This window comes from Tasmannia lanceolata, unplaced genomic scaffold (genome assembly GCF_043159265.1).
Source record: "Tasmannia lanceolata isolate RefF3 unplaced genomic scaffold, GAP_Taslan_0.1 ptg000037l, whole genome shotgun sequence".
NCBI lineage: Eukaryota > Viridiplantae > Streptophyta > Magnoliopsida > Canellales > Winteraceae > Tasmannia > Tasmannia lanceolata.
In genome coordinates, this window is record NW_027518714.1 from 8053348 (window position 1) to 8114030 (window position 60683).

The following is a 60683-nucleotide window of genomic DNA, read 5'->3' on the forward strand; positions in this document are numbered from 1 at the left end:
GATAGGCCACAACATAAATAGGTTCTGCCCCAAAAATTATTTCCATAGATGATCCCAACCGTCCAATCTATAGAAGTTTCCATAATCTAAGTCCCTCTTTAGATCGGATGGTTAGAATCATCCTATGGAAATGATTTTTTGGGGCACAACCTATTTACATTGTGGCCCATTAATTGGGCGGTTTGGATCATTAGCCAAGTGGGAGAATGTTAGGAAATAATCCTAACGGTGGATGTGGCTTTTGCAAGATCAACGGTTGAGGTCATTTGGTTAGTTAATTACTTTTGTGAAAATTCATTAAATGGAAAGACTTTATGTAAAATGTATAAATGTTTAAAAGAGACATTTGGGGAGAGGGATCGGCGCGATGAGAAATCGCATCTCTTCCCACAAACGCTTATAAAAGAACTCTTGGGTCCTGTTTGCACACAACGAATTTGTTTCCAATCTTTGAGAATCTCTGTGAGAAAGAAAAACAAGATTCATGGCTTCCGGTATGTCTTTTTCTCATTTCAATTCATTCTATACTGTTCTGTGATTTTCTCAATGTTGAATCGCCAGGATCCGTTGCCGGTGTTCATGTTGTATCGAACACGAACATAGAATTGAAGGATGGATTAATGTGATGTATTTCTACAATTTGAGAGTGCCTTTAATGTCTTCTCTTTCTCTCTTGTAGAGTTTTAGTTGGAGAGATGATGTTTTTGTTTGAAATTAGAATTTGAAGAATAAAGAAAGGAAAAGGGATATAAATTTTAGTAGGAGAGATGATGTTTAGGTTTGAAATTAGAATTTGAAGAATGAAGAAAGGAAAAGGGATACGGGTTTTAGTAGGAGAGATGATGTTTAGGTTTGAAATTAGAATTTGAAGAATAAAGAAAGGAAAAGGGATAGGGATAGGGAGGTGATGGGGAATGCGTTAGGTCGAAGGAGGCAGTTGGTGGATGAGAAATATACACGGCCGCAGGGATTGTATCAACATAGGGATAAAAATCATAAGAAGCTGAGGAAACTCATTTTAGACTCCAAGTTGGCTCCTTGCTACCCAGGAGATGATAACTGCACCATTGATCTTGAGGAGTGCCCCATCTGCGTTCTTGTCAGTGATTTGGTTATCTTTGTTTTCTTTTTTATCCTTTCTTTATCTTCTTCTGTTTTTACTATTATTTGTTCTTCTTTAAGCTCTGTATCTGTTTGATTCCTTTTTTAATCTGCTATGAGTTGTTCTTCTTTAAGTTCTGTATCTGTTTGATTCCTTTGTTAATCTGTATGTAGGTTGGAGTTTTGGTTTGTCTAGTTTTCTAAAGGTTTTGATTTGTTCTTTCAGTTCAAATTAGGGCATGCGGGTTTTAAACTGTATCTTTTCTTTATTATTTGAAATAACAAGTCCTCTGTGAGGATGCAGTTACTGATTAGTGTTGTCCTTTTCCATTGAGTTTTTATTTTTATCTAAACGACTCTGATGAAATTACTCAAATATGACTCTTCTTTTAGTACTATCCCAGTCTCAATCGTCCAAGATGTTGCATGAAAGGCATATGCACAGGTACACAATTTTTTCCAGCATCCGATTTCTCTACAGATTATGAAAATATTTTCCGTGTGTCAATGTTCTTTAACACGGTGCTACATGACAGAGTGCTTTTTCCAGATGAAGCCACCTCATTCTTCACACCCTACACAGTATCCTCTCTCTTTTGATGAATTTAAATTCATTATATAGTAAATATTCAAATGTTGCCTTGTTGCTCTGCATCTACTATTGTAGCAGTTCTGTTCTTTGTATTTTGTCATAGTTTTACTTATCATTATAAGGTGTCTATTTTGTAAAACTTCAAATTATGCTGTGGAATATCGCGGTGTGAGGACAAAAGAGGAAAAGGGCATGGAACAGGCTGTAAGATGTGCTTCTAATCATTGGTCATTTCCACTATTGTGACACATGAAAATGTTACATTGTTGTAAGGGCAGTCATGGAATTCTAGAATTTGCTTATGATTCTGCTTTGTGCAGGAGGAACAAATAGTTATAGAGGCAAAAATAAGAATGAGCAGGCAACAGGAATTACAGGATGAAGAAGAAAGAATGCTGAAAAGACAACAGATCAGCTCTTCGAGCAGAATTGTAACTACAGGTTTACCTAGTGTTGCTACTTTGGAACGTATCAAAATATTTCATTTGGTTTAATCACTCTGTATTGTTATTATTATATTTTTTTCTAGTAACTTTATGTGTTTTACAGTGTAATCATTTAACTCCCCTGCACAAGGTGACGATATCATTTATTCCCAAGACTTGTCTTCTTTGCCCGCAATTACACATCCTTCACAATTGAGGTAGAGCAGGTTTACAATGATGTGACTGCGTTGCTTTCTATTTTTATTTCTTAACAAATTGTTGCAAGGTTTCTTTTGTGACTTCTTTTTTTATTTATGTTCGTTTTATTGGGAAACGAATATGCAGTTTTTTGGAATATATTTAAGCATTATGTATGCCGTTAATCTCTAGGCTTTGGAGGGATTGGAGATCTGTCTTTGAAGAGTAGGTTAGGCCCTTGGAGGGTACGGTTTAGGGCCTTGATTTATTTTCTTTGTTGGTTCCTACATTTATTGCTGTCACTAAAGCACAAATGCTATGGGAGTTGAAATCTGAAATGCTCCTTTGTCACTTGAATTTCTAAAACCACATATTTTGCTTTCATTTATTTGTGTGTGTGTGTGTTGTATTAAAATAAAAGAAATTAGTAAAGGAGCAGAGAGAGTGCCGAAGGTAAAATCTCTGTAAGGACCTTCCTTTAGCAAGGGACTCTGTGACATCATTAACCTTTCGAAGGAATGAGAGATAAAAAGATCTTTCCGTCTACACACTTCAGCTATCTCGTCAATTACCACTGTGGGCTCTGTCTTTGATGAACCACCCAAGCAATCATATTTGACAAGTCACCTACTCATAACCTCCATCCTGCCGTGCTATTAACAAAAGCCAACTCATAACCTCCATCCTACCCTTTCCTATAAGGAATGCCCTTGCCTGAATCATTAATAACTATTAGGCCATGAAATGCCAACACAATCTTGCCTTTATCTTTTTCCTCCTACCCTACTTGTCCCAGATTTCCCAAATAGCAACCATCACAATCAAACTTAGGAGTGTGAGGCTGTGGCAGAGCATTTGACATTTTTTAGAAAGATACATACAGGCTTCACTTGACTAGATGTAGATTACTAGATATACAGCTTGCCTAACAAATTTGACATAGATACCATTAGAGAACTTGGCAATGTCCCTGGACTAGAAAACCTTTACGGAATGGGTAAACAGAAATTACACTGAATAACCATTAAAAAAATAATAGGGACTGATTTTTTTTCGATCATTATCCTTCTTAAAAATCATTTCTCTATCTGTTTTATTTCATTTCTGTTTGCTTGATAGGAAATATGGGTAAACAACTACAGTGCTTACTTGCTTGCTAGTTGCTGTATTAATGTTACACTTCTCCTACGTTCTAGCTGTTGGGACTTGGGACTCATGGACTTACTCAGAAAGAGTTACTACAACGTGCCTGATTTGTATCAACCTGATAACAAAGTCCTCTTCTGGTTTTTTATATAATTATCTAATTTTTCATCAAGCAAGTTTTCCAAATATGCTAAAATGTCTTACATGCATTTTTCTCTTCTCTATCTGTTTATGATTTCTGGGCTGATAACTCAGCCATGATGGTGAAGTTTTGGCCAACATTGATGTTAAAATGCACCTCCAGCTATGCCATGGAGTTTGTTTAGCTATTGTATCTACACCTTACTTGCAAATGTGTATGACACATCAATTCATTGTAATTCTGGTTCATAACACAAAATTCTGGTTCATAACACAATTATTGTATTTTACTAGACATTCTCTTAACTCCTAAGAAAAGGTTACTAGACATTCTCTAGAGCCTACTTGTACATTCAATATTGTTTACATGCCCTGAGTTGATTAATATATTATGAGCTTTGTGCCAAAATCTCCGCCATGATGAGGAAGTTTTGTCCAACAATCATGTCAAAATGCAACTCCAGTTATGTGAGTTTGTTTAGCTATTGTATCTACACCTTACTTGCAAATGTGTATGACATCAGTTTATTGTATTTCTGGTTTGTATTGTTTTGTGCCTTATCTGTATAAAATCCCATAACTCCAACACAGTGAAGCAGTGTGGTCAGGAAATGATGTTTAGTTTACATGCCCTCATTTGATTGATATATTATGAACATTGTGGCAAAATCTGGCTATAAATGCAGGGACGGTGGATTTGACCTGGATCTGGAGGACATAATGGTGATGGAAGCAATCTGGCTTTCCATTCAGGTGATAGTCCCAACATATGAAATCTGCATTTTTATTTGAAATGTTTTGGGAAAGGATACTTTGAGCACTTCACGTTAACATATAATCTTCTTAAGTCATGGTTATGTGATAGAGGAGAGTGCATTCTATCTGTCATGGGGATTGTAGGATCCCATTTGGATTTCATGGATTAAAGATTTCAAACATGAATGGATTTTTCTGTTTCTAATGAATTATGGGAGTGCTTTGTCGAGTCAAATACAAGTAATTATAACACACTAGTTATTGAGGTACACTTTTGCAATATGGATGATGAATGCAAAAGGTGAAACTAGAAATTAGTAGAACCTCACCATTAAAAAACAAATATAAAAAAAAAGAAATTAGTAGAACCTCAGAATGTGTGAAACACTGGTATCCTATTTTACTAAAACTGATATATAGATAAACTTGAAGATTTCATGATGGAGGACCATCCTCATGAAAACAATGATTTCTATCAGAGGCTGTATGGGTACAACACTTACCTGGCACTCCTTTTTATCAGTAATGTTGTGTACTACAATTTAAAGTTTATTTTTTCTTGTAATCATATTCATCCCAGTTATGTCAATATTATTGCAAGTGACTGGATGATTCATGTTTTATTTGTTTCTTTCAAGAGCACACCTAGTAACTCTGGATAAGTTGAAGCGCCATCTTTTAGGTAAATCATGCTAAATTGTTGGTTTATAAAGAAGACTGTTTGAGCCAGCAACTGTTAATAGTAATGGCAACTAATTTGGTACGGTATTCTGTAAGCGAGATCTATAGACACTTGTGCATGCACAAAATGGACATAAATACAGATGTACACAACTGTGATGTTTTTCATTGTTTAATAGTAATGGCAACTAGTTTGGTAAGATATTCTGTATGCGAGATCTATAGACACTTGTGCATGCACAAAATGGACATAAATACAGATGTACACATAACTGTGATGTTTTTCATTGATTTTCAGTGATTTTTCAGATCCTGGTTAGTCTGTCTGCCTTGCCATATGCTGCCCTTTTTACTTCGACAGAAATGAATGTGATGTTTTATTGATTTTTCAGTGATTCCTTCTAAGTTATCTGATCCTGGCTAGTCTGTCTGCCTTGCCTTCCATTTGCTGCCCTTTTGGCTTTGACAGAAATGAATGTGATGTTTCATTGATTTTTCAGTGATTCCTTCAAAGTTATCTGCCATTTTCCGTGGATATCCTTGCTATCTTTGCACCATCTAATCACATTAAGAGAGTCCCCTACAATGAAAGACTTCTCACGAATAAATGGAATCAAGTGCCTCACACCTTGTCTGAAGGCCAAAGCCCTCACCTCAGTGGGATGTCTCTCCCTAACTGAACCCATTAAGGTGTGTCCCAACTCTCACCAATGCCTGGACGGCCCGTAATTCCTTTGCAACATCAAAGTTCATCTTCATGCAGCCCATCAGATGCAGCTTCCACCTAGACGCAATCTTAACCTTAGGAACATCACTTTTTAAGCAGTATTTCCACTTCCACTTTTAATCATAGATAGTTGTACTTCCCTAAAACAATTTGTCAGTGCAGCCCACTCCAGCATTCTTCCCATATTATTCTTCTTTAATGTGTGTATGAACTCTTTTTTCTTAATGTTCCTTCATTTCTCTCCAACCATATGGTCTACATGGTGGCTGGCAAGCTCATAACTTTTGCAGTGTTTTCCCTCTTGTTCAACCACATTGAAGCCTTCCATGTAGCAATAAATGAGTCAATCGATTTCGGCACCACTCACAACTCCACATTTCGGCTGCAATGGACAATGGATGAGGAGATGGCTCTCTTTTTCTTCCACTCCCATACACATGCAACATGTGTTCTGCATGCTTTGATTCCTGTTCATGAGATGATCTATGCCAATTATTCTGTCATGATCTGCTGTTCGACAGAATGCAAATAATCATGGTGGTGCTGGAATTGACCAATGTGTTTGGATGTACCCTGTATAGGGAAAAGGAAAATAGATCCCCATTTCTTTACTTTCCTTTTTCTTCCTGATTCGAGAGGAAAATCAAAGTGTAAAAAACGGCTTGCATTCGGAAAATTTGCAGCTGACAAGTAATATCATGGGAATAGTGAATGGCAACCACACAACACTAGGAAAAGGAAAATGTCTTTTTACTTTTGATTTTCCCATAAAAACACATTTTTTTGTGCAACCAAATGGATCCTTGAAGGTGGTGGATAATCCACAGAAAATGCCCCACTCTACCAGGAATAACCTTGCTTTTGAAAGCATTAAGTGCCCATTTAGTTTTGTGAAAATGATGAAGCTTACTAAGCAACATCGTGAGACCCTCTTGGTGGTTGCTTTGGGGAGACTTAGTTACTCGATATATGCATCTCTGGTCTGAAAGTGCATTTCATGCCCATAGAAAACAACCTGTTTGTGTCTATTATCTTGGGAGCTTTTCAATTTGGTACTAGAGGTAGTTAGCCATGTAAATGATGTCATTAGTTTATTTTGGTTGTCCAAGGCTTGATTGAAATGTGCAACTGCAACAATCTCTGTAAACACCATCTGGTGGTTTGGTCCCAGAGATTTTTCTTACAGTCTATGATTTAGCCGACACTTTGAATTTATTGTTGACACACGTGTCCCGCCATGTCCGACACGACACGCCTGTCCAGACGTGTCGACACTCTTTTGGACACTTTTAAATATATTGCTACGAGTGTTAGAGTTCATGTGGATGTGTGGATACATATTTGTGTAATAATCAATAATTTTGTGTATGTAGGTGTCACCATTTCAAGATTTTTAGATGTTGCCATCTCAGACAATTCATGTTCGTGTTGAAACTCAACAAACGTATCTATATCGACAAATTATGATTATATATTCTTTCTATTTTAGCCGTATCACCGTTTCTAAATTCTGGGGGTTTGCCGTGTCCGACACTCCGTGTCCTTGTCGACACGCGACACTCGTGTCCGTGTCCACAAATCATAGCTTACAGTGGATTTCAAACTAGTGCCTATCGTTTTATCAAGTGTTGGCAATCCTTAGATTGTACCATGGCGTAAAAAAGATTGGTTTTTTTAATGAATTTATGCCATGTTGTATAATTGTGGTCATTTACTTTTTTTTATTGTACTTGCTCTTAAATAATATTCCTATAGAAATTTCGCAAATTATCTTTTGTTTTTTTAGCCTTTCTCATTAACGCTCAGCACATGGAAGGGGACTCCTCTACCATTGCTGCTTTTAATGTCCCAGTGTACTGCATGTTGGCCCAGTCTGGGGGGTTACCTACTAGGGATGAGAGACTCGGGGAGAATTATTCAGCTGAGAACTGGACCGAGATCTCACTAGACAGCGGAAGATCAGTACCAAGGGATGAAGGCGAGTGGGCCATGGATCAGGAATCTGAAGTGGCAGAGGTGGGGACCACCTATGCCAGTTCAGATGCCACGGTGGAGACAGTGACTCCCTTGTTGCTCAACAAGGGTGTTGGGGACCATTTTCAGCCTGCTGCCATGTCGTGCCCCATTCTTCCAGAGAGTTTTGAGGAGCAGATGATGCTGGCCATGGCTGTTTCGCTGGCGGAAGCTCGCGCGAGACCGAGCCCACAAGGACTGGCTTGGCTTTAGCATGATTGGCAAGGTATTCGTAACCCAATTGCTTGATTTTTTTTTTTCTGTTGTTGCCTCTTTAGTCATTTTTCTCTCGTCATTGATATTCCTGTTGTCAATTGTTCTTTTCTTTTTGGTTTTTGTATACACATGTAAAAAAGGCCTAAAAAGGAATTTAAAAAAAGAAAGAAGCGAATATGGATGTTAGTAGGTGGATGGACAGAATTTGATAGGGTAACCTTCTGCTCTTGAACTAAACATAACAGGTCCTATCTATGGTTGGTGGAAGGTTGTATTGAAAAAAAGTGTAAAACAAGGCGAGTTCGATGAGACGGCCACCTTGGCTGCCTTCTGATGTTGTACAAGATCAACCGTCTTGATTTCACATGCATGGCCTATTTTTCCTTGAAAAATATGAGCTGACAGAATTGGAAATGGGCTAACTTGTTCATAGATCCAAACTACTTACTGCTAGTATTTGCTATGGAATGGGCAGAAGTTCAATTAGGGGCTACTGACTCGTCCAGTTTTTGGCAGTCTTTGCATAAGCATGGAACTTGTGCATCCAATCATTGTTAGGTTATACTCTTGGTTCTGCTATCGGTCTCCATAGCAGCACTCCAGGCCTTGTGAGTATCTGGGTGGGCTTGTAAGCTAGGCCCAACCCTCTCAACATGGGCTGTAAAGGCCCATTTAGTGAGCCCTTCGCATGGTTATCCAGCCTGTGACTGAGAAGAGTTTCTACGCATGTCCAAGTCTCGCATGGGTGGTCTGCTATTGACTGGGAATAGTTCTTCAGCGTAGCTGTGTGCAGATAATAACACTAGAAAGCTGGAAGGTCACGTATTTCAAGAGATTTTTTTTTCCCCTTTCAATGTATCCCGTTGTCGTCTTCTCTTCTATGTCCAACTCCCTCCTCTCCATGTGGTGTTTTTTTTATTAAGTTTGTCTTATTGGTTTTGCTTGGAAGTCGGGATAATTTATAGTGTTTTGTTTTGTAGTGTTATCCTGAAAGAATCCCATGTTCTTACATGAACGCATTTGAAGAAAGAGCTGTCCACTTCAATGCATATATTGCACTGTGACCATTTCTGGTGTAGAATTCCTTTCCCAATGCACCTTAACGAGTGCCCTTAACAACCAACCCCCCCCCCCCCCCCCCGCCGCCCACATCCCTTCTTTTTTAACACAAACCATGTTCCAACCCGTTTATTATGCCTAGGCTGATGACTCCCTCCAGTAGGCCATCCGCCTCTCCACCCGAGCCCTCGCAATCCACAGGGCCCAAGTGGAAGAAGATGAAAATGACAAAGCAAAGGGAAATGATCCTAAGCATTCATTTGGAAGGCCCCATCATGGATGGGGTGTGTACCAAAATCAGCTTAATTGGATCACCATAGGGTGTCCATTTGTAGGGGTGAAAATGGATAGATGTTGTTTGTCCACTAATCTGCCCATTTCCACCTCACAAATGGACACCCTAAGTTGATCCAATGGAGCTGATTTTTGGTGGACACCCTATCCATGAAAGGGCCCATCAAATGAATGCTTTGGATCCCCCCCATGTGGCCCCACCCCGAGCGCAGGCCCTTTACTCTTATTATTACTATTATTATTATTTGAATGGCGCCACTTATTATTATTTTTTAGGTAAGTTTATTTTCTTTTTCTGTAGATAACCTTGGATCAAAGGCCTTTAGTGAATAGTGATGCTCCTCGGTGCGAGTATTTTTTGGTATAAAACCAAAAACAAAAATACCATAATTTTGGTAGAAAAATTGTGGTGAGGAGATATTTCTAACTGCAATTAATACTATTTTCCTTTGAAGACGGAAATGGGTTTATTCTTTGATAAAAAATATATAAAAATACCTAATTTTTTCATCAAAAAATGTTAAAGCAAAAAAAAAAAACATCTAATGAAATACTTTTAGTGAGCATTAAATCAAACCATCGTTGGGCTAATGATACATCTTTTAGATAACCTGAAAGATTTTTTTATTTTGCAAATATTTAGTCACAGCGGCGGATAAACTCTCTCTCTCTCTCTCTAAAAATAGTCTAGGGGGAGTTTATATTTTTCATTGCCTAAACTGGTTTTTCTTTTAGTGCTTAGAGTCATTCCAGTCTATAGATAGATGCCTGAAGTTATAGAAGACAACATAATAGTTATGATTAGTGAAGAAAGATTTTATAAGTGAGAGATGAAAGTGTGAGTTATGATTAGTGTTACGATTGTTGTATCTTGTTATTGGTTGTTGAACTTTGGTAATATTATGAGAGATAATTTTGAGATAGCTAGAATTGATATTCTGTGGGGCTTTGTGGAGACATAAATTTGGTGATATTATTAATTGGTAATTGATGTTTTGCATTTTGTAGATGGTGTTACTGATCATCTTTCTTGTTAGAGTGATAATTTTTTAGAGTGGATGATAGAGATATTAAAATTGATGAAGAATATTAATGAATAAATGTATATGCTTTTGGTTGTGATATAATTTGAATATTATTAATTGCAAGTTTTTAGATATTACCGTCTTCATGAATTTTTTTTCTTCTAAAAGATTCATTTAGCCGACCCCAACTAGCTTGGGACAAAGGCTTTGTTGAGTTGAGTTGAGCAAGTTTTTAGAGATTGTGCAGGGATAGATTTGCTGATATTTTTTGCTTATAATATGATTCTTCTGGTGAAGAGGTGAAATTTGGTAACTGTTGTTTTGCATTTGGCAGATGGTAGCTAGTATTTATCATGTTCCTTGTTAGAGTGAGAATTTTTTTTAGAGTGGATGGTAGTGATGTTAAAATTGATGAGATATATAAATGAATGAATTTATATATTTTTTGTAGGGGATTTGCTAGCCACTTTCTCGGAAATCCATTTCGCGCCTGGTTTTTGCATGTGATGAGACCCATGTCAGATGAATTAAATGAGTAAGACAAAATCTGCGAATATTTTTTGTAGGGGATTTGCTAGCCACTTTCTCGGAAATCCATTTCGCGCCTGGTTTTTGCATGTGATGAGACCCATGTCAGATGAATTAAATGAGTAAGACAAAATCTGCGAACAAGTCAACATGTGTGGTTGTCATCACATGCAAAAGCCGGTCGTGAAATCGCTTTCCGCCAAAGTGGCTATCAACTCCCTTATGGTAGTGATATAATTTGAATATTATTAATTGCAAGTCTAAAATAAAAATCTAATAAAAAGTCTGTTATTTATTGCGAACTGGAGAGTGAAATTGTATATGTAAAATTAAAGTATTTAGAAGAATTTTATTAACAATGAATCTACGAGAAGATTATTAGTATGATGTGACCGACGGAGTAAAATTCTTCTAATGGTAAGTTGTGTAAGAGATGACTGATAAATGATGGGGTATGTTTAGACTAGCTTTATCAATAATTAGTAATTAAATCTTATACAAAATATTTAGGGGAGTGATATCCCCCCACCCCCCCGACCCATGTTTTGACAAGGGGTTTTGCTAAATAGTGCCCTAAGGGCCGATTGGTTAGCAAAACCCTTATTATTTAACCATATCTAACCAAGCGTCAAAGGTTTTTACAATTCCCAAAAAGCTCTCAGCAGCCAATTAAAAAACATAAAAGACAAGGTGATTTTGCCCCGTTACGAACACAGTCGTGCAAATATCTAGAGCCTATCAATATTCCATGAATATGTTATTGAAAGAAAATGCCCATTTAAATCACCAATTTGCCCTTTCTAACAAAATTTACCTTTGTAGAAATTATGAATTTCTTACTATAAATTGGAAAAGAGAACGTAACCCTTGGTTTTAGAAAGACCCTTGGACTCTGTTTGGTTACTTGGTTACTTGGTTACTGTCTCAAGAACTAAAGTTAGGGGTGTAAACGAGCCGAGCTGAGCTTGGCCCAGCTCGGCTCGGCTCGGCTCGTTAAGCTCAAAAGCTTGGCTTGGGCTCGAACCAGGCTCGAACTCGGCTCGGCTCGGCTAGGCTAGGCTCGCGAGCCTTACCGAGCTCGGGTTATATTTACACCCCTCATCTTCCCTGGACAGTCCTATCTAGTGTAATTTTACTACTCTTTTTACACCACGGGATGGTGGTCCAAGTAACAAATGGGGTTCCAAAAAAGAAGTGACATATTTTGCCTCCTTTCACCCCCTCGAAAACCATTTTAGTGTATATATTAATATATAATATATATATTTAAATATATTAAATCTTTAACTAGCCTTAACGAGCCTGACCAGCCGGGTCGCCTCGCCTCGTTAAGGATTCGAGCCGAGCTCGAGCCAAAATTGACACCCTTAACGAAAGTGATTGAAATGGGAGTGAAGTGGAGTGAATTTCGTGGGAAAAGTTTCCACTTTTCGTACATTAACTTCCCCTTGCAAAAGATCTAGGGAAAAGTTATGGAAAAAGATTCCATGAAAAATACATTCTCTAAAAAATAAAATCCAAGGTTTGATAGGTTTGCAATTTTTCATGTTAGCGGAAAATTTTAGTTTTAGTGAAAAATTGCATGCATACGAGCTTACCAAACCTTATAAAATCGATATTCCATGCAAAAAATGCTATGCATCCAAACAGCCTTTTAGAAAATTTAATCCATTTTAGAATTTGGAGATAGGGGAGAGGCATCTAATATGCTGGGTGATTTATTGCACCTAGGGGTTGAACCTATGACTCAATTGACTTAGGCTTTGTATCTCGACCTTGAGTTCGTTAACTCAATCAATGAGCCTAAAAATCTGAGAATACCATAGAACTCTCGTGAAACCTCATCACTGGCTTTTTCACACAAAGGTGAGTAAAGCACCGCTTAAAGTTAGACATGTCTAGTGGGTTCTTGTTGTGAGGTCTAACGTCATTTCGGGGTCCCTACAGTAATTCACATGAGGGAAAGAGACGTCCCCACCATAAGTCACATGAGAGAGAGAGAGAGAGAGAAATTTTAGGCATGCTCTTTTACCAAAATCCCAAACCTAGTAAGAGTATCATGCAATTTCCTAAGGATTAAGCTGGGTTTCCTTTCCTGGAACTCTTCTTTAACTCTCCCTATGGATTAAGAATCCTAAATCCCAGGGCATGAAGTCCCACTTCAATTTTCCATAACTTAACAATACCTAATCAAGATTCAAAATTTTTATTTATGGCCAAAAGAAAACCATACTTGAAATAGTCAAGAAGATATGAGGATACCTAATCAAGATTCAAGAATTTTATTTATGCCCAGAAAAACTATACTAGAAATAGTCAAGAAGATATGAGACCTCATCTAGTTGAATAAGTAGATTCATTAATGGGCATCTTTTTCAGCAAAGTTGAATGAAAAGCATGAAGGCCATGACAATGCATGTGAAAGGGAGTTGCTAAGCTTAAGACATTGCATGTGAAGAAGGCAACTGTGGGGAAAAGCTAACTTATATGTCACCCCGACCATCATATATACAATCAACCTACCCTAAACTAGGATCATTACTATGCGCCCCCACCCACCAATCAACACATGTCATGTGAATCCAACATCAAAGCAAAGCAATGGATCAGTTCCCTTAGGGGCTGTTTGGACAGGTAGATTTCTTCGAAATTGTAGCTAAGAGACAAGAGAAGAAGCGGACCAGCAGTCGTTTACGTTTTTGACTTCTCGCCCTTCTTTTCGTCAGCAAGAGAGTACCAGATCCTCCCATATTTCCAGGTGTTTGAAATCTCAGGATGCAGTAGAGATTTTTAAAAACTGAATTTCTCACTTAAAATCTAAGAAACTGTCAGGACAGCATACAACAGCTTGATCATGAACCCTCTTTTACACTGTTTTCAAAGTAAAAACTTGGATTCTAAAATCCACGTATCCAAACGGCCTATTAGATTAACTGATTTAGGAAAAGAAAACGAAATGTCCTATCTTCACGAGATCAGTTCCCGATCTCTATGATGCAACTAAACGATCGTCAACAACTCTCTCAATATCTCTATGGTATAATAACAAGTGGAACTGTTTCATGGGTTAGATTTAATTGTTCCGATCTGTTCCGAAACAGATTTACCCAAAAGATAAATGGAACACACTATTTTTTTTAGAAGTATAGGACTGCCCTCCAACAGCTAATTTTTTTTACTATTTTACCCTTAGTTTAAGTCAATTTTTAAAGCTTTTTATAGCCGTTTGAAGGATATTTAGTCTTTTGTCTCCCCAAATAAAAAACCTATATAAACTCATCTAAAACCTCATTTTCTTTTCTTTGTCTACAACTGTATAAGCTCTCGTTTGCTTTTTGACTGTTTACCCTGGCGTTTATTGATGTTTTGCTATAAATTTATTATTTTCAAGTAATGAAATATATTCTTTTATTTTTAGATTCTTTTTTGTAAAAAAATTAACTTTTAAAATGTTTTCTCTGGTCATAGCATCTATTCCGAAATGAAACACAGAAATAGCCGAAACACCGAAACATCCTGTTTGACCAAAATGAAGCATCGAACGAAACAGAATCGACAACTATGTCAGAGAGAGAGTAGAGGAGAAAGATTCTTTCTACGATGTCTTTATAATTATAGCATTTGTTATCTAATTACCACACATAATTCTTATTATGTCTGTCTCATGGGAGGGTCTAATGGAATCTAATGAAGGGCCTACAAATGGATTAAATTCAAATATAAAGAAGAAAATGCAAAACATCTAAAGAAAATTCAAAACTAGGGTGACTCCTGAGGTTGTTTAAAACCTTATAAATGTAGTATCCTTTAAGTATGTAATTGCTTTTAAATGTCTATTTCTTTATACCTATTAATATATAGAGAAATTATATGATGCCCGACCATCAAAATAAAGGGCGGAGAGAGACAAACCCTCTCTCCCTTGATTTTTAATCCAAGAGAAAGTACAATATTTTACTTTTCCTTGGTTCAAAAACCAAGGCAGCAAGTTTTGTCTCCTTCCGCCCTTTACATTTTGACGGTCGGGCATCGTATAATTTCTCATATATATAATACACTACTCATAGATAAAAAAATATAATACAGGTAAATTTATCTACAACTGTTAACCTCGTTAGCTTAAAAATGAGAGGTATTTAATAGTTATAGAGAAATTTACATTTATAAGATAAAGCTAAAAATTAGTCTAAAGAAATACTGTAAATTTAAGAGCTTCTTTCTAATTTTTTGGACTCATGTGTGCCATCTTGATATGATCGGTACCATTGGTTTCATCATTACTGGATGATCATAACCCTTGATCTATTAGTCATTCTTAGGGTTCTGCTGAAGAGTTGAAGTGCGCTGCATGAACGTCCTGGATCTTTTACACATCAAATGCAAACGTTTTACGTAAAAAAATGGGGCCCACCACTTAGATCTGGAAACCCCTATTAATACATAATTTCTTCCTAAAAAGGGTATTTTAGGAATACAACGCAGAAAGTAGGGGTGCTTTTCGTGCTCTGCATGGAGGTTGAGAAAGGGTATTTTAGGCATACAATGCAGAAAGTTACGAGGGTGCATTTATGAGTTAAAGCAGCAAAGCCCCCACTTCTCCTTTTGTATTACTTTATCGGAGGGCTAAAAAGGTAAAAGACAACAAAAAAGATAAAAGCTCGGGTTTTTAAGGGAACTGACTTCAAAATTTTCCATTTGTCTTCTTCTGCGGATTCCAATGGCGTGTCAATTCCAGCTTATAATTCAAAAAGGAGAAAATCTCTCACTCTGAAAACCACTGTATAAATCTCTCTTTGCTCTCCTGCTTTTGAACTTTCTTTCCTCTATTTCCCTCCTCTGGTTTTATTTTTCTCAGATGCTTTCAAATCCTCGAGAACCGAGATCTACGAGAGATTTCCAGATCTGATCTAAGAAGGCGATTTAAGTTTCTTGTTACAGAGACATAGTAATATCTGTGAGTTTCGTCTTTATCTTTCCCTTTTGTTTTACTCAGATCATGATGTTCATCTTCGTAAGATTATTTTCGAATGTGCCTTCTCATTTTTTTCGCTTAAGAAGCTAGTTTTTAGAGTTCGGCTCTTTATATACTTCTTTTGATCTGAGATTCATGAAGTTCTGTTTGAAGATCTGTGATTAGAGAGCTTTCAATCTTGTTCAGGAGCCATCTCTCTTTATTTTCTCAGCAAAACACATTAATTTTAAAATGTGAGCGATTTTCGTAGTTATACTTCATATTCGACTATATCAGTTGTTTTCAGATCATAGATCTCTTTAAGAGGCTAGATTTTAGAGCTTTCAATCATAGATCTCTTTAATTTCTCAGCAAAAAATAAAAAAATCAAGCTTAAAATTTGTCCTATTCATGCTTATAGTTCATATTAGACTATGTCAGTGGTTTCGGATTGTAGATCTCTGTTTAGGAGGCTAGATTTTTGTTTCAATCGTTCTTAGTTTAGCTGTTTTCGTGAGATATCAGTTAGATAATCATCAGTTTTAACATTTTATCATCTCTTTTTTTATTTTCTATGTTAAACCTAAAGAAATCCAAGGCTAGATTTTTTTATGTAAGGATCGTTTATTTATTTATCTCTACCTGTCTTCGTTTATTTTCTCTGATTTGCATTTTCTCTCTTTTTTGGAAAGAATGTCTGTCAAAAAACATGTTCGAAATCGCCATGTCGTCCGAAATGACATGTATACCCTTGCATTTACTCGCAGATCGTTGTGTTATAAAACGCGCATCTTAGAGTAGGTTACAGGCTAAACTAGAACGAAAGGGGAGCTACGAGCCTCCAACGGCAAAATGAGCTGAAAATCTTGTCTTACCTTGCAGTCAAAACTCAAAACTCAAAAACTTAAAAAAGGGGCTGTCCCAAGTATAAAAAAAAAAGGGCTAATAAATGGCTTTACTTTTAAAAATCTTTCAGACAGAAGGACCTTTATTAAAGATGTCAGTCTTAGCGGATAAAAAAGCTCGTGGATCATTTAAAACCCCTCTTTGGTGGTAGCCCCCATGTGCTTCCCCTAGTCGGGTTTTGAGTTATTGGGAGAAAAGCAATTGACTCGTGGCTGTGTAGTTGAAACTGTGAGTCCTTTACTCCCATTTTTTTTCAAGGGTGATATTTTTTCACCCCCTGGAGGATAATGCGCCCCAAAAAGCGTTGAAGAAGTTTGCCCCCAATTCACGTTAAAGTGGGGCGCGTTATCCTTTTGGGGGGGGGGGGGGGTGAAAAAATCATCTAGAAGCTGAAAGGTATCTAGCCGATATGAACATAATGCACCTATTGGACGGTTTGGATCAGCTAATCAAATTTGTCTTGTTTAAAATGATATTTACGGACACCCATTGCCAGTGTACTTTGCAATCAAAGCCACTGGATTTTTCTAACATCAAGTACATGAGCCTCATTTTGTCTTTGATAGACTGATGCTGGGTGTCGCTGGTGATCAAGAGGGCGTAAATTTCACTTCCCAAGGATTATTGTCATGGAAAAACTTTTGAAACCGGGGAATGCGCTTTTGAATTCAAAACGATTGACCAAAAGGCTAAAGTACCCCTACTTAAGGTTTTAATTTCCAAAAATGGCATCGTTTCTATTCCCTATTGTTTCTGCCGTACATGTCTAATTACGACCAGACCTCCATTGGCCTGTCGGATTTCTAGTTATTTCGAAAATTTACCACTGGTGCTGGGGTATTTTGGTCACTTTGTTTCGAAGTCAAAGATAGTCTTCGTAGCGCTTTATCTGTTCTTTTTTCACGCTTGTCGATATTGTATTCCATGTTTTGTAGCAGCTCTCGTTATATTGTTTATCTTTTGCTAACGTTTCCTTTGGCCGATGATTTTTTCTCCCCACTGTAGGATAATGCGCCCCCTCTTACCGTGATTTGATGTCAAAAAGTGTTAAAGTCTGCCCACAGAGATCAAGGTAAAATCCCACTTCCTGGCTGTTCTTTCGATCTATTTCTCTATTTGGTTATTCCTCAATTTACAGGGAATCTGAAATTTCAAATTTTTGTATGTCATACAGAGGTTCCGAGATGCCTCAAAGACAATCTCCTCGGACTCCTCTTCAGTTGAGGACCCCAAGCTCCGAATCTGACGGGCTGCATCCTACTAATCGGCCCATTGTTGATCGGAGCCCTAAGCTCGGTGATAGGCGATCTCCCCGTGGCCCGTTACCAGAGGTATTTGCATTAATGCATATATAGTTTATGATTTCAAATTCTACCAAATGTTTTTTTTTTTTTCTATTTCAAGTACCATAATCTGATTCCAGGATATAGGATAGAAGGGAAGAAAATGATCCACGGAGAAGAACTCAACTAGAGCCAGGATTATACCCGGATACATTCCTTTCACATTCTTCATTAAATTTTTCTAAAGGATTCATTTAGCCGACCCAAACTAGTTTGGGACAAAGGCTTTGTTGAGTTGAGGACCATAATCTGATCTTTTAATCGATTTTTTTATCAGAAGAAACGTAGCCCTCGCATTACCGACCTCCAATCCCAGCTGAATCAAACACAAGAAGAGCTCAAAAAGTTAAAAGAACAGTTAGCTTCAGCTGAAGCTGCCAAGAGAGACGCTCAGGAAGAACTGGAGATTATCAAGAATCAAATCCCAGCCGTAGATCCTCAAGAAATTAACGAACCAGATGCGAAAGAAGAAACCAACTATCCCCCACCGGAAGAGAACATAATCGACGAAAACTCGCCAGAAACCGACGTCTTTGAAGTCCCGGCGGTGGCAATCCCAGTTGAGCTGGAGGTGGAGCCGAGCCACATTCCCGAGCCAGGAGACTTTGAAACGAAGCCGAATGACGAATGCTCAGAGCTGGTAGCCGAGCCGGAGAATGACGAAGTACTTGAGCTAAAGGCCAAGTTGGAAGAGAAAGAGAAAGTGGTGGAGAGGTTTCAGACTGAGAATGATGAGCTGAAAAGGGAGGTTTTAGAGGCAAGAGCCGAGGCGTCTATGGCTGGGGTTAAAGAAGAGGAAGCCGCTTTGAAGCTGAGCCAAACAAGGGATGAGCTGGACGAAGCCAAGACTGGGGCGGCTCGGCTTAAGGAGGAGCTAGAAGCCTCCGAGGGAGCCAAGCTGGTTATGGAGGCTGAGATGAGAAGGCTGAAAGTGCAGACTGAGCAGTGGAGGAAGGCGGCTGACGCGGCTGCAGCCGTGTTGGCTGGAGGAGTTGATGGGAATGGGAGGAGAGTGAGGGAGAGGTGTGGGTCCATGGACAAGAATATGGGGGGATTTGAATCGGACGGCTATGCTAGCTTTGGATCGCCGATAGCGGACGGCTATGATGATGGTTTTGGTGGTGGGAAGAGGAAGGGAGGAGGGATTAGGATGTTTGGGGATTTATGGAAAAAGAAGGGGCAAAAATAGGTAAATTGCTACAGGGGCTAGGTGGAAGTGTTTTCCTGTTTGAACCTGATGTTTCTAATTAGGTCGACTTGTGTGTAATACGAACAAACTCATGATAACTGAACGGTAAGAGAAAGTGTTTCTTGTTTTACGCAAGAGCCTGAGTTTGTAATATTTTTTGATAAGTTTTTCTTATTATTCTATATATTTCTATGCATGTTTAAGTTATTTAAGTACTTTAAATTAGTTTCAGTTGGTTTTCAACTGTTATGTAAAATGTAAATTGATTTTCAAAAAACTAATATCAAGCATCATATTTTAGATTGTAATCGGTTCTTGTTCTTACACAAGTATCCTAAATATGTGTTGGGTCATTAGTTTTGCTTAAACTCTAGTTCAAATTTGGATTTCAAACTATTATTTCTTCTTAGAAATCTCAAGTCACGGATGTTGTGGAGAGCACCCATTTGTTCGGTCCCCTGCTCAGTCTTTCTCTCGGTTTCGCTAGCATTACTCCTTTTTATTTATTTATATTTCTCTGGGTCTCCAGTTGGGTAAGAGTCCTGAACTAAGTTAGTAGATGCGGAATTAGAATTCTTGTTAGGAGCCCTACTTATAGTTAAATTACATAAGTTGGGAGTCTCATATATGTAGTTGAATACTCAATAATGGATGTGTGCATGTATATGGGAGAACTTTTCTTTGTTGAATAGAGATGAATACAAGTTCTTCTTTCTTGTGGATTCAAGGTTTTCCGCCAGGGTGGCCGTTCTCTACTTTAAATCCGCTGCATAACATCATGTTTTTGAGAAATTATTTGGTGCCCGACCGTGAAGTCCAATGTAGTCAGCATGACAAAAGTACCACCCTTGATATTTGATCCAACGACCTTCCCTTAAAAAGTGGGCGGCTGTGGGATCAAATATCAAGGGTTGGAAGTCCAACACTTGACTCCACACCCTACAGCACTGTATAAAATCTCTATTTCTAAGTTTGCTTTCAGGTGTCCTCAGGATATTTTGATTTAATTGACTGCGTATTCTTTATTATCTATACTCGGGTGAATTTATGAATTAAACATGTAGAACACATAGTTTTGATGCAGAGACCCCTTCATGTGGTGGAGGGGGAGATTGATGCATAACCTTCCAAGGTCTGCAAACACATGGTGTTAGTTTTCTATTTGAGATAGTTTTTCTTTATTGCTCTTTAATCAGGAGGCGTCACAACTAAACTACCGTGGGTTGATTTGTAATCAAATCTAAATTTTTAATAACTTTAGCCAGCCTTAGGATGAGGTTCGGCAACACTTGACGGAAGGGATTTTGGAGAGTATTTGGGAAGGAGATGAAAAGAATGAAAGAGTCGGAGGAATCACATTTGGCAAAATCGACCCTGCAATGCCCTAATCTAAAAGCTTAGACATAAATACGGGGAACAACGATATTTTCAAAGCGATGTGGAGTTGACATGGGAAATTCTCATTATTCTGCAATGTTTGGCCATTTCTTTACCCTATCCAAGACCTGAGTGGCCGTTTGGATACGCTGATTCTAGAATCTGGGAGTTCTTCAAAATTGTAGATCAGAGACATGGGGAGAAGCGAACCAGCCGTCGTTTTCTGATTTTTTGCCCTTCTTTCCATCGGCAAGAGAGTGGCTGATCGTCCCATGTTTCCAGCTTTTAGAAATCTCGGGATGCGGGAGAGCTTTCTAAAACCTGGATTTCTTACTTAAAATTCAAGAAACGCTGTCCGGACATCAGACAAGAGCTTGATCATGAACCCTCTTTTGCACCATTTTCAAATTAAACTTGGATTCTAAAATCAGCGTATCCAAACACCCCTTATAAGGCCCAAAATCCTGCCCAACACGATCCCCACCCCGGGCGTGTCACGGGTAGAGTCAGGTTGAGCTTTTGCTAAAGAAAAACCGACCCGATTTTATGATAAAAGCACATCTCGAATTCCCAAAAACCGATCCTAGGTGCACCCCTAGGGGAAATACATTCCTCCATTTTTCAACCTGCCTGTAGGGACATTCACGTAATATGTGTTCAAAATGATCAGGGCCGTTCATTTTGTAGGCCACTACAAGACTTCTAGTGACGTTTGAGATCTTCATCTCTTGATAAAAAAAAGTACTTTTCTTTAGAACTTCTTTCCATTGTTTGAAGCTTCGAATAATCAACGAATGAAATCTTTGTAGTCAGCGATTGGAGATTCCAGTCTCATCATGTGGTGTACCCACCTGATCAATAGTTTTGATTAGGGCTGCAACTCGAGTCTGGCAGGTCGGGTTTTGGAGAACCCAACCCTACCCGAGAAATATCTCGGGTCGGGTTTTTTTTCGGAAAACCCACGATTCCCAAGCCTGGCCCTATCCATGATAAATCTCGGGTCGGTTCGGGTTTTTTCACGTTGACACAATTTTTTTAGGAAAATTCTTGTCTGGCAAGGCAACTCAACTCATAGAAGCAGAAATTACACTCACATTACACTTGAATCAAACAATGATGTAATTACACTCACATCACACTTGAATCAAACAATGTTGTAATCAAACAATGTTGTAATTACAATCACACAATGCTGAATCAACTCAACTCATAGAAGTAGAAATTACACTCACATACAGTAACAATGGGTGCGTGGGTTTTTACTTTTAACTTTTAACTAACAATAGAAAAAAATGTACATATTATAACTTATGTAACTCGGGTCGGGCCCCTTCAAACCCAGCTCGACCCGGGATTCATGCAGGCTTTTGAATGCTCAACCCGGCTCGACCCGAAACCCATGAAACCTAAACCCAACCCAGGCTATTTTCGGGTCGGGTCGATGCGGGTCGGGTAAAACCCGGCTCGAGTTGCAGCCCTAGTTTTGATCATCATAAATCATAATCATGAGCCAAATGTATTGCTTATATAAGGCTTAGCCCCATGATTTATGGGCCCTTGATCCTCACTTTTCTCTTGTGGTCCAACTGTCCAATAAAGCTATTATTTTGTCGGCCCCCCATAAGCCCTTATAGTTCCTCAAGGTCCCTATCGCAGAAATGATAATCATTCTTTGTAGGATATAGGGAGAACGGTTAGTATGATGCGTCTTTCTGTCGGACCCACGACTGCCCTACATATTCATGTCTGGCCCACACGATCAATGGACAAGATCATAACATAAATGCATATTATATTGTAAGGGATGGCGAATGGTCATATAGCATTTGATTAAGCAATTGACCATAATACCCAAAACACTTGGGACTAACGGCCATTGTATATCAGAGATTTTAGGGGCATTTCTAGTATTTTAGCTCTAGAAGTTTTTGCGATATACATGAGAAATTCAGAACGAAGAGCCTCTAGAAACTTCCTGTAAAAGAATCTGTACAAAAGGGTGCAGAAGAGAAAGAAACCCTAGAGAGAAATGGCAGAAGATCTGTGTCTGGATTTGGAGGAGCTTCGTCACCTCCAAACAATCGCCAAAAGGCCTCGAACCCTTTCTCTTCTCTCCTCCGAGATTCAAAACTTGGACAAGGTACTTTTTTTTTTTTTTTTTTATCATTTGAAATTTAGCACATTTTCCCCTAAATTATAAACCCTTGAGATTTCGTTTTCATATCCATCTAATTCTTCTACCGGTCAGTTCTGAAACCCTAAATCTTGTTTCTTTTACACTTTGAATTCAATCATCTACCTTTTATTTTTCCGTTTTCTGCATTTCCACTTCTTCTTTACTTTTTCCACTGATAGAGTGATAGGATATTGAATATCTTGCCCTTGTTATTTTGGTCATTACTCTATTAAGTTCAGTAAGGATGGTTTTGTAATTTATTTGCTCACTTTGCTGAATCTCAATCTCTTTAGTTGTTGAAAGCTAGTGTTGCGGCACCGATTGCGCAAGCTTCTAATCTGGTTATTGGAACGAAGGTGCCTAGTAACCCGGCACGGAATTATGTCACTCTTGGATCATTCAGTTGGGATCAAGATAACGACAAAATCAAGGTATGTTGATTTTTCATGGTCGACATTAATGATGTATCCATTTTGTTCTATTAATTTCACTAGTAAAATGTTTTAGTCTTGTATAGCCAACCACTACTGTTTTGCATAGTTTAATCAATTTCTTTGAAAGCTTATTATGGTAGATTGGGGTGAGGGTGAATGTTAGGGAAAACAGGGTAAGTCTTTTCTCTGCAATTTCTGATCTGGGAATTATTATGGTTCTTGTGGGTTTGATTAATTTTCAGCCCATTTGACAATATTCTCAATGTTGAATTTTGTTTTTAGTCTCCAAAAAGTTTCCGTTGATTCATAAGGTTCAGCTCCTCTCTCAATCTTGAATTTCGTTTTATTACTACTAAGCATATGTAGGAAAGGCTTGAGTAGAAGATTTTCTCTGATTTGTATTGATTAAATCTCCACTCCCATTTGTTTGGGGTGATTTTTCTTCAATAATGCTACATTATTATTATGTTATGGTTTGGTTGGTAATTGAAACTATTCTGCTTTCTAAAGGGGTCATATCTGTTGTTAATTGGTATTGAATGACAGACTGATTTAGGTTTTTTCTTCAGATTTATGTGTCCTTAGAAGGTGTGGATCAGGATAAGGTAGAGACGGTTTTCAAGGCGATGTCGGTTGATGTGAAATTCCATGATGTCCAAGGGAAGAATTATCGGTGTGCTATACCAAAATTGAACAAGGAGATTGTACCTGAGAAATCTAAGGTGGTGGTTAAGCCCAATAAGGTTATCATCACATTGTTCAAGGCTTCAAAAGGGAACTGGCTAGACCTGCACTTCAAAGAAGATAAGGTAATTGTGGCGCACTCTTCTCTGTATTCTTTTCTTATTCATCTTTTTTTGTTCTGATTATCATGAACTAGACATAGGTCAAGGAGAGGAACCATTTTTATGTTTATTACTTTTTATTTCTTTGTGTATTCTTTAAGGAAGAGCAATGAACTACACTTATATATAAATCATGGAAAACTGCCCAATTTAAAAAGTGATGCTGTGGGTGTTAATTCACAACATTGTCTATAATACCTGGCCCTGATGGAGAAGTTTCAGGAAGTTTAAAGAATATGTTTTAGGGTTAAGTCGGTTTAGCTGAATAAGTGGAATAAGTCTCTTGCCTTCTTTTCGTTTTCTTCTAGTTTAGTGGTGTTGGGCGCGGAAGGCTATAGCCTTTCTTGATTTTCGTTGGATTTAGATTGGTTTTTTAACAGGAAGTTGCCTTTGAAATGTGATTTTAAATGAAATTGGTGACCTCTGCTCCAAATCAACGAGCAAGCAAGAGGTCCAACATCCTTTGAATCTCAATCGTGTTGTGCATGAAAACCCTTGAGCAGCAGAAATCCCTGAATTTGGAAGACCTTGATCAGCCACCTGTCCACCTTTTGAAAAATTTGTTTACATTGAACTTCCAACCACCTTCCTGCTGTCTTGTTCCTACTGCCAATACAATTTCGTTCATCAAATGTTGCCCTGCAAATTGTTTTTATGCTTAGAAATTCAGCAATCTACGCCACTGGTCATCACACTTTGCGAATAACTGACGGTTTAGTTCATTTCCACACCAAAGCCTTTCAACCAACTTGCTGCATTACACATATTTCAGCTGGTTCCTCGCCGATCTACTCTTTCGATCATCAGAGCCAAATCGTTGCCCTCAAAACCCGCAAGTTTTATTGTTAACTTTTCGCAAAGGTTCCATTCGGATGGCGGCAAAGGATTCAGAAATGGAAAGTGCGACGTCACCGACATGAGAAGGAAAGGACTGTCAATACTGGGAATCGGAAAAATTTCCGATTCCAATGACTGTTTGGCAGACATGAAAGGGAAAGAAAATATGAACAATCACCGGTTAAAACGTGTGTATGAGAGAGAGAGAGAGAGAGAGAGAGAGAGAGAGAGAGAGAGAGAGAGAGAGAGAGAGAGAGAGAGAGAGAGAGAGTTTCTCTTTCTCACCTTTTCTGCTTAAAAATAGGAGAAATACTAGTCGAAATATATGGTGCCACGTCAGCCGACAACCCATCGACAAGGATTTTCCCTACTTTCCATATAAACCAAGCAATGATTTCACAGGCAGAAACAGAAAAAAATTGACCATTGGGGATTACTTTCCATTCTAGCCTTTTGTGGCATTCAAACGAGCCCAAAGGGAGCATATTTTGTTGCATTCAAATGGACCCAAAGGGAGGCACATGCTCGCTACCAGAAAGTGCGAAAATTCTGCACTTTAGAACCCCTACTTCCCAAACTGATAGCCCCTTTTGACTCTCTTTTGCATGCCTTCTTGAAGCCCAACCTTTTCACATTATTTTACCTATATACCTTCATCCTTTTGCTTTTGAAATATCTTCATGTTCTTTCCTTGGGGTCTCAATTTTGATTTTGGAAAAGGGAATTTTCAAAGCGGCCTTGTGAGGTAAGTGATCTCCCACCTTCTCTATTGTATTTCAACATGTTATTTTCTAAAAAGTAGTGTTTATATTAAAATAATTTAGAAAAGTTATTCTACTATGGAATCTTAGTTACAATTGATTTTGCTATTGGATCTCATCTGATATTCAAATAACTTTGAGAAGGGAAATTGCTATTGAATCTTATTTGATAAATGAAATTATTTTAAATCAAATATTTATATTAAGTATGTAGGAATAGGTATTTGACGTGTAGCAGTAGAAATTGCTTTGATTTCTATGCTCAAAGTAGTTACTCTGGATTGTAAACGAAATGCACATGGTGATACCGTTGAATTGTTTTATAAATTCTGGATATTTTCTTTCGTTATTTTTTTAGACTCTCAGCCTGACTATGATCTGGAACCTGTTAATTGGGGTGTTAAACACTGGTAGCATGATTATTTATTCTGTTTCATGTGGTATGTCTGTTAACCTCGTTACATGGGAAGTATGTGCCTCTAGTTATGAACCCCGCCACTGGGGTGGTATGTGGCTTTTGTTCTCAGTCTGACACAGTGATAAGTGTTGCCGTACTTGAATAGGCTGTAGATTTTCAAAAGTATTTTTAAATTTATGAATTGTTTTATGCAAATGGAGATGGCAAAACTGTGCAAAGATTTAATTGAGAACCTCATTGTTATACAGAAGGAAAATATTTTTATATTATATTCTGAAGGTCTCTGTTTTGAAATGTTTTTATCACACATGCTTGATCCGCTAGTTAAGGTTGGTGGGTACATATTGGACTGTCTAGCTTACTCTATATTTATTTTGTTTGAGGGTTTCTAGCAAAACAGGAATCACATTTGAAAAAAAGACGGGAGTCAATCTCGTGACACGTACGCCATAAGACAAAGGAAGAGGCACGTATCCCAATGAAAACCAAAAATCACTTTGAAATTGATGAAATCATCGGCCAATTTTATCGTGGTCTTTATTTTCTAAATAGGAACCCATTTTAGAAGCGTTTTCCATTTTGTTTCATATGATTAGCAGGTTTAGTTCACTCTGAGGCTGGCGAAAATATATAGGCGAGAGTTGTTGGAACCTAAAAAACTTCGTTTATAATTGCTTTTGATTCGTTAGTAGTGAACTCACTTTGAGAATTATAACTCCCTTGTTTTGAAGCCCATATTTTATTTTATTGAGAAGTGGTTTGAGTGCTATGGAATTCTTGAGAACTCTTGCCATATCATAAAAAATATAAGGATTACGATGGATTACAAGGATTACAATGGATTAAACCCAAACTCACAAACCTGCAACCCTTTCCTTGCTTCTCTCAACTAAGACCGTACACCAAGACTAACCTGAGAGAAAACCCCAAAAGAAAACCCAAGAAAAAACCCCAATGCTTTGTTTGGTTGCTCAAATGTGGGAGATCATCGGCGTTTGAAACGCCGATGATCTCCCGAAGATCTGCCCAAAGCATGTTTGGTTGCCCAAACTCTCTTTGACCAACATCATTATTACCTTTTTTCATATGTGGCGGCAATGTTCCCTCCTCTAATCTTCTCCTCATCTTTCACCATTTTGGTGAAATTTGGGGAAGATTAGGAGAAGAATCTTCTCTCTCTATCTCTCTCTCTCTCTCTCTTCCTTTTCTCTCTTTTCCACTCTATTTTGGTAATGGCCAAGGTTGCCAGGGCGGGAATCGAAAGCGGGATTCGATTTGGGATTCGAAAGTGAGATTCGATTCGGGAATCAAAAGCGGGAATTGAAGGCTCCGGCGATGGTTGGGAGCGGGAATCGTGGGTTCGCCTGGGAGTCGCCGGGGAGCGATAAAAAATTAAAAAATGATAAAATTTAAGGAAAATACATGAAAATCTAAGCATTCAGTATTACACCATTAAACATAAACATGCTTCTCCAAATATAACAGTTTTCCATTTAGATGATAACAGTTTTCCGCGTAGGCTCGTACTACTATTGAATAACAAATGATAAAAGTTACTTGTCAGATGTACTAAAATGATAAAATCTGCTAGTTATGACTTATGATAACGAAGGTATTTGCTCCTAGGTCCTAAGTCCTAACAAAATATAAAGTATAAACAAAAGCACCGAGCAAAATCAAATAAAGGGTATGCTATATTTAAAGCAGCTAATACTTTTAAGCACCAACTAAACAAGCAGACAATAATATGGAAATATGTGGGAATCAACATAAGAAAAAATAGAAAAACCAAGACAAATCTGCCACTTACAACGAATTCTGCAACTTACAACTAAAAAGAAAATAAAAACAAAATCAGTTATATTGTTTTCTATGGTTCTACCCGAAATCTGCAACTTAGGGAAAATGAAGGCATTTTTTAAAGGGTTTGCTTAGTGCTAACAATTACATCAAAGTTGCAATTTGGGCCTTTTCAGATTGCAGTACACAAATAAACTGGAATCAGAAAAAGACCCAAATTGCATCCGAATTGAAATTTGATGTCCAGCAAAGTGAAACCCTAGAAAGGAAGAAGAAAAACTAAAAGAAAAAAAGGCAAGAAATGGAATCAAACAAGACATGAAAAAATGTGAATAAGGACATGTTTGGATTGTTGGATTGCAAGAAATTTCTGGAAAAGTTTGGACTTTGGAAAGGAAAAACATTTATGAAAGTTCCTAATTTTTGATATCCTTCTAAATTAACCATAATCATATAACGTTCCCATAAATTGTTGAAGGAAATCCAAACATGGAAAGAAAAGAGAAAAGAAAACCTGTGAAGGAAGTCTCTGACCTTAGGGTGATTACGACAGACGAGACGGAGTTGGAGTTTGAGTACCATTTGTTTCAACCCTAGAAAAAAATAGAGAAAACACAACAAAAAAAAAAAAACAGATTTTGGATTATCCAAATTGGTTGCAACTTGCAACTTGAAATAGCCATTCTCAGAAATTCAAGTAACAGAGGAACTTAGGGTTTAACACTTTAACTTACAAGTTCTTCTCTTCTCTTCTCCCTCTTCTTCTTCTTCTTCTTCTTCTTCTCTTCTCCCTCTTCTCCCTCTTCTTCTCTTCTCCCTCTTCCTCTGTTAGGGTTTAAAATAAAATAAAACCGTCAAAATCGGAACTCGAAAGTCGGAGACTTGGAGTCGGAAGAACAGCGAAGATGGAGGAAAGTGAAAAAAAAAACTAATATCTTCTTTATACGCGGCTTTAGGGTTTAAAATTGAAAAGACAGAAATAACCCTAAAGGGTTTTGAGAATTAGTTGGTAAAAAATGTAATTCTAAAAAAAATTAGATCTAAAACTGGAAAATATGGGGAATCACGATTCCCTACATTAGGAATACGATTCCAAGAATTTATGATTCGCGTTTTTTCGAAACAAGAATCACGATTCCATTTAAAAAAAATCGCGTTTCCACAAAATTAATAACTCTTTTTAAAAATACTGAAATCGCGTTTCCGGCGTTTTGGAATCACGATTCCCTTAATTTAGGGAACCGTCGCGAATCACGAGTCTGAACTGTGAACCGGGGATTCGCGATTCCCCACTGCTGAGAACGAATCCTGCTTCCATGGTAATGACACCCCTACATCTTCCGCTAACCTTCTCGGGGATTGCCACGCAACCAAACACTACTTACCAATCTTCTACTATCCTTCTCCCCATCTTCCATGCTTGTCTGCTTCCCTTTGACTTCTTCTTCTACTAATCTCCCAACTAAATTCAAGCAACCAGACAAAGCACAAGAGAAAACCCCGAGAAGAAACCCCGAGAGGAACCCAAGACTCTCTCTCTCTCTTATGTTTGCCGCACCTCACACAAGAGAAAATACCTCGTTTAATATTATAGATTTTTACCAAAACCAAAACCTATAAAAAGCTTCTTTCCTTTTTCCGTTTCCGCCTTCCCACAACTTGTGGGAAATAAGGCAACTTTCCCAATAAGGTGGATTCCACCGGGGCGCCGGTGGATCCCTCCTGTCCCCACTATTACAATACTACACAATACTCTTGCAATAGGTCTGAGTGGAAACAAATCTAAAGCTTGGTAGAATCCCAGCCCAAGATTTCACTAGAGATAATTTGCGAGAAAGCAAAGGATGGGCCTTTCACTGACCATTTCTCTCCTTCCATATGATCCAAATTTTCGCCAACAAGGGCAACTTCTAGACGATTCTTCCTCTAATTGGCCAAGGCAAGTGAAACCAACTATCAAACATGTCAGAGAACCAGGATGGAAAGACCCAAACTACGCCAAATCGTTTGAGGATGCATCCCCAAATCTCTCTAGTTACTCTACAGTGGGAGAATAGATAATCAACCGACTCCCCAACCTCCATACACAGAGCACAATGATCCAACCAACTATCAACAAGTTGCGTAGTCGCCGGAGTTGGAAGAAGCCGGGTCACTATCAGAGATGAGGACGACGGGTTAGGAAGAAGAGGTGGAGTTAGGATCAGAAACAAGTATGGCAGGGGAGGAAGAAGAGGCAATATTGCTGTTGGGAGATGGAGGGAGAAGAGTGTCTCTTTGGGCCTGGAGAGATCGGAGTTGGGCCTCTATCAAAAGGATGAATTTGATAATCTCGTCAAGGACAGGCAATGGCTCTTTTGGGACGTCATTAGAATGGGGGAGAAGGGAGTGGAGGGAGAGGAAGAATTGCTTTTTCGTATCGACCAGTTCCTAGGCATTGCCGCCATTGGCCGTTGCATCCCAGTCTCTCGATTCCATTGCCTCGCTTGTTCAGTTGGAAAGGGGAGTATGTCTTTCAGATTTCAGGGTGGTCTCTCTTCTCTGCCAGCTCTGCTCCACTCTTCACCTCTTATATAAAGAAAAATTTCAATCCAACATGTTTCGTGCATCCCTTTTCGGTAATAACGAAAGTGTATTACAACTTCCACTTTCCTTGGTTGGTTTGCCTCCGATAGAAGTCACATGAAGGATCATGATGGAAACTCCTACATTCGAACCTGTTATGGCTGAAGGTAAATGCTTTGAACTATTACTCTTCCTCTTATTAGTGGTTTTTTTTTGGCAAAAAGAGTATTCTGATTTGCAAATTTGCTGGGATGATGACTCCATATGAGGCTATGTACGGGAGAAAGTGTAGATCTCCTGTTTGCTGGGATGATGTGGGTGAGAAAAATTTTTCGTCCTAAGATTGTGCCTCAGATAAGGGGTGGACGATTCAACACTTGACCCTCATGCACACACACGTAGGAAGTTTAGAGAATATGTTTTAGGGTTAAGTCGAATAAGGCTCTTGACTTATTTTCGTTTTCTTTGGGTTTAGTGGTGTTGGACGAGAAAGGCTATAGCCTTGATAATATATAAAAAAGGCTATAGCCTTAGTTTTCGTTGGCCTTGGAATTTTTTATTTATTTTTATGGTGGCCGACCGTGAAATCCCGTGTGGGCAGTATTACCCTTGATATTTGATCCAGCAGCAGCCTCTTAAAAAGTGGGCTGTTGTCGGATCAAATATCAAGGGCGGTACCATCCACACGGGACTTGGGGGTTGGCTCCTTATAAAAACTCTGTTTTTTAAACAAGGCAGTTGACTGTGAAATGTGATTTTAAATGAAATAGGAGACCTACTATAAATCGATGAGGAAGTCAGAGGTCTAGCATCCTTTGAATCTGAATCATGATGTGCATGAAAATCCTTCAGCAGCAGAAATCCCTGAATTTGGAAGGCCTTGATTAGCCACTAGTCCACATTATCAAACATTTAGATTCACTGAACTTCTAGCCACCTTCTTGTTGTATTTTTCCTACTGTCAATAAGATTTCAGTCATCAAGCCGCCGCCCTGCAAATTGTTTTTAAGGCCAGAGATTCAGCGGTCTACGCCTCTGATCATCACACTCTACGAATGGCCGACAACTTAGTTCATTTCCACGCCAAAGTTCTTTAATCAATATGCTGAATTACCCATAGTTCAACAATTTCCTTGCCGCTCCTTCGATCTTTAGAACCAAAGCGTGGCCCTCCAGAATCTGCAAAACATGTTAGGTTACTATTAACTTTTCGCAAAGAGAGGCCCGTGCTCGCTACCAAAAAGTGCGGAAATTCTGCACTTAAACCCCAACTTCCCAAACCAACAATCCTTTTGCCTCTTTTTTCCTTGCCTTCTTGAAGCCCAACCTTTTCACATTACCTTACCTAAACCTCTATCTTTTCGCTTTGGAAGGATCTTCATCTTGAAAAGTCGAATTTTAGAAGGGGCTTTGTTAGGCAAGTGATTTCTCACCTTCTCTTGTGTATTTCAACATGTCATTTTCTAAAAAGTAGCGTTTATATGAAAATAGTTTAGAAAAGTTATTCTAATATGCGCTTATATTAAAATAGTTTAGAAAAACTATTCTACTATTCAGTGACTTGCCTGGTGTTCTCCAAGATAGCTTGAGTGTGGATAATCAAAGATCCTCCTAGAGTGTGCACCTTTGGATGGGCGGAGTTACGGGAGAGGATTCAGACGGTAGATTTTCTTCGTAAAAGGGAGATTCTCATTATAGATCACTGTGCTCTTTGCCTAGAGGCGGGGGAAAACTGTTGATCATTTACTTATTTATTGCAAAACCGCTTGGGAGATTTGGAGTAAATCAGTAAAGTATAATGTAGATTTGGCATCACTTGGGGTTTCCCTGTAGAACTCATTGACCTCTTACTGGAATGGACGGTGGCACTGTGGAATGTATGTTTCCTAGCTACTATATGGGTGCTATGGAAGGAAAGAAATGTTAAAATATTTAAAGGGGTCTCCAAAGGCATTGCTTTCCTTTAGGTCAAACTGATTGTCTTGACGATCTCCCGGGTCAAATCCCTTCCTCGTTTTAGATTTGTATCAGCCTATGACCTATGGGAAAGGTGGAGTGAAGTTTGTTGTAGTGTGGAGTTCAAGCAAAAAATTGTTCAAGAATTGGATCCCCCTCTGCCCATTTTTCTAAAGCTCAACTTTGATGGCTCTAGTTTGGGAAATCCCGGCCTGGTTGGGGTTGGGGGCGTCCTGAGAAATGACCTTGGGGGTAGTATGGGATATTGCAGGCCCCATAGGAGTGGCAGACGCTACGGCAGCAGAGGTTCACGCAGTTTACCAAGGTCTAAAGCTTGTGGTGATCTGCTTATGAATGTGGTGGAGAAGGTTACTCGTTGAATGTAATTCGTTAGCTCAATGGCTCTCAAAAGCCAGCCGCCTTGGAGATTTGACAGGTTGTTTGATGAGATGTTTTATTGGGTGAGATCTTTTCCAGTAGTGTTTCTGCATGTGCGTCGCTTTGCCAACAAGGTGGCAGATAGTCTTGCTAGAGATGACGTCTCTAAGGAAGCTTTAGCGGTTTTTGACCCTCTTCTGCCTTGACTTTTCTTTTGTTAGTAGATTGTCCTTTTTTGTATTGTTTCGTCCCCCTCTTTGTACGATCACCTCGTTCTTCTCCGCTATCAATAAAATTGGCAATCATTTAAAAAAAAAGCTATTCTACTATTGAATATTGGCGACTAGTGATTTTTTTATTGAATCTTATTTGATATTTAATTAACTTTGAGAAGGGAAACTTCTGTTGTATCTTATTTGATAAATGGAGTTGTTTTAAATCAATTATTAGGATCAAGTATGCAAAATAGTTATTTGACGTGCATCACTGGAACTTGCTTTGATTTCTATGCTCAAAGTACTGACTCTGGAATGTGGACATATCATGCATGATGATACATCTGAATAGTTTTATTGAATTATGGATATGCTCTGTAATGTATTTGTTTCAGATTCCCAGTCATAGTGACTATGACTGACCGTGCCAACTAGGGGTTATACATTGGCAGGATCATCATGTTTTCTGTAACACGTTGTAGGTTTGCGAAGTCATGATGATACATCTGAATAGTTTTATTGAACTATGGATATGCTCTGTAATGTATTTGTTTCAGATTCCCAGTCTGACCGTGCGAACTAGGGGTTAGACATTGGCAGGATGATCATGTTTTCTGTAACACGTTGTAGATTTGTGAAGCCTGCCATGCAGGGGAGGATGCACCCCTCCCCCCCCCCCCCCCTCCCCCCCCATGTAAATTCCTGGCTCTGCCCCTTCCGCCACGGGGAAATATGTGGCTTCCGTTCTGAACCCCCCGCCTCTTGGGTGGTATTACACGTTGTAGATAAGTGTGCTCGTAGTTGCAAATGTTGTTGATTTTCAAAAGTATTTTAAATTTATGAATTGTTTTATGTAAATGGAGATTGCAAAACCGTTTAAAGATTTAATTGAACTCGTTGTTTTGCAAAAGAAAAATATTTTTTATAATATATTTTGAAGGTCTCTGGTCTGAAATGTTTTTATCGCACATGTTTAATCCGACTAGTTAAGGTTGGTGGTTACTTACTGGGATTTCTAGCTCACTCTAGATGTATTTTGTTTCAGATGATCAGCCAGTTTAGTTCACTCTGAGGCTAGCGAAAATATATAGAGGAGATTTTTGGAAGCTGGAAAACTTAGTTTATTATTGCTTTTGATTCATTAGTGAGTGTTATTGCCATTTTTCCTTGTTTTTTGTTATCTCATGGCCTGTTCTATGATTTTTGTAGCTGAAGCCAAATCTCGATAAAGAAAAAGATCCTATGGCAGGAATCATGGGTTTGATGAAGGTGAGTCTTCATCTTTCCTTTACTTGACAATCTATTCACAAAGATAAACAATTTAGGTCCTGTTTGTTTCAGATTTTGACAACTGATTGTCACTCCAAAACCTATTATTGGACTCTAAATTACATTTAAATTTGAGTCTAAAAATGGGTTTAGGGCTGACGACCGGTTGTCATAATCTGAAACGAACAGGGCCTTAGTGAGAGACACACAGCACAATCCACTGTCTGCATCTCAAATCATACAGCGGGCCATCCTCATACCAGCTGTTTTGATTGCATATGGGTGGCCTCGTGGTCTTTGCTGTAGTTTGTGCGGTGTGCCTCTCAATCATCCATCCATTGATCCAAGATTTCTACATTTCGGGCCCAAGCTAAATGAATGGTGGGATTTTATTTTGCAGAACATGTATGAAGACGGAGACGAAGACATGAAGCGGACGATTGCAAAAGCATGGACAGATGCAAGGTCTGGGAAAACTGCTGACCCATTGCAAGGGTACCGCTAAATGCCCCCATTAGTCTCCCCTGACTTTAGTAATTAGAGCTTTTTCTTGTTTTAAGTTTATAATCAATGCTTCTCTATGTTGCTGGTTGATGCTAGAGCATCTTATCTTGTCTCTAAGTGTGTTTATAGAAATGGCAGCAAGTAACGCACTGTCCATTAACTAGTTGTTGCTTCACAAAGAAATTGGGAGCGAAACTTGGTTTCTGTGTTTTCTTTCTTTTTTATTTTTCCTTTTTGTCGACTGGTTTGAGCAATGTCCTAGTCCTTTTTCTTTTTGGATTTGGATTCATGCAATCATATTGTATAGTATCCAAGCTGTTTATGGGGGTTTGCAGGGATGATGACGGGAAATAGACACCAGTTTTAAAATGCAATTTGTAAGAAACATCATTTAGATACCCCTATTCAGAGTTACAAGTGGCTAAATTACATTTCAATGTGGCTGTTCATCATGTGGTCAGCTCTACATATATAGCTTTTAGGGATAACTATATGTTAATCTAGTACAGTTTAACTTGTAGAAGTCCCTAATCTTGATAATTGCAATCCTGACTTTTATAAACAACACCTGTGTTTTATTAGTTGTCGGTAGCTTTTGATAAATCACATCATCTTTTAATAGTTAATCCATCAACTAGTTCAAAACGACATAGATGAAAGTACCTAAGTCTTGGTGAATATGTCAATTCCCTAAAGCAAATTGCAACTTGTTCGTGACATGACACTGCCGTGATACGATCTGCTCTCTACTCTAAAGTCAAAAGATCGCGTTCTAACTACTTTTGGTTGGAGATTAAAAGTTTAACAACTGGTTGGAGCTTCGAAATTCTAAGAAGGAAAGAAGAGAATCTTAAGAGCAAGATGACTTCTAACGATAAAGACAGATAAACAAAGACCTAACAACGAGTTTTAAGGGGAAGAATAGTATCTAAAACCTAAGCTCTCTCTCTCTCTCTCTCTCTCTCTCTCTCTCTCTCTTTCTCCTTTTTCAGTTCATTCTCATAATTGGAATAAAGAATTTCCAAAGAAAATTCTCCTCAGGAAATATTTTTCCTGCGCAGGCCCAAATGGTTGATATTTTCATAATCGACCTTATTTGGTCGTTTCTGCAGCTTATTGTATTTAATTGAGAAACAATCCTACACAATTATATTTCTGCTTAATACCTTGCAGGTATTAATTACCTCGAAGAGTAGTGGTGTAAGTAGTCAACAGGGCCACAAGCATTGGACTTAGTTGAACATTACCTCGTAGAATAATGATAAGTAGTGTTAGGTTGTCAACCCGCTTAAGATGGTTTTGGTATATCCAACGTAGGCCTTTGGATGCTCCAGTGAGAAGAAGGGACTCGTGCCAAGTTGATTGATGGAGTAAAAAGAGGTACGTAGGGGCAAACCGAAAACAACTTATTTCCGCTTATTATCAATATAGAGAGGGAAGAAAGAGAAAGAGGGGGAAAAACATCCTTCCCAAGAAATCCAAGCAAATTTCCACTTATTTATTTGTTTTTTACTTGGATTTTATAGGGAGGAGACAAGGGTGACACATCAGCATACATACAATGATTTAACTATGAGATATCCCTACTAGTCTTTAGGAATTTCAATGCTATATTGGTAACCAATTAAGGGGTTGACTAACCAAACTCAACCTAAGGTCATGTTTGGTACCATGAATTTTTTTTCCATAGAATATGAGACAGACTATGTAAGGCGCACTCATAAGTCGTAAGTAAGATCCCTACTCTATGATTTTATCATGAGAAAAGACTGAAAACAAAGAAAAAAAAACACTCAAAATAGTCAGTTTATTTCTTTATTTTTAAGTTTTTAACCACTAGTCACCCTCTCCTGATTCATGCTCTCTCAAATCTCTTCTTCCTCTCTCCTACAAGTCTCTCACCACTAGATGAATTAATTTTGCACAAAAATAAAATAAAATCCCATTGTTGCTAGGCCTAAGTAACGTGGGATAATAAAGTCATGCGTGAAGAGGCAAGTTAACCGTAGAAGGCTAGAATGACAGAATGCCAAGCGGTAATAAAACCTGTTCACGTTTTCTGCCATCACCTGTGGTCTTGGTCGCAATCTAGCTGTTCATGTACATATCCTTTCAACACCCTTCAATCACCGTATCGTATAATAGCTGTCAAATTTGCTGTATTCATCTCTTATTCTGTCACTATCTCTCTTACTTACGTGGGTTCCTTTCCTCTACAGATTGACCCATCAATGAGCACTAGTCATTCAACACAAGTTTCTGTGACCACACTCTTCGATTTTCTTCCTTCGTCATCGTATCATCTTTCCTTGTCTCGTCACAGTATGATGTATGTCTATGTTTGCGACGTATCGGGCTCTTGTTGACACCAATGCCATTTCATTATCCAAAGTACAGTAGATTTTATATGGTGTTCGACACCCACTTCAACGGATGATCCAAACCGGCCATTCGTCTTAAAAAAAAGGCTTTACACCATAGACCATGTGAAGTCCCTCTTCAGATTGGAGCATTAGTATCATCCTATGCTATTTATGTTGCAGCCCAACAAATGAACGGTTTGGATCATTCTATGAAGTAGTCCCCACTCTACTTTCAAAAAATACTGGACTCCACGAGCACACAGCATGCATATAAACTTGTCATAATAATATGCTAATAGTCTGATGAAGTCACTTTCATGTTACAAAAAAAAAGTGTTAAGATCATCCTATGGAGTTTTTGGGGCCCAACCTCTATCGAATTAAATTAGAACCCAATTTTTAGATGATTTAGATCAGTCAATAATATGGGCGCCGCGGCGCCGCCGCATGTTTTTTATTATACAGGACTCCATGTGCATGACTTCACTATAGAAAATCTTGTATATAATATGTTACATAGAAAAAGAGTTGGAAAATCTAAGAGTGAAATGCATTAGAATATCGTCTTTCACTAATTTCTCCTCTTTAGGTATAGTATGATGGATCGCATGATAGAGAAAGGGACTTAAACTATTGTATTTCCATATGAAAATTCAACTTTCTTGTGTTATTTACAAAGCTGCTTTGGACTACAAAGTTAAAACACTTTTATTTTATTTTTATCTATATTTTCTTTTGACCCATAAGGTAGTTTGGGTACACACCCAAACGTGCATGACAAAAACTTGACCAGAGCCCATGACACCTCTCAGGAAGGTTGTATCTGTCATTCCTTTTTTACTCTCCACAGAGTAGAGAGATTTTTGTTGTTGAAGTGCATGTATGAAAACTCAGAGTAGTAATGAATAAAAGAAAATAATGCTCATTATAGAGAGTTACTAGGAGGACACATCTGTGCCAGAGAGCTTCCTAACAGCCTTCCATGTTTTATATGCCATTAATAAACACTATATTGATGGACATTTTATAAGAGTTAGGTAAGACGTATTGTATATCATCTTTCTCTTTATCAAATAAACCGGAAGGGGTCCCAGACAAACCCTAGCTTACGTATCAAATATGGCAATAGTTGGACTGTTGGAGGGCCCTCTGGAACAACCCATAGACAAGCATGTCTTCATGTCTTTTTCTTGCAAGGGGTGACACTTTTTTTTTTCCTCAAGGGGCACAATACTCGCAAGATAGAGATTCGCATGTAGATAAATATTTCAAAATTGGGAAATATTGATTATGTGACCTATGTAATGGCTTAGTCGGAATTGGGAAGAACGAGTCGGAAGTTGATCTACATCGAGTGGATAAACCTTCAAATGAATCAAATCCATGGAGGGTGGAAATTTTTATTTCATGAAGTGAAACAAATCAAAATCCCTCGCACATAGGTATTTATAAAACCACTAACTTCCTACTCTGCATATTCCATCTAATCCAACTATTGGCATGATCTAACGGTTGATATTAAACCTCTAAACTCCTACGCATACCCATATTGGACGTATTTAACTAGCAGCCCTCTGCTAACATAAAATAAGAATGTGGACTTCTTGGATTTGGCATGCCAAGGAGGCTTCTTTAGTGTGTTGGAGTTGGACCTTTCTTTTGGAAATGTGGACAACGTCATGTGACTACCAGAAATTGTGCCTCACCATACTTTATACATGGGACACATTTGTTAGGCCTAATCTCGGATTGATAACAATGAAGAAACCACTTGTTGGATGATTTACAAACATGCTACCATAATTAGTAATTAGAACTGAGAATAGAGAGCTTAATATTACGAGTTTGTTACCAAAATGATCAATGCTTTAGATGCCGTATTGCTCAAGGAGATCGAAGAGAAGTTTGAAAGATGAGCAAAGGATTAACCCGATGAGGAAGAATAGTTACCTGGTAAAATCCAACATTAGGAGCACTCAAAGTTTGCTCAAGGAGAAGCCAAGTCCAAATCCTAAATTTTAGGACAATTGATGGGAACACCTTTATGATGATTGATCATGGGTTGAACGATGGATTGTTAACAGACCGATCAGCTATCTTTGGATTTTAAATTTTTTTTTTTTTACAGATGTTAAAAATCCAAAAATTGGATTTCGAAGACGTTTCACCCTCCAATTTGTATTCTACCTAGATTCTAGAATGAACAATTTCTTTTAGGTGGCATTTCACCATCGAATTATAACATCTAAAATGTAAAAGGGATAGTTGGCTTTGAGGGATGTTTCACCCTCTAGTTGTAATATTTCCAATCAAGAATGAACGTTTGACTTTAAGGGAGATTCACCCTCTAATTTTATTCGACACGGAACCTTGAATGACATTAAGATGTGTACTTGAAAACTATAGGATTGGTAACTTCTATTGTATGTTAGTTGAACTAGGGAAGAGAGAGTTGAATACTAGTTTGTATGTAATGTATGAAATACCTTATTGAACATGTGATTAGCTACAGTGTCTCTTTTGACAAGAGGGAAATGGATGTTTGTCGCTTATCTGTCTGGTTGCGCAAAAGCCGGGATGGCTTAGGGGTCTTGCTTGGAATTTAGGTGCCCTGTCAGCAGAGCACATTGTTTGGTTGCCAATATAGCTTTGAAATCCCTAGAGACTACCAGGGATGTCATGTCTCCTGGTTAATCATTGCTTATCTACTGATGTGTCACCTTGTCTCGTCCTAAAGAAGTCGAACCCAAAACCACGAAAAGGGGGTTTTTTGCTTGGATTTCTTGGGATTGACGCTCTCTCTCTTCGCTCTCTATATATGTAATGACACCTGCTACCTCTACACTACGAGGTCGGCAATGAAACATTACTTACCACTACTCTACAGGGCAAATTCCAGGTAATTCCAACACTTGTCTCCTCCCAGTTGACTTCTTACACCACTACTTTACGAGGCAGTAAAAGTCGGGGTTTTTCTCTTTACTATTTTTCTCGTGGAGACTACTGTAAGACCTCGGTGGAAGATAAGTGAATTAGTGTTAAAGTTTGTAGATTTTGAGTTAGTTTTGTTGTAATCCTTGTATTATCTCTTTATTATAGTGAAAGATTGAATCTCGTACGTGGCTGCATAGTTGCCTTAATATGAATAGCCTGTGTTTTTGTGTTTTTGCATCTTTATTATCTTTCTATTACTCTGTACGCACATGATCAAATTGAATTTTGCCCCTCGAATTTTTTACATTATCTTTTGTTATGGTCCCAACTTGCATACACCAGAGCAACATCTATAATCCACCAAATTGCATTTCAAGTTGAAAAAAACACTATTTATCATTTTATCGGGAGGGTAGTTACACTGATATAAAAGCATAAACCTTATTCCTTTCCATCTTGGGCTAATTTGGTCAGCTTTTCCAACCTAGTTTGACAGAGCCACCTAATTTCTAAAAAAGGAAATTAGTACATCAGCACTCATCACTGACCTCTACTTTTCAAAGAAGCAAAGCTTATCGTCAGCCAACCTAGATTTATACGCAGTATTCTTGTATTCACACCAAGTGAACTCCTTGTACAAGCTTTCCTCTCCTTCTGCCATGAGCATTGGCAAAGGTACTATCTTTTCTCTCAAAGCAGGTGCTCCAAAATAGATCATAGAAACCCTAGATTTCAAGCTGTTGGCCAATACCCTATGTTTCACACTCCTGAACCTCCCATTTGTTAGAACCTGCAGAGAAACAAAGGTGGGATAATATAAAAGAAACCCACAAAAACCCATTAAAGAAAAAAAAAACCATTAAAATTTACAAGTGATATGCAATAGGTAAAATCTACTGGCTTTTTTACATGCATATTTCAAGTCATTCTAAATTTTTTTTTAAAAAAAAAAAAAAAAAAAAAACTACCGAATGATATTTTTCAACAGAGAAAGAAAAGCTAAATACTAATAATAGAACCGTCAATTCCATGTATACCACTCTAAGAATACTAGATATTTCAAAAAGTTTTAGCACAGAAAAATGAAACCTGAAGAGGAAGTACTAAATAAAATAGTATACAAAAAAAGCCCATATTTCAAAGACCAGATTTCAAATTATGATACTCTTCCCTTTTCCTCTTTTTATATTGACTATAAACTAAGAACAGGAGAATTCAAAGCGAGCTAGTTGCAAAACTTTACCTGCAAGGAATCACCAACAAGGACAAAAAAGGAGCTCTGGTCAGGTGGAACTGAAACCCAACTCCCGTCTCTGAGAGAGATTTGTAGGCCTGTTGTGTCATTTGATCTTAGAACTGAAATCACTTGTGGGTCTGTGTGTTCTCCAAATCCAGTCAGATTACAGTTCAAAGTTTGAAGCTCTGGACATGGAGGGTAGTGATTGAGCCTGAAAACAGAGTCACTCTCTTCATCCATCAAAAGCTTACTGAAAATATTCCTTGGCCTAATGTTTAACTCTTCAGCTAACAGTTCAAGAACTTCACAAGCCAGGTTCTTCACGGCCAATATGTAATCATTCAAAGAAGAGCTGCAAAAAAAAAAACAAAAAAAAACACACCCTTCAAAAAAAAGTTAAGAGGATCATTTTATATCATAGAAAAACAGAGCAGTGTCCATAGAACTCATGGATTTGCTATGAAAAATGCATTTGGGATTGATAGTTTTACAAGAAAAAAAAAGGTGGGTTTCTCTGGGTCTTACCCAAAATTTTCTGGGTCTTGTCTATAAATGTCCGAATCTTTTTTAGAAACAATTTTTTCATTGAGTGAGAGGAGGATATATTCAACCCAACCCATATCTCCATTAGACCCAATTCTCTTATTTCCATAGCCAAATGGACTAAAAGGGCCTGAGTTTTCTTTTTCTGGTGTAGATAAGGAGAAGAACTTCATTGCTTCAGATTCCAATCTATTCATGAATTCTGATGGAATACCATGGTTGATAACCTTGAAGAATCCAAACTCTTCACAGGCCTTGACAATAAGGGTTTTTGAGTCTGGTTTTGAGAGGTCAATGGTAGGAATACCAGAACAGAAGGTGGGTTTGTGATTTCTTATCAAAGAAATCTGTTCTAAGGCAGGTCTCCACAGAACCACCATGGTTTCTTAAGAACAAAGCTACAGAGAAAAAAAGAGGTATACTGAAGGGAAAAACAGAGGAATCTTGTAGGAAAAGGGAGGAATGTGGTCAAGGGTTTAGGAGAATGGAGTGTTTAAATAGAGGTGGGTTGGAGACTTGGAGGCGGTTATAGGGTAGAACAATAAAAGGGAATGCATTTGGGCTTCTCTATGTTGGAAACTAATACTCTCGTTGGATAAAAAATAGTGGGGATTATGAAAATTGGAAGAGAGTAAGAAATAATATCAAATGGAACTTTCCTTGAAAATGATTGATTGATAATTTGATATGTTTTTTCCTTCATTTTCTTTTCCCAACCCACCATCTAAAGAGTTAGAAAAACTATTCATTCATTTAAGCAAGATTGTCAATTCAAGAAGATTCCCTAATGTATTATTTTTCTTAATGGAGCCCCTGCTGAATTTTCAAACAGAGTATGTTTGACTAAGTAGAATTTAGAGAAAAGAAATGAGTTTGATTACCAAAGAGGTCGGGTTGCCAACTAGGTTTTTGAGTCAATGAAAATATGACCATGATCATCTTTGACTATTTAGTATCTAGAAGCGTGGTTTCTACTCAAACTCCCCACTGTCTGAGTCTGAGTCGACTCACCTGAGTCTACTCCCTTTTACCGTAGCTCAGTCCTTTTCTGAATCTTTAGTTTCTCCTTTCCAAGTGAATCAGAACTCCTTCAACTCTCTCAAGAAGACTGCACCAACCGAGTACTGGGTCACGTCAATTGAATGCTCGATCACATCACACCGAGTTGACTAGGATTTGCTTAGGCCCTGTATACTTTTCTGAACACTATTTTAAAGTCGCCACAAATTTTAGAGGGCACTTTGATAACTTGAACCATAAAAAAGAGCCAAAGGGGTTTATCGGTTGAGATTATCTGCACTTTATATTTAGAAAATTAGGGTTGCTTTCTTGCTTGTGCCCTCACCCTTAGCTTCTCTAAAACTTTATAAATTCAAATATCTTTATACGATTAAATACCTTAGACTAAACCATTCTCAAGCTATTTAATTAAGGGAAAATAACTAAAAAAAAGGGCTTTATAGTGATTATGACATTTCAGGAGGGGTGTTTTCTAAATAACGAATCAAGAGTGCATATGACGAAAATGCCTTCTCTCTCTCTCTCCCTCCCTCCCTCCCTCTCCCTATCAAATCACCTTTTTTGCCATCGTTACCTTACACTACAAATCCCAAAACCCACATTTTCCTCACTTCTTCCTCCCACCAACGTTTGAAAAGCTCTAAAACCTCCGTTGTTGAAACGTAAATCCACCATTTTTCAGATACCAAAAGCTCCATTTCATTGCACAAAACCTCCTTTGTAGATGCGAAAGCCTCCCTTCCATTGCACAACACCTCCATTTGCAACAACAATTGCATAAAAACATTATTTGAATCCGAAATTGCAAAAAGCTTCACTACAAACCACCATCCCATTACACAAAGCCTCCATTCCGTGGAAAGGTCGCCCTCTTCCTTCCCTTTCCACTATAAGGCATATTTACAAACTTGAATGAAAGTTCTTCACGTTAATTTGTGATAAATCAGTGGTTTAAATCCCTAATTTGTGAGAAATCAGTAGTGTAAACTCCTAATTTCTGAGAAATCAGTGGTTTAAACACCTAATTTCTGTTAGAAATAAGTTGTTTAAACACCTAATCTGTGAGCAATCAGTCGTTTAATTGATAAATTATGTGTTTTAACTAACTATTGATGGTTTAAACAACTAATTTGTGAGAAATTAGTAGTTTAAATCCTTAATTTGTGAGAAATCAGTGGTTTAAACCCATAATTTGTGAGAAATCAGTGGTTTAATTGATAAATTAGGGGTTTTATTCTCCATAGTGATTTGCTCAACACCCTAATAGGCTTGTAATAAAATGAATGGACATGTCATTGCTCTATAGAGGCTGAATTTGTGACAAATCAGTGGTTTAAACCCCTAATTTTCCATTACTAAGTCCTGACAAAGCAATATGAACCATTATTGAAAATTATAAACCACTTATAAATACTATAAACCACTGCTTATCCTATATAAACTGCTTACAAACACTCTAAACCACTGTTAAGCCAATATAAGCCACTTATAAACACTCTAAACCATTGCTAAGCCTAAATAAACCACTTATAAACACTCCAAACTACTGCTAAGCCTATATAAACCACTTATAAATAGTCTAAACCACTGCTAAGCCTATATAAACCACTTATAAACATTCTAAACCACTGATAAACTTCTATAAACCATTGCTAGACTCCTATAAACCACTTATAAACACTTTAAACCACTATTAAGCCTATATAAACCACTTATAAATAATCTAAACTACTGCTAGGCTTATATAAACCACTTATAAATACTCTAAACCACTGCTTTCTCTATATTAAAGACTTATAAACACTCTAAACCACTGCTTACCCAATATAAACCACTTATAAACATACTAAACCACTGTTGGGCTTATATAAACCACTTATAAGCACTCTAAACCACTGTGTACCCTATATAAACCATTTATAAATACTCTAAACAATTGTTTACCCTATATAAACCACTTGTAAATACTCTAAACCACTTCTTACCCTGTATAAATCACTTATAAACACTTTAAACCGCTGTTAAGCCTATATAAATCACTTATAAAAATTCTAAACCACTGTTAAGCCTAAATAAACCACTACTGACAATTATACACCACTATTGATGATTATAAACCACTACTAGGATTCTAAACCACTACTCAGGACTATAAACTACTACTCATTTAGTGGTTTATAATCGTCAGTAGTTGTTTAGGTTGAGTAAACCACATAAGTTATATAGACTACTTATAAACACTCATTTAGTGGGCGTTCAATGATGGTTTATCGTAGTGAAATAGTGGTTTATCTTACAAATGGTGGATTTCGGTTTCAACAATGGAGGTTTAAGGGTTTTTGAAACATAGGTGGGAGAAAGAAGAGGAAGAAAGAAGAGGAAGAAAGTGGGTTTTGGGATTTGTAGTGTAAAGGTAATGATTGCAAGAAAGGTGATTTGAGAGAGAGAGATAGAGAGGAGAAAGGTGATTTGATAGAGAGAGAGGAGAAAGGTGATTTGAGAGAGAGAGAGAGGAGAAAGGTGATTTGATAGAGAGAGAAGAAAGGTGATTTGAGAGAGAGAGAGAGAGAGAGAGAGAGAGAGAGAGAGAGAGAGAGAGATTCATTGGCATTTTCGTCATATACACTTTTGATTGGTAATTTAGAAAACACCTATCCTGAAATTTCATATTCAGTAGAAAGCCATTTTTTAGTCATATTCCCTTTAATTAAATAACACATAATATAAATTTATATTTGTCTACAGACAGGGGCGGAGCCAGGAATTTACACTTGGGGACCGGACTAATTTACACTTTGCTTGCATTGGTCATTGGGGGGCCGGACTAACTAACTTTTTTATAGAAAACAATTTTTTAAGGCTTTTGTAAGTCATTGAGGGGGGGGCAACCCCACTCTATATGTGGCTCCACCCCTGTCTATGGATCTCTATTTATGTATTCAATTAAAATCTTATAAATGCAATCTCTCTATAATTATTAAATACCTTATATAACAAACATTTATATAAAGAAAAATGTTTGTCTATGTAGATACATTGGATTCTTTATAAAGGAGATTGAGGCTAGTTAAAATCGTACAATATAAATCTTCTGTAGACGTTAAATATCTTATATAACAAACAATTAAACTAAGGAATCCATATATTTATATGTATAGATATGTCCTATGCTACAATATGATTTAAATACTTGTAAATAAAAAGGGAAAAATAGTAATTGCTTTGGTGCTATGCACGTCGAGTGTACATAATCAGATTCTTTGATATGGTGGGCAACCACTAGTCCAGCTCGTTTGAGCTGGGTCCAGCATGATCCTAGGTCGACCTTGAGCAATCGGATACCATTAGTGGCCTGCAAAGAAATTCTAAACCATAGATTTTTGTAGGTATTGATCTTATAAATCGGGTCCCTGTGGTATGGAACCAAGATCATGTAGGTTGTCTCTATGGGAGGACTACACGTGTGTCCTATGTGGGATCCAAGATTGAAGTATTGGGCATCATATAAACATTGATGATAAAAGCACAGGTATATTTTTTTTGCACGAATCATGTTGGCGCCGCGCTGCGCATGCTAATATCTTGTGAAAACTATTACCAATAATTGGAAGCCAATAATTATATACACATATAATAGGTATAAAAGCCTTATTTTATTCATTTACAAACTAGTAGGGGCCTCTCCAAACCCCAAGCTTACCTATCAAAAATACTAAAAATAAAATAAAAATACAATGAGATGCATGTACATGAGATACTTGTGATTGGGCAAACATATGTAACACATTTTTCATTTATAAAAACTAGTTGAGATTATTCATCTGCCTCATTATAAACTTTCAAATGGGAAGTTAATAGAAGTTTAAGTAACTCCCATCAAAATTTAATTAACACTCATTTAAGACTATTGAAGGGGATACTTTTGTGGTGTCCATAGTGGGCCCAACAAATATACAACTTGGATCAATGAAGAATGGGCCCACTCTTTATTCTACATTTATATTTAGTTTATCCCCTTCACCAAAGAAATGAAAAAAAAGCAAGAAAAATATATAAATAAAAGCGATAAAACAAGTGGACGCAAGAGGCAAAGACCAATTTCTAGTCCCAAGGACTTTTACAAACAATGGATACTTATTGAAAAGAACATATATGCTCTGTTTGGATGCTGGTAGATGTTGGGAGGATTTGAAGAAGAAGAAGTCAAAGGGAGATTAAAAGCAAATCTAAAGGAAATCAGGCAACGGGAAGATTGAGAGCAAATCTCCCAGACGTTGTTTGGTTGCGTTAGGAGATGTGAAGGAGGTTTTTTGCCATATTTTTTAAGATTTTTTTTTGGGAAATGTTATCAGCACTACTGTTTTTTGATGAGGGCACTCCTCACTTTATTAAAAGTACGGTATGGCCCGCACCATAGGATGATCCAAACCGTCCATTAGATGGGCCATAGCCTAAATAGGTTATGCCCCAAAATTATTTCCATAGGCTGATTCTAACCCTCCTGTCTGAATGTTAGAGGGTTGATCCTAACATTCAGATTGGAGGGTTACGATCAGCCTATGGAAATGATTTTTGGGGCATAACCTATTTAGGCTATGGCCCATCTAATGGACAGTTTGGATCATCCTATGGTGCGGGCCGTACCGTACTTTTAATAAAGTGAGGTGTGCCCTCATAAAAAAAACAGTAGTATTGACTCTCCAATTTCGCTAAATTCCCTACCAAACACCCTTCAACGAATTAGTAGAATTACATTCATCGCTATATTTCTCAAAAAAAAAAGAACCAAACACAGCAATAGAGATATTTCATTCATTAAGTGAGTCAGTGAAAACTAGGGGCGTTTTATATACCGAGAAATGGTTAGTACTTCATGCTGACGTAAGTGCTTTTCTTTCAGTCTCTCGAGTTTCTAGCAATGTGAAATGAATGAAAGATCTGTCAAAGGGGTTTGTATCAAGAGATTCAAGACAGAGAGATTGGTCAATAAAGAGAGAGATAAAGGGTTTGTATCAAGACTCAGTAGAGTTTGGTCAAACGAAATGGGGTGGGACGGGGAAGCAGACTAGTAGTATTCAATACACAGCTCATTACAATCGATACACGTGTGAAAAAGAGTTGCCACGTGCCAATGATTGGCTTGGACATGTGGATGGTTGAGGGGGTGGCATTAAATAATTTGAGGTGTTTAATAGATGACGTGGTCTTTTCCCATTCCTTTCTTTTCCTTGTCGGTGCACTGTTGAATGCGTGGCAGAGTAATGCCCTCCAGGTTGGCCATGGATTTTCTTTACGTTTGATTCATCGGTACTTGAGCCCGTATTTCTGTTAAAGTGAGTGTGATTAGGTCGGTAAGTCGGTTTATCTGATTGCCACGTTTTAGGGCTAAGTGTGCCACGTGGATGTGATTAGGTCCGTTTATCTGATGGCCCTGATCAAATGATCATAACCCTTTGATATATCAAAACCTTCTTCGGGACTCTGACCATTGGTTTTTGTAGGCCCTTTATCCGGCCTACTGTTGGGATGTCCGATTTGGCGTTGGTCCAGGACCATATGGGTCATTAAGATTGAGGGTATCAAGGGTCAGGATTTCGTGGGACCCAAAATTGATAGTTAATTAGGATTATTTGTGACCTCACATGTTTATGTACAATTGTTAGAAAACTTAAAACTATAAAAAAAATTGTTAATTACAGGATAAGATTTTTAGTAATCTCTGTGGGAATTTGGGGGTGTATTAGTTAAATAGGTTATGGACATAATTGAGTTTTTAAATGGTGCCCTGTATGTGTATTTTTAAAAATGTAGTGGGTCCACCTCGTTCAAAGATCCAAACCATTTATTTGTTGGGTTACACAAGATAAATAGGCTGCATGCCCAAGAGATGATCATAACCGTGATTGATATAAGGACGTACCATATAGAAGAAACCTTAGAATGGAGGGTTAACCGTTCGCATTGAGGCCCAACAAATGAACGGTTTGGATCTTTGAACAAGCTGGGCTCCACTTTAATTTTTAAAATAGGCTCACCGTATAAAAACCCTAATCAACAAGCAGCTCTAAAAAACAATGGGTGCAGCTTGGGTGGGGCCGGGTTGAGATTTTGCCAAAAAAGTAAATAGGAATAAGCCTGAACCGGATCCAATTTTTAGAGAAAAGCTCAACCCTAACTACCAAAAGAGGACCCCAGTTGTACCCTTAAAAAACATGTTACCTAGATATTTTTTTTCTCTTTTTTTTTTTCACTACGACGTGTAGTCTTTGGAAGAAGACACGTTTTTATCAAAGATGAGGATGGGGTTTGCAAACACAATCATTCATTTATCGGCCCATCCCACGTAAGTAGGACGATCGACTTAAAAGGAATCCTTTCTCTTTCTATTGTCCTATTAAATTATACACGTGGATGAGGAATGGTTTCTTCAACAAACTGATGTAACATTTGAGAAAAATATAGGCAGCATATGTTCCGCGTCGGCTGCACCAACTTTTCCGCGTGTGCTTTAGAGATAAGATCACCTTTCCCTTCTCTTACATCCAATAGGGTTTCAGCTTTTGGCTTTGGTTTTTATCTCTAAGCATACATCTTTCATTTTCAACCTCCATTTTGATGCTTGGGTTTTATCTCTAAGCCGACATATGGAAACATTATTAGTCAGTGAGGTACACTTGCTTTCAATGCTATGTTAAATGAGGTGAATCAAGATATTTGACAAACATTGAGCTTATACTTTACTAGTTTCTTTGAGAGGAAATGATATTTGCATTGAAATTAAGTCAGTCTAAATTTGACTCACCGTCTTTTTCTTTTCACACACTTAGGGGTGGCAACGGTTTGGTTTGACCCCCAAACCGAACCAAACTGAAATTTGAATCAGTTTGGTTCTACCGAACCGAAATCAAACCGAAATTTGAATTTTCGCTTCAGTTTCGGTCCGGTTCAGCCAATTTCGCCAACCCTTACTCATAATCATTGGAAATCGGGGGGCAACGGTTCGGTTTCGGTTCGGTTTGAAATTTGAATCGGTTTGGTTCTACCAAACCGAAACCAAACCAAAATTTGAATCGGTTTGGTAAAACCAAACCGAAACTTGGTTTCGGTTGGATTGCCACCCCTACACACACTCTTCTCATCTTGTTTACTTCTCGATCCTTTCTTTCTTCAACAGACTACCCTACTTTTATGCTACTTCTTTTACTTTTTTCTTATCCCTTTCACCAACATCCATCACCTACTTAACATTAAACTTAAATATTTGCTGTAATTATCTTCGCTGAAGCCACCAATATCTTTATATTCTCCGTGTTCATGATTTGTATGGATATGTCAATGGTTTATTTTCATGTCCACCACAAATTTTCTTTTGTTACATGGCAAAAACATGACTAAATTCTCATAGATTGGTTGAATGCATCCATTGTTAATGTCTTATCACCTTTTATGTGGTCCTTGCGAGAATATTTTATTGTCAGCAATCCAATTCTCTCTTACCGTACTCTAATATACATAATGTGATTGTTGTAATTTATAAAAATTCTCTTAGCTTATTGGGTCCTATATTTGTTAGGAATGCGATCTGACTTAATTAGGGCTGAGACAAGTCAATGAAATATATCGAGCAGTGACGATAGAACTGTGAAACCTATCAATAGAATTGCAGTCTTTGAACATGGTACTTGAAAGGTCCTGTTAAGTTTTATATGAAAGGTAACTTATATGAAAGGATTAACTTCTAAAGAGGAAACACGTGAGTCTCTCAAAATAGAATGCACTCGTTCACAACATGTGGAAATACATACATGTGCTAGGGTTCGAGAAGTCATGCAATAGAATTAGGCCCATGTAACTTTTTCCATAATAAGTTGAATTATGCGCACCGTAATATACAAGATAATATGCAATGTACTTGACTAGAAAAGTTGTTGTGGTGAACTCTTTGGCATGAGATATAGAGCACTCAGTGGGTCCTACCTTTGGTTCGTAAAAACATTCTATTTAATAGGTTCAAAAATCAATTCAACCTTCTAATTATAAGATCAAATAATGAGCATCTAGAAGTCATATCAACCGTCCAATTGTGACATGAAAAAAATGTGAAACCAAAAATCAACGCATGCACCATTCCATCGACATATCAAACAATGTTTGATCTTTTTTGCTGGACACGGAAGATAAAAAACTATACATATGAAACGGTTCAGATTCAGCTAAAAGTACACATCATCATAAGTTAGGATCCCATGAAAATCCAGGTTTATTAGATGGAGGTTCAGATCAGTCAAATGTGACAATCAAGCCATTGGATCCTTACGATAAACGTAGACATGTATGTGTAATTTGGATTGTTGATCTTGCGGACAATCAAGCCAAAGCATACCATCCTTAAGATTAAGACCTACAAAAATCTACACTTTCACTTCTCTAGGAAGAACCCTAATTGTGGTCTTATAGATCAAATGGCTTGTAGCAATAGGTGGGACTTGTGATGTCTAACAAGATTTACAGACTCAATCCCTGAGCACACACACACATGACAATGTGCATGCCGCACAATGAACATTTCGATCCCAAAAGGAAAAGGGTGCTCGTTCAAAAGATTCTCCCCCTCTAGCCAATCTAGAGCCAATTGATGGTGGGCCTATTTAACAGATGGTCCATATAGATGTAACTTGACCTCCTTGGATCTTTGTCACATAGGTGCAAATGAGATACAGTGTATCATTCCTCTCCTAAATTCCAATTGAAAGTTCTTGATTCATCAATCATTATAGACAGCACTAGCAAATATAAAAGAGTTGCACGATGGAAGAAAAACATGGATAGGGAATCTGGTCTCTCTCTAGCCGCACTTTCTTTTGCAACATGAATTTCTCGTTCGACATACTTTGAATCCTAAAATGTTGATGAATTGACCACTCATTAAAGTACCTCCGTTGCTCTACAGGTTCCAATGAGATACATTGTATCATCTCTCTCTCTCTCTCTCTCTCTCTCTCTCTCTCTCTCTCTCTCTCTTGGACACATTTGCAATCTTATCAACATTTTATTTTTTAGTCCAATAATCAGTTTTGGAACAGTTGGTTAGTAAATGAATAGTCACCGCCCGTGATATTTGATCCAACAGCAGCCCCTTAAAAAGAAGAAAAAGCGGCTCTACTGATTGTGAATTCAAAAGTGATTATTGGACTAAACAATAAACATTGATAAGATCTGAAATGAGTCAATGGATCTTAGTAATATGTCTAGATCCTACACGTTTAATTCCGGATTCAGATGGTGCATCTGTACGTCTGGCTCTCCATTGATACCTCTAGGGAGGAAGGATATATAGTATTTACCTTGTTTTTGGCAAATGATATGTTGACCCCCTTTTTCTTAACCAGGACACCCCCCTAGTGAATTTATGACTACTCTTTTTACTAACCCATTGTGAATCCAAAACTGATTAGGGGAGTGATAAATCGACTCCCCAAATTGATAAATTGACTCCTCATGTGTCTTTCTCTCTCCCCTCCAGTTTAGAGAGAGAAAGAGGCAAGAGATGGACACATGGGGAGTCGATTTATCCATATGAGGAGTCGATTTATCACTGCCCACTGATTATTGTACTAAAAAAATAAACGTTCTCAAACTCCAAAACAAACAGGGCCTGAAAGAAACTTCATTTAAATGTAGCCCACCATTCACATTGATCGAGAGAATATTTTAAACTACTAGAAATAATCATTTATTTAATCCAAATCCATGTACAAGAAATAAATAATAAAACATATACTAAAGAATAAATCTCACCCACATACTCGATAAAATCCAATTCCAACTTCCCATCAACAAGGGAAGAAGAATAAACTCCCTCTCTCAAATAAATTCAATAAATAAAAACACATCAAACCATATCATAATATCTGCTCATATTCCCCAATCTCCAATAGAAAATATAGACCTCAATGAGAAAGAAGGGCAAGGAAAGACATGAGACAGGTTAAAAGAACACCCAGAACAGATAGAGATGAACTCGATCCAATTGACATCATTGGCGATGGAGCGATGTCGCCTTCTTGGGCAGAGACCCCAACAACAAAAACAAGAACAAGAAGAAGAGCAGCTTTCACAAAGAACCTGAGTGCTTCCATAGATAATGTGGAGATGGTTTTCTAACACAGGAAATAAAAAAGTTAGAAAAGTGGGGTACTTTTGAGAGGAGAAGAGATGTCTTGAGATCTTTTGAAGTTGAATTGGGCTGTGGGCTTTGGGGGGTTTTTATAGATGTTTTTTGTGGGAAACATAAAATGTAGCCGTTGGGAAAAAGGAGTTATCTCGAAAGTTTGAATTCCAGCTTTTGGCCAGTGACCTGTCTCCGTGCCTACCACCTAGCCGTTAGCGAGGACACCTGGCAGGCTGTGAATGAGTGGGTTCTAACAGTCGTTTGAGTAACCGACATACAACAACCATTGAGTCCTATAGTTGGCTTTCAAATAAACGCACGCAACATTATGGCCTCTAAAATAAAGAGGGAGTGCCATTATCAAAAGAGGGAATTGACTATCATTTCTCCTTTTTAATTAAGCTGATATTCACATTCCTTTGTCTTGCCCTTTAAACTCAACCTCTGTCGCGAATATGTGCCTTGCCTAGAAAATAGCCTTCCATTTTTTTTGGGAAGTGATTTAATCTGCCCCTTTTTTATTACTTGGGACACCCAACAATAGTGTATCGATGACTGCGGAGGGGCCGATGTACTTTACATCAGAAGGATTCAATGGGGCTGATTGCCACGTACACTGCTGCTCCTGGTTGTCCTTAGTACTCAAAAGGAGCGGATATTTCAACTCCCCCCCCCCCCCTTTTTTTTTTTTCTCAAGGGCTGAGATTAAGAAACACATTTTATTGCGATTGGTCTCAACCCTTCACAAAAAAGTGAAAGGTTGATTTATGGGCGACGCACTCAATCAACGACCGAGCTGAAAATATCGAAACGCATGCTAATATTAGTTCCCTACCTCTTTCTTTCAAGATATTATATGATGTGGAGCCATATAATCCTGTAATTTTTAAAAGGGAATTGATAAATCCGCCACTTTTGATTACTTGGACACCCAGCAATAGTGTGCGTGACAATCAGCTCCATTGAATCCTTTTGACGTGAAGTACATAAGCTCCTCTGCAGTCATCGATACACTGCTGCTTGGTGTCCCAAGTAATCAAGAGGGGTGGATATATCACTTCCCTCCTTCAAAAAGTATCTACCCACATCATAAGATGATCCAAACCGTCCATCTATTGGGTTACAACGTAAATAGGTTGTGTACCAAAAAATTTCTTCCATAAGATGATCCAAACCGTCCATCTTCGGAGCCCCAGTCGTAGACAATGATAAAATAAAGGACCTGATATATTCGCCCATTTTCTTCCCCTGGCCACCCCTTTTAGGGTAATAAGATTCACTAGCATATTTTAATTCGTGGATTCATATGGGTGCTTGAACGAGAAGATGGAAGGCGGGAATTCTGACTTTTCGGTGCCTTTTGAGATCGGATCTTATTTCATTTTCTTAAATATCGGTATTCTCTTGAAGTCATTGTTTTCCCCCTAAATCTTTAGAACATTGAGAAGGGTTTGTGGAGAAGGCATTTGCTTTTGTCGCAATTTAATTGAAATTACTGAATTTCCTTTTGAATCCTGACTTTTCCAGATGTTGCATTTTGAAAGATTATTAGGATATTGAGAATGGGTTGTTAATAAAGATTTTTTTAATTATTAGGATAGTAAGGTTTCCGTCAAATTGTAAAATTTTCAGCTGTTTATGAGAAGATAACAACTAGAAGGGCATTTGCTTATTTTTTTTCCCATAATTGCATGAAGTTTTGTTTTGTATTGTTTAATGTTTTCACCATTTGTATAATTTAGACTAAATTAGGTTTAGGGATGAAAGTTAGCTATCTCCATTTACTGTTCCTTTCTATTACATTAAACTTCAGAATATTTGAACTCTGCCCACTAATTCCTCTGCCCAGGCGTCTAAACTTTAAACTAGATTTTAGTACAGAATGTAATGTTGCAAAACACAAACATGAATTTTGGGGTTAATCCCTTTAAACTATAGTTTGTTATAAGCAATTTTGTTAACAACTATAAATTTTCAAGGCATAATCTTCAACACTGAGGGGACCAGCACAATTATAGCGTTAACTTTTATCTCCCAGGCATTTCATTTTTTTCCGTCGTGACCCTCATGTTGAGAAAATGCTCATCTTTGCCAATCGCATTTTAGGTAAATTTTGCTACTATAGTGTTCACAGGTGCCAGTTGAGCTGTGTTCTTTCTTGATGAGCTAGTGTCAACATACGAAAACATGCAAACTGACACATAGCTCAGTGGAAGGTTGTTGTGGTGGTGTATAACAGTTTTTGACGTGGTAAAATGACAGCATCTCCTTCCCATATTAGGACTTCAAGGGAAAAAGAAACTAAGTCATCTTGTTTTTAATTTTAATTAAGTTTAGAATTAGAATCCATGTTGGTTTAGAAAATTAGAAGTTATGTATTAGGAGGACTTTGGGATAACCAAGTTCAAGGGAAAGTAGCATGTCTCTTTACATCATGTTTCTATTTTGTTAAAAAGAGTTCAATTTGTTTAGGTAATTTGCTACTTGTTAGAAAGTTGAGTCTTACTTAGAGAAGGAGATTGTTTTTTGTTTTTTTTTTTGGAAAGGAGACTTTATAAAACCCTACGTGCAAGGGATGTTTGCACGATTTCTAGTTTTGTTTTTACAATAGAATTTTTTTCAGGTTCTCTAAGGGAGGCTTGTTATTCTAGCTCTTTGTGGATTCAAAGGACAACCCTTCGTGGACTCGAAGATCTATTCGATCGGAGGTCGAAGGTGTTAACTTCCGACTTGTTCTTCGTGCTTCCAGCTACGCCGGGTGGTATTTTAGCACTGCGACCTTCCATGGCTTCCCACAGAGAATGAGAAAATCAAGAAACCGTGACGGTGGGGATGTTCAACACTCTCCAGGATACCGTTAATCAAATAGCGGAGCAATTGGCACAGTTCGATCCCATTGAGCGCGAGCAACCCCATATCAACGACGATGATCGGCGACGCCACGTTTAAGCTCTATATCGAGTTCCATGTCCCGGCCCTAGAGTTCCTTATCTTTAAGAGGGCGAGTATTCTAGCGAGGAGGAATTCGAAAACTGCATCCATCCGAGGCATGCCCGTGGTCGCTTAATCGTGATTGCCATCTTAAGGTGGATTTGCTTGAGTTCAATGGCCAACTGCACATCAAAGATTTCCTTACTTAGCTTGTCGTAGTTGAACATATCCAACGTAGGCCTTTAGATGCTCCGGTGAGAAGAGGGTAAGGGCAGACCGAAAACAACTTGGGTAGAAACATTGAGGAAAGACTTGATAGCTAGGAACATAATAGAGAACTTGACCTTGGATAGGATAGAATGGAAGAAAATGATCCACGTAGAATAACCCAACTAGAACCAGGATTAGAGGCGGGTAGATTCCTTTTACCTTCTTCATGATTGTTTTTCTTCTAAAGGATTCATTTAGCCAACCCCAACTAGTTTGGGATAAAGGCTTTGTTGAGTTGAGCTTGTCGCAGTTGAGAGATTCTTTGACTACATGGAAGTAGTCGAGGATATGAAAACAAAGCTCGTGGCTATCAAGCTTAAAGGAGGAGCTTTCGTACGGTGGGAGCAACTCCAACTCTCTCATACAAGAAGAGGAAAGCAACCAATCTGGACATGGGCACGGATGTGTCAAGTCCTTCGTGAGAGGTTTCTACCCACCGATTATCATCAGATTCTTTTCCGGTAGTACCAAAATTGTCGGCAAGGAAGTAGTTCAGTGCGGATACATAGAGGAGTTCTACAGGCTATTGTTTAGGATAGATATTTCGGAGACCGAGACACAATGCATAGCACGCTACATCGACGCTCTTCATCAAGAAATCTATGATCAGGTAACTCTTCACCTCGTTTGGACATTATTTGAGCTGGTAGAATAACTTGAGATCATGCGCAACCGTCCAGCCCAGATGGCTTTTTACATGAGTAAAGCCGTGGTAGAGATACTGCAGACGACGATTCCGACAGCAAAAGAGAAGGAGGTTCTCACTCCTCATGCTGGAGAAAACAAATCTGCCTATGTGTTTCCGACATGAGGAAGAAGATGTGGAGATGCCCCGTCTACTTTGGCATCGACTTTCGTTACATGGAGTGATCCATATGAGTCACAGTTCGAGCAGCGAATTATGTGCTACAAGTGCAACCAATTGGGTCACAAATCCAATCAGTGCCCTCAAGGTGGCAGGTGTACTACAAATCTAGTCATTGGTGACAAGCAAGAAGATGATGATCCGAAGAAGTGTGATGTAGAGGAGGATAAAGAGGTGGAAAATACAAAAGAAGAACTCATCCCTACCATTTGTGCTTCTGGGAAATCCTAGGTGATGCGTCGTGTTATGTGCACATCAAAAGTAGAGGACCCTAATGCTTTTCAGGTGGAGGGGCAATCATGTTTGGAGCTAAAAGAATCCCTTGTCAAATCAAAGAAGAGGAAGAAGCAGATACACAATGGTGTAAAAAAGAAGCTCGTCAAGTCTAATGCTAAGTATGATGCCGAAAAAGCCAAGGGTCGACGTGTCATGGTCTTTGACGTTGGAGATGCTATGATGACATCACCGCTGAACTCGAGGTTGGGTTCTCTTCAATTGGAGGGGACTGATGTGGTTAAACGACCACATCTCCTTCCCATATTAAGACTTCAAGGAAAAAAAGAAACTAAGTCATCTTGTATTTAATTTTTATTAAATTTAGAATTAGAATCCAAGGTATATGAATTTAGTAGTCATGTGTTAGGAGGAGGACATTGGGCTAACCGAGTCCAAGGGGAAGTAGCACGCCTCTTTACATCATGTTTCTATTTTGTTAAAAAGAGTTCAAGTTTCATCAGGTAATTTGCTACTTGTTAGCTAATTGTTAAATGTTTAGGGGGTAGTTGAGTCTAATTTAGGAATTGGCTTCAACTAGTTTTAGAAAGAAGAGTTTTATTTACAGAAGGAGTTTTTTTCTTTTAGGAAAGGTGACTTTATAAAATCCTACGTGCAAGGGATGTTTGCACGATTTCTAGTTTTGCTTGTACAATAGAATTTTTTCAGGTTCTCTAAGGGAGGCTTGTTATTCTAGTTCTTTGTGGATTCAAAGAAGTCAAGGTTGCCAGAGCGGGAATCGAAAGCGGGAATCGAAGGCTCCCAGGGAAGAATCCTACTAAAGGTTGCCAGAGCGGGAAACGAAACGGGAATCGAAGCGGGAATCGAAGGCTCCCAGGGAAGAATCCTGCTTCCTTGCAAAGAACAACCCTTCGTGTATTCGAAGGTCTATTCGATTGAAGGTTGACAACGTCAACCGCCGACTTGTTCTTTGTACTTTCGGCTATGCCAAGTGGTATCAAAGACCTGCTACGTTCCATGTCTTCCCACGGAGAATGAGAAAATCGAGAGACCGTGATGGTGGAGATGTTCAACACTCTCCAGGCCACCATTAATCAAATAGCAGATCAATTGGCACTGTTCAATCCCATTGAGCGCGAGCAATCCCATATCGACGACAGTGATTGGCGACAACACACTCAAACTCTACATCAAGATCTGCATCCCAGCCCTATAGTTCCTTATCTTCATGAGGACGAGAATGCCAAGCCATGCTCGCCGCAAGACATGGCTCGTGATCACGATTACCACCTTTCAGTTGGCATTGCCGCAGGCAATGGGGCTGGTTGCTGAAATCTGTTACAAGTGAAAGGTTAGGGTAGAAAAGATGGACGATGCAAATATAAAAACAAACTCCCCCAGCGTGCCTCCGCGTATGCCAATCATTTGACTCTTGGAAGAATGAAGAAAATGGTTGGGAGAATCGGAAGAAAGACAAAAAGAAGAAGGGTTAAGTGAAGCTCACCCGACCGAGCAAGTCCCAAGAAATATGACCGACGCTTGATTGAATTAGGCGGGCCTCAGACGATTGTTCATGGGAAGACGAACTCCTGGCCACTTCATCCCGATCACTTTCAGACAAATGGAACCCAAGAAGCTTCGTTCCTTTCTGATCCTTCAAAGGACAGCCTCATCGTCGCGGCTCATCTATTGGAAACTTCAAAGATGAAATTGTCTGGCAAATGAATTTCAGAAGTAAATTAATGTTGTCCCGAATTGCCTGTGGATGAAGTATGAGGCCCTAATAGATGTATAAATTGTCAAGAATAACTCTTGGGGAGATCTCTCAAGAGTTAACAAGTGGCATTGCCGCTTGGGCCACCTTTCAGTTGGCATTGCAGCGGGCAATGGGGGATGGTCAAGCTTGTTAAATCTGTTACGAGCGGTAGGTTAGAGCAGAAAAATGCATGATGCAAAGATGAAAACAAACTCCCACAGCATGCCTCCCCTTATGCCTGTCATTTGAATATCGAAAGGACGAAGAAAGTGGTCGGGAGAATCGGAAGAAAAAACGAAAAAGAAGGGTTAAGTGAAGCTCCCCTGACCGAGCAAGTCACTGGAAATATCACCGATGCCGGAGCAAATTAGGCGGCCATCATACAGTCATCTGTGGGAAAACAAACTCCCGCGCCCCCTTCATCCCGACCATTGTCAGACAGATGTAACCCAAGAATCATCTTTCCTTTTAGATCCTTCGAAGTGTCGGCCTCATCATCACGGCTCATCTATTGGAAACTTTTAAGATGAAATTGTCAAGCAAATGAATATCACAAGTAAAGTAAGGTTGGCCTGAATTGCCAACTATGGACGAAGTAAAGGCCATGATAGAAGCATACAATGTCAGAAATAACTCTAGGGGAGATCTATCAAGAGTTAACAAGTGACATTATGTTACGAGTGAAAGGTTAGAGCAGAAAAGATGCTAGATACAAAGATGAAAACGAACTCCCCCAGCATGCCTTCCCTTACGCATGTCATTTGATATTGAAAGTTGTGTTTTTTGGTTCTATAAACGTTTGAATGGTGTCTAGTTCTATGTAGTTTTTACTCTCTGCTTACATGTAATATCATTTACTCTATTGCTCAGACTATTTATAAGGTTGTTTCACATGTCTCTTTGTCCTCCTCTCTTCATTGTTTTACTTTTGCACAATCTTCTTTGTTGATTCCTCAATATGTGCAGCTCTATTTGATCCTGGGTGGAGGACAACAATAGAAGTTGAGATGCAGGCCACTATATCTGCGGTACTAGGGATCTTGTTCCTCGTTCTTCTAGGAAGTCATTTATTGGGTGTCGATTGATCTATGTTAGCCATCTAGGATGAAGATGTGGCTTACTCGGCTAATGCATCTGACACAAGCTTTTAGTTCTGTATATACCGGTCCACATCTCGAAATGAATTCTATGGCTTTTCTTTAGACTCCTTGCTCCGCATCCCCTGGAAAAGGATCAAATGATTCTGTTGATGCATTTGAGTAATTAAATGTTTCATAGTTAATGAACTGCCAAGTTTAATCTGGATGGTTCTGCTGAGAGGTTGCTAAGAGAGAGTCTGGATATGCATGTCTGTTAAAGAAGGCTATATAGGCCTTAAGCAGTCTTCGTGTGCCTAGCTTGGTAAATTCAGTAATGTGTTAGAATTTGGCATGAAGCGGTGATTTTCAATAGTGTATATGGAGAAACCTCCTGAGTTTGTTGCTCTATATATGGTCTTAAGCAGTCTATATGTGCCTAGTTTGGTAAATTCAG

At 38.3% G+C, this 60683-nt stretch overlaps 4 protein-coding genes across 17 annotated transcripts; 3 read left to right on the plus strand and 1 right to left on the minus strand.

The window, feature by feature from the left end:
- The first annotated feature begins 557 nt into the window (after positions 1-557).
- LOC143860726 (E3 ubiquitin-protein ligase DA2-like) lies at positions 558-8340 on the plus strand. 13 transcript variants are annotated; one of them, XM_077371529.1, is made up of 8 exons: positions 577-1099; positions 1495-1546; positions 1640-1683; positions 1816-1897; positions 2014-2134; positions 2243-2336; positions 4290-4356; positions 7574-8340. In XM_077371529.1, the coding sequence occupies exons 3-6, from the start codon at positions 1652-1654 to the stop codon at positions 2245-2247; spliced, it is 240 nt and encodes a 79-aa protein (XP_077227644.1). In that variant the 5' UTR covers positions 577-1099; positions 1495-1546; positions 1640-1651; the 3' UTR covers positions 2248-2336; positions 4290-4356; positions 7574-8340. The 13 variants fall into 13 exon arrangements, 12 of the variants coding, with proteins under 12 accessions (XP_077227642.1, XP_077227643.1, XP_077227644.1 ...); XM_077371530.1 differs by having other exon boundaries at positions 581-1099; positions 1652-1683; XM_077371523.1 differs by having other exon boundaries at positions 603-1099.
- Positions 8341-15613: 7273 nt separating this feature from the next.
- LOC143860792 (interactor of constitutive active ROPs 4-like) lies at positions 15614-19599 on the plus strand. 2 transcript variants are annotated; one of them, XM_077371607.1, is made up of 4 exons: positions 15614-15856; positions 17765-17831; positions 17934-18090; positions 18383-19599. In XM_077371607.1, exons 2-4 carry the CDS (start codon positions 17794-17796, stop codon positions 19289-19291), a joined length of 1104 nt encoding a protein of 367 aa, XP_077227722.1. In that variant the 5' UTR covers positions 15614-15856; positions 17765-17793; the 3' UTR covers positions 19292-19599. The 2 variants fall into 2 exon arrangements, with proteins under 2 accessions (XP_077227722.1, XP_077227721.1); XM_077371606.1 differs by having other exon boundaries at positions 15619-15856; positions 18380-19599.
- A 3014-nt stretch (positions 19600-22613) lies between these two features.
- On the plus strand, positions 22614-35037 carry LOC143860418 (uncharacterized). The gene is made up of 5 exons (XM_077371040.1): positions 22614-22808; positions 23138-23275; positions 23848-24087; positions 34263-34322; positions 34723-35037. The coding sequence occupies exons 1-5, from the start codon at positions 22698-22700 to the stop codon at positions 34825-34827; spliced, it is 654 nt and encodes a 217-aa protein (XP_077227155.1). The 5' UTR covers positions 22614-22697; the 3' UTR covers positions 34828-35037.
- Positions 35038-40500: 5463 nt separating this feature from the next.
- Positions 40501-42510, minus strand: LOC143860841 (gibberellin 2-beta-dioxygenase-like). Its single transcript, XM_077371673.1, has 3 exons — positions 41886-42510; positions 41367-41712; positions 40501-40913 (listed from the first exon to the last, which is right to left on the minus strand). The coding sequence occupies exons 1-3, from the start codon at positions 42281-42283 to the stop codon at positions 40674-40676; spliced, it is 984 nt and encodes a 327-aa protein (XP_077227788.1). The 5' UTR covers positions 42284-42510; the 3' UTR covers positions 40501-40673.
- Positions 42511-60683: the final 18173 nt, after the last annotated feature.

What these genes read in the sequence shown, in the direction of transcription:
- LOC143860726 (XM_077371523.1), top strand. Translation starts at nt 4,324, where the DNA reads ATGGTGATGGAAGCAATCTGGCTTTCCATTCAG. An exon ending in CAATCTGGCTTTCCATTCAG is followed by an intron (nt 4,357 to 7,573) that starts GTGATAGTCCCA and finishes ATTAACGCTCAG; the next exon opens with CACATGGAAGGGGACTCCTC.
- LOC143860792 (XM_077371606.1), top strand. Translation starts at nt 17,794, where the DNA reads ATGTCAAAAAGTGTTAAAGTCTGCCCACAGAGATCAAG. An exon ending in GTCTGCCCACAGAGATCAAG is followed by an intron (nt 17,832 to 17,933) that starts GTAAAATCCCAC and finishes TATGTCATACAG; the next exon opens with AGGTTCCGAGATGCCTCAAA. An exon ending in CCCGTGGCCCGTTACCAGAG is followed by an intron (nt 18,091 to 18,379) that starts GTATTTGCATTA and finishes TTTTTTTATCAG; the next exon opens with AAGAAACGTAGCCCTCGCAT.
- LOC143860418 (XM_077371040.1), top strand. Translation starts at nt 22,698, where the DNA reads ATGGCAGAAGATCTGTGTCTGGATTTGGAGGAGCTTCGTCACCTCCAA. An exon ending in AAGATAACGACAAAATCAAG is followed by an intron (nt 23,276 to 23,847) that starts GTATGTTGATTT and finishes TTTTTTCTTCAG; the next exon opens with ATTTATGTGTCCTTAGAAGG. An exon ending in TGCACTTCAAAGAAGATAAG is followed by an intron (nt 24,088 to 34,262) that starts GTAATTGTGGCG and finishes TGATTTTTGTAG; the next exon opens with CTGAAGCCAAATCTCGATAA.
- LOC143860841 (XM_077371673.1), bottom strand. Translation starts at nt 42,283, where the DNA reads ATGGTGGTTCTGTGGAGACCTGCCTTAGAACAGATTTCTTTGATAAGA. An exon ending in CAAGACCCAGAAAATTTTGG is followed by an intron (nt 41,713 to 41,885) that starts GTAAGACCCAGA and finishes TTTTTTTTGCAG; the next exon opens with CTCTTCTTTGAATGATTACA. An exon ending in TTGTTGGTGATTCCTTGCAG is followed by an intron (nt 40,914 to 41,366) that starts GTAAAGTTTTGC and finishes GTTTCTCTGCAG; the next exon opens with GTTCTAACAAATGGGAGGTT.